The sequence below is a fragment of the Parambassis ranga genome, chromosome 4 (genome assembly GCF_900634625.1).
Source record: "Parambassis ranga chromosome 4, fParRan2.1, whole genome shotgun sequence".
Taxonomy (NCBI): Eukaryota; Metazoa; Chordata; class Actinopteri; family Ambassidae; genus Parambassis; species Parambassis ranga.
Genome location: NC_041025.1, coordinates 20,998,231 through 21,070,319, shown reverse-complemented (window position 1 = coordinate 21,070,319; position 72,089 = coordinate 20,998,231). Strand labels below are relative to the sequence as shown.

The window sequence follows — 72,089 nt, the reverse complement described above, 5'->3', positions numbered from 1 at the left end:
TGTGTGTGTGTGTGTGTGTGTGTCAACTCTCCCATCGCTCCCATCAAATTCACGTAAAGCGAGCAAAAATAGTTTGGTTAAAGTAATCTTTTATTTTCAGGACAGGAGACCTTGACATCGAATCAGCCTGGTTAGAGTGTGTTTTCACTGGAGACAGGCTTCCATGTACACTAAGAGCTCTGAAGTGTGGAGCTACAGCAGAAATGTGTCCTCCTGTTTTGAAAAAGAAATAATGACTGACTGGAATTGAAAAATGCTATCACTTTTTAATCCTGATTACACCTTGGTGTTTTAAAAAGAGTGTTAAAAAAGTTTTTTAGTCTCTGCCATATTTGCCCATGTGTCAAAATCATTTCTAACATTTATAGCATATGTTATAACAGCTGTGAGTTGTATATGGGGCGTGTGTCCACTGTCCACACATCACTGTGAAAGCTTTGTGAAGAGATCTTCAGAGAGTGTTTCATTTCGTTGCCACAGTGTCAGAAATGAACACGTTAACATTATGTCGGTGAGGATTCTCAGTCATCCAGGTTCTTCTTCTATTCAAACGCTTGAAGCAGGTCAACTAGGCTTGTTGGAGTGGACAACAAAAGACACATGTTAGATCGAGAACACATCAAGGAAGCCGTTTATCTCGAGATTTAAAAAAAATCTTCTTTCAACTGAGGTGGTGGCCTCAGACATTAACTCTTTGCCACATACAATACAGTGTTAACATCACTCTCCGGAAGGTTTCACCCCACCAATCCCAGGGAAACAACAGGTGATTTAGCTACATCACATCGTCATGTGATCCTCCCACTTTGTTGCTCCTTCAGGGTGCTTTCACACCTACAGGCTACAGTCTGTTTGCAACAAACTCAATTCATTTCATCTGGTGTGAACACAATCACACTCAGGTACAGACTAAAATAACTGGACAATGACCCACCAAAAGAGGTGGTCTCAGTCAGATTCATCAGTCAGGCCTGTGGAGTGGTCGTCCTGGTGAGAAAGCACGGTGCACCAAAACTGAAACTGACTCTTCCAGGTCACAGGCCATAGTCCACAACAAAGGATCTACTGCCTGTTTATACATTTTGTGGCAGAAAAATCTGACCAATAAACAGAGAGGACGTTCTTACCTGGTGACGCATTTCGGTACATTTAGACTTCCCTCTGTGTGAAAAGAACTCAAACCAACAAGTTTACTTACAAACTAACTAAGGTGACAGTCTGTGTAAAAGGTTTCGTGGAATGATCAAGTGATAAATGTCACACTGAATTAGCAGCTTACTTCAGCTCCTTGACACAGATCCAGGCAGCTGACGATAACTCCTAAGCTCACACCCGACGCCTCCCGAAATGTCACATCTAAGCACCACTATGTTACAATTTTCATGTGAGTATGTAGAAACCAATTAACAATTATCGCCAAGAAAATGAAAATAAACACAGAAGCAATTAGAAGCATATGAGTTGATGGGACTGAAAATAAGACACTGCCTCTCCCACAGGAGATTTATGCAATAAACTGGAAAGGCAGAGGGGGCAGCAGCGATTTATAAGGGGGTACCACAGAAGAAGAAAGGCAGGGTGGGGTCTTGAACCTATAGTTGAAAGCGAGACATACTGAAAACATCATGATCATGTATGAACATAGGAACAGATTTTTTATATGATCTGGTTGTGGCACGGCAGAGGTGGTCTTCTCAGTGGCATTATGGGGCCATAAATCCCACTCGCAACATTTAAACATAATATTTTAAAGAATAATGGCAAATTAATTATTGATGATGTTTTTGCATGTTGCAAAAAACAAAAAACAAAAGGAATCATCTTATACTGAAGACCTCAGACAGACAGAGACAGAGTCTCTATCTAAACTGCGCAGAGACTTACAGCCATTCTGATGTTCTGTACTGTATGTCGACAGCTCACTTAACAGAGACACTGAGATAGCAGAGCACAAACAGCCAGATTGTTGTGTCGTTTCAACTGCCTCTCTGTGTCTCCCTTCATTTTTTCCTCTCTCTCTCTCTCTCTCCCTCCATCTCTGATCGAGACACGGAGAGAAAAACCACTGAGCAGTGAGAGCAACAGTATCTGCTGTAATCACACTTGTCTGTCTGCAGGCTATTGACTCTCCGGTTAACTGAGACCTACTGTGTGTGTGTGTGTGTGTGTGTGTGTGTGTGTGTGTGTGTGTGTGTGCCAAGGTTCTGACTTTTAGCGACAGTTCTTCTGGTATTCGTCACATATTAATGTTTTCATTCAGCATACTTTTATATACTATTATCATGGATAACCTCTTTCCATTGATCATTTTCATAATTTAATTATTACATTCGACTTTTTTGTTTATTTTACATTTATTTCCACCTACACATTTTCGGAGCTCCCAGTTTTATCTCATTGTTTTCAACACATCTTAAGTAATTGAGATGTAACTTATGATTCACCTCATCTATATGGCCGAACTCTGCATCCTGCCCTTTGTGTCCTGCTTCAGTCCGTCCTCCACCCTCTCGCTCACTTATCTCCATCCTCACTGCTTCCTTCTCTCCCTCTCTCTCTGCCTCTCTTCCTACCTGCCAGCTGCTGCTCAGGGCCTCCTGGCTCTTACAGTTCTCCCTCAGACAAAGGAATGGATGGAGCTACAAAAAAAAAAAAAAAACAGAAGAGAGAACACGAATGACAGCTATGAACTCCTTTGTTCCCCGCACTCTGCCTCCCACCATTACCTTGTCCCCAGTCTGCTCCTCTCTCACTTGTCTCTCTCTCTCTCTCTTTTTTTTTTATCCCTAAGGGAGTCTTCGTGGTCTCTGGTGTCTAACGGTCGCTCAGACTGCACTCTGCACAACTTAAACTACAATGGCCTGCTTTATAACACAAGGCCGAATGCAGGGTCAGATCCAACTGCATCTTCAGCAACAAGTCTTACAGAGATTTTGTGTCTATAACCCTGATTTCCATTAGAAGGCCAGATCCACTTCAACTTTCTGAAATGACTCTCATGCGATCAGTCCTTCTGGGTAATATCTGCAGGATGAAGGACCTCCAAGGTTTTTTGTTTTTCATATTTCAGGAGGAGTGATGAATATGAGCTTGCTCGTTGGCTGCGCAGAGGTGGTCAAAGTAGGTGATGTGCAGGATCAAGGATTCACAGTTTTTAAAACTTTTCTACTAGTCATTTAAAAAGTAAATTTAGAATTTTGAGCTGTGATAACTAGAGCCGCATCAATACAACTTTTTAAAACTACGTTTCATTCATGTATGGTTTGTTTTTTTAGAGTTGTAAGTTGTTTTCTATGAACGTCCTTTTCTTTGTCTAAATATGACATACATAAGACATACATACAGCACATGCACTGTTTGGATTCTCTAAATGATGCTCTGTATGTGTGCACAGTGCATACAGCATAAATGGGTAACTGTAAGGAGAAGCCCAAACAATATATGTTTAACTAATTTAGAGCTTCAAAGAGCTTCTAGACGTCTGTGTGATCGCCTCCAAAACACAGCCAGCCCTCACCAGGAACACGACATTTCAGTCCCTAGGAAAAGGAACACTGAGCGTATTTCTCAGGCCACATCATCACCTTTTCATGATGTTATGAATTTGTGTGTTTTAGGATGATCTTCACTTAACCCCGTACCCTGTTCTCAATGCCTAACTTTAACCAGTGGTGTTTTATGTCCGACTCCAGCTGTGATTAAAAACTCATCTGTGAACTTCTCGCCGTCTTGAACCTTGGACTCTTGAGTGAAGGTCCAGAACATTGCATGTACCCCGCCTCCTAACATGGCCTTTTGTGGCTCTGTCAGGCCCATGAATGGATGACTAATAACGACGTCTATATGTTCAATTAAAACCAATGTAACCATGTGTTGTATCTGGTGGACATATCATCCACCAAATGTGGAGTTTGGAGCCCATATACAGCCATAAACCTGAAACATGTAGAAGTTTGCTCTTGATGAACGCAGCAAATGTCACATATATTTTGATTTTCGCTCCTGGTTCGGGTCAGTCAGGTTCTTAAACACATACCATTAAACTCATTCTATGAGGCAATACTTTCCCATCTGCTGCTGCCATTTTTTGGCTACCATGGTAACGTATCCCACCCAAAACAACACACAAAGGTACAGTGATGGTTGTTAAGAAGGCCTACAAATACGGACCTCATATTGTATTTTCCTGGAGATGCGTTCCAGTCTATTTGCCTTTAATAAAAAAATGTTTCTTGGTGTTCCTGACTGTATAAAGACTTTCTCCAGTACAAGGCTGCTGTCACTGTCTCTGTGAAAATCAATACAATCCTTTAAGGCACATCTGTGTACACACATACAATGAGATCTGATTGTTTGAAGGACATCGGAAAAGATTTCAGCGTCTTGAAAATTGCCTTGAGTTCTTTTCACAGCAGACAAACTGACATTGACAGTGACATGGATTTCATGTAGTGTATTATTTCAAAGAAATACACGCAATAATATAAAGCTGTCTCCACATTTGACTCGCTCGCACAGAAGGTCTTATGATTCTAGTCTATTGTCACGCTGCAAGACATTTTATGTGCTCAGACAGAAAGTAAAGAAAGTATCTGCAAATGTTTTACAGTGAGAATACTGTCATATAAAAATAAAGAAAGAAACGGGACCTGATCAATACACACAAAAAAGTACAGTCTAATGAAAATCAACATCAAATAAAATCCTTAAAACAGTAAATATGCAACAATAACCACACACAGCTGTGTTCATGCACAAGCTTTCTGATAAATCCAGAAACATGATGTTCTGTTAATCTGACAGATTACCACTTTACTATAATTAGGCCACATCATACAAATACTTGAACTAGAGAACTTCTTGTTTTTTAGTAAAATTAATCATTAAATAAATACTAATTAAATTTAAAACCAAATCAGTTGTGGTTTTGACTAAAACATGGATCTGTGTTCAATAGATCGCTGCATTTCTGAGAGATATGCAGTCATTCGGATAGGGTGCAAAGTTACTTCAGTATCTTCAGTGTAAAAACTGTTCATATAGACAAGGTGCAACACTGAGACACACCAAGTATCCACAGCCACAGGTATCTGTCTTTAGTCTATGGTTAAATCAGACCTGCTACAGTCAGAGACTTTTAGCATCATCATAGTGTCCAAGTAATGTATTAGTGTAATACACTCCTGTCAGTCCTGTCAATGTATCAACACCCACTGGTCTTTGCTTTCACTGGGAAAGGGGGCAGACTGGCATTCGTCGCCCAGGCCCTTCAGTTTGGGATGGTCAGAAATATTCTCCTCATTCTGAAACACTTTCCTGTTGCCAGAATGTTTTTTTTTTTTTTAAATATTACTTCACTTTGCCCCCAGCGTTAATCTATACTTCTGTTTCCCTCCACAGCGATATCACACACTGACTCATTCACACACCCTTATCAGCAATTATCTTTTATTTTCGAAGGCACTGGAGAACCTGAGGACTTAATTATGTTAATAATTTATCACAGCCTTCATCTCTGTGTAATCAGATTAATGTAATCCCATTACATGTAATCCATTCCATCACTGTCTGACATGTATGAACTACAGTGAGTGTGTCTGTGTGTATCTATCTATCTATCTATCTATCTATCTATCTATCTATCTATGGTTACAGAGTTCCTCTAATTAACCTCTTGCCCTTGGGGACATATATAATGCAGGAGGAACTAATTTTGAATTTGACACCAAGGATTACTGCCTTTTAGCTTTACAAAATGCCTCCTCCATCCATTATTGATCAAGCAAATCTAATATGGGAGGGCAGGTTGCACTAATGGACCGACGGAGAGACAGAATGAAAGACGACTGATGTGGAAATGATTCGAAAAGCAGACAGACTGACTGACTGATAGGTAGGCAAAGGCAGCACAGACAGGCAATGGGAAAGGAGTGCATGGTGCTGTGCAGGATTTAATGCTCCTCCTCCTGCTGTTTCTCCTCTTTTCTGCCTTACATTGTATCCAAAACACAGGAGGCAAAAGCATTTTGGACTTCTGCTCTCTAAATACTTCTTCCACCATTGCCTGACATGGCTGGAAGGAGGAGACATATTTCCCCCCGCCCTTAACACCTCCTCCTTTTGAACAAAAAAATAAAACAACACTTTGTTGTGAAACACTTTGAAGCAGGACAGAGGACAAGCTAGAAGTGATCTACATGGAACTAGTGCGTGAGTATGATGTGGTGTGAGGATTACTAGTGCTAATACCAGGTGTTAGACAGCAATCGCCCTCTCCACACACACACACACAAACATATACACGTCACAGCCCGTCTCCAAGCACCTCAGCTCTCCATCAGCACACAGAGATAAGACAAACAACACCCACGCACAACCGTGTGACTCACCACACACACACACACACTCAGGTATGCACGAACATGCACACCTGTGGACTCGCAGAAACACATTCAGATAGAAAAGCATGTATATATATCATCAGCAGCATGCATACACACACAGACGTATCACAGGGCATTTGCAAAGCTGGCTGGCTGCCTAAGCTGCTAATTGCAGCTGTGTGTGTGAACTCTCACTCTCACTGACTGAACAACCCAATATTAAGCACGGGAAAAAGAGAGAAAGAGAGAGAGAGAGAGAGGGAGAGAGAACCTCAGGGTAGTTCCTCCATAATCCACATTTAATGGCTTATTATGGTACAGCTTGTGGTTGTGTTCTGCTTGTTTTTTTCGTTATGATGCTTAAAGGAATATTTACAGAAACCTTCTGTTCTCCTACATGAAGATTCTCCTCTCAAACTGTGCAGTCTTTAACCTTTGTGCACTCTTCTGTGGATAATGTAAGGTCTAAAAGCTCTGGAGCCATAAAGAACAGCAGGGAAACCTCAGAATTACATTAAATTTACCTTTAATTCCATCCATGTTTAGGTAAGGCAGCAGTTACACAGATTGATTTAGACTGATGTGCAGTCTTTTGAATAAGAGTATGGAAATATCCTGAAACTCCTTAAAAATCATAATTTGCAGATAGATTGCGCAAATTGAAGGGTTTTTATTTCATTAAATTCATTAAATGTGGAGCAGGAGAAAGGACAGAATAACTGCTCGTGCTCACGCTGGCACTACACTGGATGCTTTATCACTACACGGTTTGGGTTCAAATGTGTTTCACGCTCTCTATTCACTCCTTCAATTAGTTTGTGAGTTCAGCTCCCAATTTTTTCCACAGTATAATTTGGGGGTTAGGCTGCATGCCGGGATGAGGTGAGGTGCTTGTCTGGGTGGTGCACAGAAAATAACCTGGTGCTCATCATAGACTCCAGGAGGACATTCAGGCTCTGTTTATAAACAGGGACATGGGGGGGCAGAGGGTTACAGACTTCAGGTTTCTGGGTGTCCAAATAAAGGAGGACCTGACCTGGACAGCAAACACCCCAGAACTGATTAAGAAGGCACAGCTACGAAGTTTCTGAAGGTCCTCAAGAAGGACACACACGACACATAAGGACAGCTTGTGTCCTTCCACCGCTGCTATAGAGCGCATACTGACCTTTATTGTACAATGACAACACAGATTCTATTCTATTCTGTCCAGTTATTAAGGACTCAAATATCAACCTCGTGCTATGTTTTCCTGGTTTGGACGGCCTGTGAAAACAGCGACCCTGCAACCCTTGATCAGCAAGGACATGCAACCTTCTCTACATTTGCGTAATGGCATACAGTCTGCATCAATAGAGCACTTTTCTCCCACTTCACATTCACAAGCCATTATGAGAAACAACTTGAGGACGCACAGCTACCTACCTTACAGCTAACTCTACCACCGGCAACGCTGTAGAGATCCAGAGGTATCGGCCACATAATTGCTGTGCGTGCTTGCTACAAACATCCCGTACAGCACCAAGATGTTCCACTTTGTCCTGACTGCTGGAGTGAATGATTCTAGCCTATATAGTATCTTTGATCAGTAAAGTAAGCCGTCATCTGAGCCAGAGGATGTGAGGATTTAAGATGCACATCTATACAAGGTGTTACGGTATGGGTGCTCAGGGCAGCAGGTGAAATGAACATATTTTATGTTCATTTTTTAAATCTAACAGCCTTAGATGTCAGGTCATAGTGTACTATTCATTGTATTAAACTGCGTCAATTATCCTTTAGAGGAGAAGAGAAACTTGCTGACTGTAACTATGACAATTTGCTTGACTTACTACTGTACAGATTTTTGCAAAGCTATGGCGATGGCATTGATCACCAGCTACACTAGAGTTGGTGCTATAAATCTAATGGAATAGCATCTTAAATTTAATTACTGTAAATAAATTATTGAATAAACATGGTTTTGGGTCAAAGTCGCCTGATTAATGGGCTTCTCCATGCACCTATGGAGAGTATGGACTCCCTTATAGCTGCTATTATACTGTATAAGTTGCACAAATCGTCACGTTCACTGTTGCTCTGAGCTCACACACACACTTTGTCTACCTTAAGTGGAAACTCACTCTAGTGTTTCCTAATGACTTAGTCAACACTCAAGTTATCTGCATACATACCTTAGTGTGTGTGTGTGTGTGTTTGATTGTGTGCATGTCTCGCTGAGCCAACTAAGCCTCCACTTTGCCTCACACCTGTGGAATTTTCCCTCTCCTCCTCCTCCTCCTCCTCGCCGCTCTCTCGCCTTCAATATATTTATGTAGAAAATGTATTTGACATTTGACGACCTCATACTGTGCAGGCAGTAAATCCTGGCTACCTGATGATGTTCTATGCGGTGCTGAAAGAAATAATAAAAGAAAATAATTATCTGCTAGAGGTCACGGACTATTTCTAATTTCATCACGTTTACTGAAATGTAGCCTTGAAGAAAGTTGGACCTGGAGGAGGCGTCTTTGTGTAGAAAACGTAGGTGGTGGAAGCTGCTGATAGAAATCCTACCGTTAACAGATGTCAAGGTTTTTCTAACCCTTTAACACGTTTAGACACCAACAATGCAATAAAAGTCAAGAGTTGAAATTGCACTAATCAGGATTAATTTTAGAAACCCTAAATAAGTGAATGAGGCGTCGCTGTTGTTTCCCTTCATCGGTTTGAAGTTGGATTATATGGATATGTTTAGGCAGAAGGAATAACTCTGTGAATGCACAGCGTGAAGGCGGATGTGTATCTCCTCCTTCTGATTTGCAAGCATGCGCGTCCCCTCCCGATTATTCTCATTCTGTCTGTTTGTGTGTGTGTGTGTGTGTCTGTATGTGGGCATGTGTATGAGCCCACAATGCTGCTAGGTTTGAGGTGTTGACAGAGAAGGAAGGTAACAGTTGTGGAGTTTTCCAGTTGGCTGCACACACTGATGGCTTAGACTGATATAATACTATAACGACCAGACTGAACGGGTCAAAGGACATGTGGCGTTACTGTAAGGAGGAGGTTACAGAACTCCCTCATCCAGCTGCTTGTTAAATAAACCAGACAAAAATCTAACACTGCGGAAGCTTCCTTTGAACATCATGACCCTTGAGGAAGTCCATTACTCAGTCTGTGACTACTGAAGTTCAGTGTGGTGGCTCAAGCTGTCGCCATCTTGGCAGCCCCCGGTTAAACAAAAAATGGACTTGGAGCATTAAGAGAACTACTTCAAACAATGGCCTTAACAATATATTCATTAACAGTCAAAATATGTTAAACTTAATATCAATTATGGAGCCACCCTCAGGTGGCCATTTGAGGAACTGCAGGTTTTGGGTTCCAGCGGTTGCTGTTGTAAATTTACTTATGATACTAGTCAACCTTTTATTTGTATGTATAACAAGCTTAACGTGTAATATGTGTTGTTTCATTTATTTATTTTTGAATGTTTTATTGCTAAATGTTTAAATATGGAGCAGCATTGCAGTTTGCATGTTCTCTTCATGCCTGCTAGTCTCCTCCGGGTACTCAAGGTTTCTTGTATGTGCATGTTTATACACTCTATATTAGCTGTAAGGGTTAGTGTGTTTGTCTTACCATGTTAACTCTGGTAGACTGCAGACCTGTCCAGGGTGAACCCTGCCTCTCATCCTCTCAGCCTCCCCTGTGACTCTGTAGTACAGAACAAAGTATGTTAAGAAAATGGATGGATGTGTAAATATAACCACATATATATATATATATATATAAAACCACCAACACATTATTATTTACATGTTATATCATATTATAGTCAGCAGAAAGCATGCGCTTGCCATGTGCAGCCGCTGGTTTTCACTCGGTTCTACAGCAAAAAGTGCAAAAACATGTCTGTGTCGCAGGAATTTTCCAACTTGGGAAAAGTGTAACCTGCCAATTAAGGATTGAAGCTTTTGTGTCAAGCCCGGGCCAGCTGCTGTGTGTGTGTGTTTGTGTGAGTGAGTGTAGATGAGGAAGTGGTGGGGATGAGGCTCTGTCAGCAGGCAGGATTAGACCCAGAGCAGCAACAACAAGAAGAACCTTTTCAGTATTTCTCATCAAAGAACCTCAACAGAGGCCTGCACGCACACACACACAGACAAAAACACACACATCCTGCACAGTTTGACTCTCTGTAGCAGCAAATCAGTGTTCATACTGGGCACAACACACCTGTTGGCATGTGTGCGCGTTGTGTGTTTGCGTCTGTGCAAACCCTCCTCCAAGCAGCAGGGTTTTAGCGAGTACATTTAGAGATCAGAGGTTTCTCAGGGCGATAATACAGCAAACTCCACTCCCTCCCTCCCAACCAAACCAAATACACCTGAAAACACTCACACAGGTGTGTGTGCATAAGTGTGTGTGTGTGTGTGTGTGACAGGGTGGCGTGGAAAGAGGAGGAGGAGGAGGAGAAGGGGTGTGGAGGGAAGGGAAGAGCGAACACACAAGCACTTGCTCTCATATACGAAAACAAACACGCACAATCCTGCCGCTCATATTCTCTCTGACACACACACACACACATCCAAGGCTGGCGAGCGGAGGATTACACCTCTGTGGAGCGGCTTAGCTTCGATGTGAAAAGTGAGGAGGCCTGAACCTTCGGACTAATTCAATAATTACAGCTGTTATGAACGAGACAACCTGCCAACCTGTCTGTCTGATGAACCTGTCTAACAACAATCGGCTTCCCTACCTGTATCACACTTTTTACCTGCCAATCAATAAACATGTCCGTCTCGTCTCGCCTGCCTGTCACTTCCTGAGCTTCCTGTCAGTCTGTAATTGTCAGATCTAACACACTGTCACACTCATACCTGTCTCTCTTATCTGTGTGTGTGTGTGTGTGTGCGTTAGTTTATGTGTGTGTATTAGTTATTATCAGGTCACACAGGGTTTAGCGGCCAGGTGCTAGAAAACCTGGCTGTACTGCAGTTGCCGTGGCAACATAATATGTAGAACAGACCTCACCTGGTTTCATACTTGGACAAAGTTTGCAGGTGGATTTCTGGACGACCAGGTTCAAATGACATTTACTGATGACTTTCATGCTGTAGTAACGCTGTGTTTATGTATGACACACAATGTGCATGCCAAAAAGGCTTTAGACAATCAAAGGAAGCCTTTTGGAAAATGATCGATGGCCGATACAGTAAAGGTCGCACACGGTGCCATCATGGTAGATGTGGGCGAGTCTGAAAAGCTTTACACAATTTAATGTTATACATTTTAATGTTATTTTATATAATATATAATTTACTTTTTCTTTATCTATAGATGATTTTTTTATGCAAAATGTTTATTTGTAGTGGCATATTTTTGTATTGCTTTATTGGTACAATAATGAAGGCTTGTGATTGGCAGTTTAATTGAAAGGCCAGGATGAACTTAAAATAAAAATAAAAATGGCATTTAGCACTAATATGTAAATGGAATAATAATTAAAGAAATAAACTATAAAATTATACAATAATAATAATAATAAACAAACAAATGGCTCTTAATAACATAAAGAATAAATAAACTCCATGTATCCAGTTTGAAGCAGACAGATTTGTGCCCTGTCCTAAAATCTGTGGCAGGTATTCACCCTTTAATGGTCAAATGATTCAAATGGATGTTAACATTTCATTTAAAATGTCTGTCTTGTGTTTAAACATACCTGCAAATGAGCGTTATTAAATTTGAATAATGTTAGATGATGAATTAAAATGAAATTAATTAGAAAATGTAATTATAGCAGCTTCTGTTTGCCCTGATTCTGAATTTATATTTTTACATTTTAGAGCATTAAGCGTTAATCCTGATTGATGCTGGTAATCAGCATTAAAGCAGCAGCAGCAGCAGCAGCAGCAGCAGTTTGAGGGCTTCAATAAGATGTGATGTGATGTTTCTGGTCATAGTACAATGAAAAATAAGGAACATAAGAGGTCATCATCGGTGGACTATTTAACATCAGTGCCTGTGACTACATAGTAAAATACTAATGTATTTACAGGATTCTGTCAATCTGAAGTCTAATGTCAGAAAACAACAGGAAGTGCTACACTTGTGCATTCAGCTTCTGCACACTTCAGAGTGCTGAATTCAATCCTCCACTCTTGAAGAAAACAATAGTTAGAACCTGATCTGAGGTCATGGAAAACTCACAAACTGCACATAAATAACAACAAAGGTTTGACTGAGCTCATGTTGTTTGTGTTATTACAGCAGCTTTGTGGTCTGTGCATGTGCAGTATGTGTGTTTATGTAAGTGACTTCATGCAAGTGTGAGTGTGTATACATGCAGTACCTGTGACTGTATGCAGCAGCAGCAGCAGCAGCTCGGTGTGCACGCGCACAAGCGTGCACGTGGACCTTGCGTAGTGGATGTGTGCGGGTGTGCGTGCACGGAATCAGATGAGCTCATTGTAGCACCATGAATGGTAATCATACAGCCTCCTCTCAGCAGCCGTGTGTAACCTACTGAAACCCAAACAAGAGATGAAGTGTGATAATACACATACACACACGTGCACGCACACACAGTATGATGGGAGATGCAGAGCTATTGTGGAACTTGAACCCTCATGTCTCACTGCCAGGTGATCTCATGTTTTGGCCCAAATAAGAGAGAGAGAGAGAGAGAGAGAGAGAGAGAGACAAGGACAGTAATAAATACAGGCGCTCTGATACTGTAATCTTATTACTTTACAATACTCGATTACAGCATGCCTTACAACAGAAGCAGTTAATACCCTACATGTTTCAGGGTTAATTTATTCCCTGACCTATGGATACAATCTGCTGTCAGACCTCAGCCGACCCTGAGGTTCTGGGAGGTTTGCAGATTCTGTAGAGTCTCAGTGGAGATGATTACTTCCACAACCCAGCAGCAACACAGAAAACACAGGTCAGGGACACATTCGTCTGATAAATAGCTACCCATTAGCTACATATGGTTATGCCAGAATGACATATTTGAGCATATATTTCAGAAAAAAAGTCCATGTCAGGAGGTTAGGAGGGGTGGGCGGCTGTCCCTCTGACCCAGGAGTCCAGGGTTTGTGTGCTTTTTATGTTCAGGGTGTACCATGAAGTAAGGTAGTGAGGTCTGTTTAGAGTCAAGTCAGAGTTAGCAGGATTACAAAGGTGGTTGTCTTTTCACCTGACTATATCGCCATGGTAACACATGCTACAAGCTGAATCTGTCAGTGCATCACCATTCACAGCCGATCCACTGGACCTGAAGGTACCTGAGCTGGACCAGGTTGAGACTGGAGATCACAGTAATCCTCTTTTCATCATGCAGGATTCTTTGTGACATTCTGACACCACTAAAACCAGCCGTCAGTATGAGAATGATACATACGTCTCCATAATAACTACCTCGACCCACAAACGCTGCAGCAGAAAAGCATCAAACGCTGCATGACTACTGTGAACACACACACACACAGAGTGCGAGTCAGGAAGCTTTGTCACTTCAAGAAAGTTAAACTTATTTTTCAAGGTTCCCCTGGTTGCCCATTAAAAACACGGCAACAACATCAAACACATTTTATGAGGCAAACCTCCTGTGCTGATGGGCCCTATTCTAATTAATGTGGGCAGCAGGTTCACACACACACACACACACACACACTGGTTATTTCCTTGCTTTTGCTCTATATAGATGCAACACTGATGGTAAGCGATATTAGCAAGCAACAGTCCTGGGCCACAGCACCACCAGTTCATAGTGAGACCACACAACAAATGAACCTGCATGTTAATACTCAAAATCAGTGCCGTGGTCGAAGCACACAGGTGCTCTCAATTGTTTTTGGCCTGATTACGCCTCCTTTCTGGACTGTGTGCCTCGATCTCCTGTTTCACCTGTGAAGGAGGGAAATCTTACACCTCTGTCCTTCTTCGAGGTGCATTCAGTCAGGTAAAACACTGCATATCTCTGCCAACTTAAGTCTGAGGAAAGGACCAGTCAAGCAGAATAACCGAAGACACCTGCAAGGTTTTACAAAGGAAAAGGTTTTATACAGTATGTATTTAAAAAAACACGCTGTCCTATAGTGGAGGTTGGTCTTATGGGTAGAAATACACTAGAGATACTCACACTTTGTATATAAAGTATTTGTATACTTTATACATAAGTGAGTCGAGGTCAGAGGTCAGGTTATGGATCACAGGCTTGTCCCAAGGACGCTAAATTAACCCTCGCGACTGGGTCGTGCTACAGTAAATGGAACAAAGGGCCAAATCCCGTTTTTCTTATGCATGCTAACCGTCTTGCAACCACATGTATGCACACATTAAGACCTCCTGAAGCCCCATGACCCGCCATGCTCCCAGTTTAACCCCTGCCCTCCAACCTCCTGCTGTAAGCAGGTGGTTAGAGGTGATATTCTTCATTCTAATTAGTTTAGTCACTTTGAAAAAAACCCTCTTCCGTCCCTCTCTACTCAGTGCTAAAACAAGACAAATGTTTAACAAGTGCTTTAGTAAATGAAGCTGTGTAGACACACACAAAGCTCTGACCTGCCTAACACAGCAGGTTTTCACTCAGTAGAGTGTATCTATGTCAGCGAGCGAGAGGAAAAGTGACAATTATCTCATTATCCCGAAGGGGACTGCTGGAGAAGGGACGTAGGGATGGAGACATTAGACGACTGTCACACACCGTCTGCACAATTTCTGGGTTTCATTTTTTACTGAGAATGTAGTTTGATGTAACTCACCCTGTGTGTTACAGCTAAATATGAACATATTTGGCTGCAGAGGAATAAAAACTGCATTTTGTGCCTTGTCACTAACCATCTCTGTGTTAATGTCACCACATCTTTTACCCTCTAAAGGAGGAGTTAGACCAGCAGCACCAGGGTCCAACATTAGGAGACGGGTCTTGCTCAAGGTTTCCTGCTGATAAAGGTGTGTTCTTAAAGGTAGGGTAGGAGATTTCCTTCTGATGCACTTTTTGTTAAATTAGTGTAACTTCTCTTTACAATCCGATAGCAACGAATTAGTTCGGCAGTTTGGCATTAAAATGAAGAATATGAATCATCTGTGGAAGCTATAAAACACTAAAAACATCAGAGTGACAACCAGCCAATACTCCATGCAGGGTCCACCCGGAGGATTGGCTGGTTGCCAATCCCAATTTATCCCATTTCTTATTATTTTGTTTTATTTCTGTTTTGATACTACTTGTCTGTTTCTATTAAATTGTTGCTTCTGGATATTTGGCCGAATAATTGAATAATATGTTCCCTTAAGACCAGAGCAAGGAGGAGAGTGAGGCTAACGGGTTGAATGAGCGAACGACTGAGGGAAGACTGGAGGAGGAAAAAAAAAAAGAGGGAGGGATGGAGGGCAGTCACCTGTGGTGTGGGAATGGAGCAGTACTCTCCACAGGGGTTGGTGGTCTCCTGCCCACCACCACCTCCCTCACACACTCACACACACACACACCCAACTCCACTTACCTCATCCCCCTTTTTACCTCCGCCTGCCTTTGGGATGCAGCTGCAGGACAGGAGGAGGGATGTTAGTGGGAGGGTGGATGGGTGCAACGTGACAGAGAAGAGAGAAGAAGAAGAGATGGATGAGGCTGGATGAAAGGTGCAGCAGGTGAATGCAACCTGAATCTACTGCTCGGCTTGTCTTAGTGGTAACGCCTTGCAGAGCAGACGTGCTTCCACTCAGCACACTGAAGATGTTTCACATCATCTTTATGGATAAATATGTTCCCTGTCATTGACAATTTGCTGCAGAAATCTTGGTGACAACACACCAAACTATACATGATGACGTCCTCGTGAGTGCATGTTGCCCTCTGTCCCCGAGGCAGCTGCTTCCAGATGACCCCTAGCAGCGAGCTGTCACTGGGCATCTGCATCACACACACCGACACACACACGTTTGTGTCCCTGCACATGTACTTACAAGTGTGGTGGCCTCTTTTTCTGCTTGGTTGGGATTCTGTCACAAGTATTTGAAGTGTCTCACAGCCACACACACACACACACTGACAACCAGCGGCACTAACCACAGGAGATGGACAGACAGATGGAAGCATGTGTTGTTGATGTTAATGATGAGAGAAAGAGTTGTGTTACTACAGTGCCGCCTGAATCACAGCTCGTGACCTCTTGTTAGGAGACACGTATGCAAAAGAACAGAATGTTTTATTTATATCAATCAACTGTTGTAGCTATTTCTAATATTTTTGAAATTTATTTATTATATTATTTATATTATATTTGTCGTCTCATATAAAAAAAATAGATGAACCATCATTTTTAACAAGAATTAAGGATTATATTACAGATTAAATTATATCATTAAACCATCACCTCTTTGACGCAATTATTTTTGGAATTATTTAGGAAGGTGATGTCAATGCACTTTAGCGCATAATAATAAAAATAATATGTGTAAAGGTGCTAGTTAGCTGCTAGCTAAGGTGGTGTTGGACTCCAAGCATCATCTTTGTCTTGGTTATTTGTTGTGGTGTAAAAAAAAATTAAATTTTTATGTCACTGTGTAAGTTAGGAACACAAGCAAATTTTTCTTTTCAATTATTACATAAATATTGTGATAATAATGCGATTATATTGTAAAATTCTTGTTTAAATTGGGTAAAATCTGATATTTAGAGATTTGGTTTAGTTCAAAGTTGATTCATTATACACAGCTTCAGCCTGCTGTACAGAATTAGGAGACAATACAATGCTGTGACTGACCAATCAGAGCTGAGTATTGTAGGATGATAAATGACAAACAAATTGAAGCAAAATCTTTTTGTAAATTATGTAACTAATTCTGTAAAAAAACAAAAAAAAACAATGTATGCACAGACAGATAAAACATCACAAACTTCAAGAAGGAAAATCTGGGAAAAGTTTGTAAAAACAGCTGACATGAAAGCAGTACAAAACATACCAGGATCACAGCAACATGTTGTGAAGCAGCAGGGAAATTTAAAGCATTTGAGTGGGAAATGAAACAAAGATTTGCAGCACAGTTACGATACAGATGTCACTTTGTCCTCCTACCTGTTATTCACTGATTTATTAACCTCCGCTTCTTTACAGTCTAACAAACCTAATCTGTTATTTTCGTACAACTCATTAAGGTGACAGCACATGCAACATGATTCAGTCCACTGTGTGAAGACAACAGACAGACAGGAAGTCTCTTCCCTGTCGGCTCCGGCCGGGTCCGCTCGGCACACAAGCTGCACGTCTGACAGAGTTTTCCAGCAATCTCCTCTAATCTGTTGAAACAATGTGCTGAGGTGTGTGTGTGTGTGTGTGTGTCTCTCTGTGAGTGTAGTGCAAGGTAGGGGTAGGGTCCCACGCCACCATGATTGGGGTCAAAGGTCACTGGGGAACCAGGGAGCTGTCATGCTCCATTAGGCTGTGCTCTGGGACAGAACTAAAACCAGATTGAGGCACCCTGAAAACTTCTTTTTTAGCCCACTTAACAGCCCCATTTTACACTCATCTGGACACTTACAGGTTATGGATGACCACACAGGCGCACACATACAAACGCTCATACTGTATCACACAGAATTTCTCTCATTTCTCATCTCCTCTGGACAAAATGGTGGGCATTCAACATCCACAAAGATGCACATGTTCAACCTCTGATCATTTATTGACAACCTTCATGGACATTTACACATTTTCCAAGACTTCTTTAACCCTTTGAGCAAAAATGACCTGGATGACTGAGAATCTTCATCAACACAAAGCTAGCAGCCATTAGCAGTTAGCGTCTGTAAGTGATTGTCGATTAATAAAAAAACAAATATGGCAGATGATCATTCGTGTTCCTGAATGTCCTATCACATTACAAAGCGGTGAAAAGAATCATCTTCCAGCTTCTACAGTGGTTACAGGTTTTCCTAATAGTATTATCTATCACTCAAGCAATCGATCATATCTCAGCTCAGCCAGACAGGATGAAAGATAAAAGACTACCACTCTGTGTCTCTTTGCAAACACACACACACCTGCTGCCCGGGCCAGCCGTGTTTTTCCGTCATCACGTGCGTCTCTCTCTGCAGACATTAAGTCAACCAGCCTGTTGGGAGTGATGAATAGGCTGCGGACAGCTGAGAGCACTTTCTGTCAGAGGAGCAGTCTGTGCGTAGAAGGTGGAAAGGTTGCCTCAGAATAAAGAGAGGATGAACCTGCTGCAACCTTTTCAGATTAACATTCTTCACTGGTCACTTTCAACGCACAAAAGGACGAGGCTGAGAGCTGCGTCACAAGAAGACGTCTGAAATTCTTACTTGGTTAGATGACGTGTTCATCCCAACGCAACAGCTGCTGTGCTCCCTTTAGCGATACATGATGAAGGTTATACGTGATGAACGTGATGATGAAAATGAACGAGAGGATATCTGCCTGTCTTCATTGATGCCTTTTTAAAATTTACAATAAAAACAAAACAAAAGGGTTATTATCACATCTAGATTAGAACAATATTGGAGGGAAAGGTGGAATCATGGAGGGATGATGAATGATGTTAACTCCGTCTGGCCCTGTTCAGACTGGCTCGAGTGGGATTGAATCCATGAGATGGAATGAGACTGAATCCAATCCTTGCTTTCAAACCGGATACGTTCAGACTCATTTTCAAATCTGGCTATTGCACACACCTGTCCATGCTCAATCCGGATTCTTTTCTCTCCTCCAAACTGCTAGGTGTCACATCGGCCCAAATCTGGCTCAAGCCAGATTGACTACTCCACTCTAAACGGTGTCTCCATGCCTGATGAAGTCAGTCTAACCACAGGATCATACGGTTCATAGTTACTACACTACAGTCACTACAGCGTATCCTGCACCAGACCAAATCACTGTAATGCTGTAAACTACTCTATTGTGTGGTTATGCTACATGTAAGCTGCTGTAACCACTAACTCTGCCCTTAGGGATCAATAAATACTTGCCTTTTCTTATTAATTACTGTAAAAGATTCTACAGTCAAAGCAGGTACAATTGTAAAAACGAGCAACAAGGGTTAAACCCATCCCAAATCTCCATCTGAGTGATCTAAAGACACACACATGCATCCTGAAGAACTCCCTGAATGAAGGACTCTGTCCTCAGTAGGAACCAAAGCTAGAAGTCATTTCACTGCACTCGTCTGTCCTCAGCAGGTAAAAAAAGAAGGTGTATCGATTTTATTTTATTTTTTACATTCAAAAAGTGTAAAATTGGCTTATCTTGTTGTGAAAATCTCTATAAAAAGTTTGAGAACCACAGTCTAATTATACGATGATGGACACAAAAGACTTTTAAAAAAGCTCTCATGAACTCCTGACGGCGTTTAAATGTGCATTTCCATGAACGTAAGCACGTCTGTCCGCAGCTGAAAAATACTCTCGATCACTTTCCACCACTTTACTTGCAACATCCACATACCTTCCTGCTGTCGAAACAACGTCACCCTGTTGAGCAACTTTTGCTTGCCCATAAGGAGCACACAAAGGCAACCTGTGAGAAACTGCAGTGAAATGTCAGTATTCCCAGCAGGTCTGTGTGAACTGGGTGGTGGTGATGGTGCAAGCTGCTCCTGAGCAAGCAGCTCATGTTTAGTCCCAGTCTGGTGGAAAAAAAACCTGCATAACCTGTCCCTTAGTCCCTTTGCTATGCCAGTATACGTGTGTGTGTGTGTGTGGGCTACTTACCTCACTAGGTGCTGTAGGAAAAACATCCGAACATTCATCAAAACAGCAAAACACAGATGAAGATAAGGCCGCTGTGTTTTTGTATGACAAGCCTGTTTTTGAGAGCGTGTTTCCCTCAAAGGAGAGAGCGACAGGGTTTCTCTGTGACCCTGTGTGTGTGTGTATGACACAGAGACAAAGAGCAGGCTACAACTAGTTTGTCATATACTGCCACCAGGTCAAATATCTGTTTTTGATTGGAGCTCTCCTGCAGGTCAGATAAGAAAAGCCTCAGCTGTGTGTGTGTGCATGTGTGTGTGTGTTGTTTTCAAGCTGCAGCTTTCAAGGCATCTCATTTTCCCCTTAAGTCCGATAACGCATATTAAAGGCTGGTACAGTAGGAGCTCCTTCATGAACACGGTAGGTGGGCAAAGCACCATGGCAACAAATCATTTTTCAGTGTTTGTGTGCATTTCTGTTCTCAGAGTACTTAGGTAAAGCTCACACATGAAGGCGAGAGGAGGACACAGAAAAACAACTCAAGTGGCCACTTGAGGAACTGCAGTGTTCGGTGCATAGTATAAAAGAAATGCAGCTATTTAGGGCTAAATATACCAGCAAACATCGAAAACAATAAATAAAATCAAAACAATAACAGACACTGGAGGTTGAATAAAGTGTCACAACATCATCGGGAGGATATCGGCCTTAAAATAAAAAGAGTTATTGGATAGATACGCTGACATGCATCAAAAATGACAACATTATATGTGTCGGCATATAAAGGGGACAGTCAGTGATATGGAGGTTTCTGGATTAGCTTAGCATTGCTACTGTTTCACTGCTGGAAAGACTTAATGCATTCTCTGCAGTTAGGTGAAAAAGGGATGCATACATATTAACGCAATATCATCCATCGTCTGTTAACTCGCTTGTCCTGCAGTGCAGGGTCACGGGGGGCTCGAGCCGATCCCAGCTAGCTTTGGGTGAGAGGCGGGGCACACCCTGATCACCAGTCCATCGCAGGGCAACACACAGACAGACAACCATTCACACTCACACCTACGGGCAGTTTAGAGTGACCAATTAACCAAGCACGTCTTTAGAGTGTGAGAGGAAGCCGGAGTACCCAGAGAGAACCCACACAGGCACAGGGAGAACGTGCAACCTCCACACAGAAAGGCCCCAGCCAGAATCGACCCAGGAACTTTCTAACCACTGCACCACCAACCAACAAAAAACTATATGCTGCATCCATCCACCCGTTTTTCTGCTTATCTGGGTTCAAGTTCACAGAGGCGGCAGCCTAAGCAAGGAAGCCCAGACCTCCTTTTCCCCGGCCGCGTCCTCCAGCTCATCTGTCCAGCATGTCCTGGGTATGCCCAGGGGCCTCCTCCCTCCTTGCTCAGAACACCTCACTGCAGAGGTGTCCAGGCGGCATGAAAACCATGCCAGAACCAGCTCAGCTGCCTCTTCTTCACATAGTCGAGCTCATCCAGGAGCTTCTTAGGAGAGTCTGGCCACCCTGTGGAGGAGTCCTTTTGGCTGCCTGGCTACCCACAGGTCCCATAGGTGAGGGTAGGAACGTAGATCGACCAGTAAATCTAGAGTCTTCTTGCTCAGCTCTCTCTTTTCCCCACAACAGACCGGAGCAGAACCTGGATATCTGAGCATCCCTACACACAAGATCAACCTGCATCCCAGCCATACTGAGCAGCCAGAACAGCCTTAACCGGGCTTTTATCTTCCAATAACATGACGCTTATTGGCCCTGCCAGGGTTTGTAGAAAGCAAATGTTCAGATTTCCTCTTCACAAGCTGATGCAGGATTTTCCAACTCAGAATCGTTGGGAGGACACAAACCACGCTGCCATCTGTCTCCGACCCTTAACACCAACAGAAGTGTAGCTCATCACCCACTAAATCTACAACACTTTCATAACGTCGGCAGAGCGTTTTTCAGCTAAGGAGTAACTCTCAGTGAAGCGTGAGCAGGATTTCATATATCCCCCATGAAGCCTTCTGTTCTTTTCCTTTAAGAAAGTGTTAAAATGTTTGATGAGGGACGGGCCCGAGACTTGAAAGTGTTTAAGTCTTTCATCTCTCCTTCCCAGAGACATTTTAATATGTTACACATTAACAGTGCAGATGTTGTCGGAGGCGACAGACCAACGTGTACGCGGCGGCAGAGGCGTGTAATTGTGCCGGCGCTTGACTCGGCGGTTTGTTTTCCAAGCTGGGAGATGATTGGAGCCGATAAGACGAACCTCTAAATATAAAGTTGAGGAATCATTAAAACCATGTAAATATTCCCCTCCAATCCCTTTACACTAATCCTCACCATGGCCAATGAAACCATTCATTAGAAAATCATCAGCTTTGCAACATTCCAGGATTTTTTACTTTAGGCATGTGTGTGTGTGTGTGTGTGTGTGTGTGTGTGTGTGTGCACTGCCTCGGTTCACACTGCTTATTTATGCAAATCACTGTGCCGTTTCTATGTAGGTATAACTGACAACATTAGGTCTAATCCTGAGTAAAAAATATCAGACATTGTTTTCTGTCTTTTCAGCAGATCTATAATCTAAGAAGAAGAATCGCTACCTGGAAGAGTTTCTGTTTTTAGTTTGATTTTCCTGGCTGAGCTTCAAGGTAAAAAAAAAAAAAAAAGTTAAAATTCCAACAAGCACTCAAAATGGGAAATAAAGTCTTTGGGCACATCAGGGTCAAGGTTTCTAATTAACTTCTTGCCTCTTTTTTTTTTTGGCCTTGGACAACTGTGAGTGTACACATGTATACAGCACGGAGGGTTACTGAAGGCAACAAGCTTCTTTTTCTAAAAGAGACTTTCATTTTACTGTAATGAAAATATCATACAAATGTGATTATATTATATTCATGTATGCCTTCTTTGCTAAAAAGTGATCAAAAAGATCAACATATAAATAATATACCATAATGTAGGCTATGTTATGTTATATTTTGAAAAAAATTCCATTCAGCCAATGAGTTCTTAATTGGTTAAATATCTGCACTAAACACCAACCGTTTTCTTCAGGTAATTAACTAATCATTGCAAATGAGTCCATCTCATATAAATCTATAGTTTGTAAAAAGGTATTTTGTGTCCATAACCAGGTTATGCAAAATATAAACATGTTATTAGACACAGCAGCCTCAGAAATCCTACAAACAAAAGCCTACGAGCAGGACGAACTGCAGCCTTATACCTGGACACTTCCGACCATTTCTGTTTCACAAACAAACCATTTCACAAAGTGACTCGCCTACAGACACTCGGCGATGCAGCTTTAAGGCTCCATGTGCGCTCCCATGATGGAAATCCATTTTTTGTCAGAGGATCACTTTTTGGCAGGTACACTGTTAGCGTCACACTAACACTGATGTGAATGCAGTCAGCTGTAACAATCTGCACATTTCTTATTAAAAGTTTCATACCGTCCTTTGTACTAAGCTGAATATGTTACTCAGATTGAGTAATGTAACAGAATACATGACAGATTACATTTTAGTACATGTAATCTGTGTTCTGTAACTGAATACTTCTTAAAAGTATCCTTCCCAACACTGAACATACAACCCTGCATGTCAGATGACTGAAGTCTGGACACATCTCCTGTTTCAGTATTTGGTTCCATTTGTTTTGAAGAAGCCTCCAAACATTAAACTCACAACATTCCTGCATAAGGGGCCATACAAGACACAATTCATTCTGACTCCCTCACATACATATATTCTCACTCACATACATATGTTCTTACTCTCACACACATTCTCACTCTCACATAGATATATTCTCACTCACATATTCTTACTCTCACACACATATGCAATTTCCTCATTGTAGGACTAATAAGTCAGTCTCACATACATATATTCTCACTCACATACATATATTCTCACTCAAAAACATAGATTCTCACTCTCGCATACATATATACAAATATATTCTAAAGTGAAGTTTTACAGTAATATATAAATGTAAGACAAGAATATATATATGTGAGAGGAGAATATATGTGTGTGAGAATGAGAATACATGTATGTGAGAGTGAGAATATATGTGTGTGAGAGTCAGAATGAATTATGTCTTGTACAGCCCCTCATACTTATCCGTACTCCTTTTTCTATCTTTGATGTTTAAAGTTACAAAGCGGATGCTACACAAGTCGAGGTTTAATGTAATATTTTCTGCCTTGGTCCAGTTTGGACAAGTGCATGAACACACCCTAAATATAGTTTGAACCTGCCATAACTCTAAAGTCTGTACACAGGAAACAACACAGCAAGTGGAGCTGTGACATCAACACACCGAGGTAGACAGAGAAAATATCAGATTCTAAATATGGATTTTTAGACTTTGTGTAGTTAAATTAAAGCAGCATGTGTTTGTGCTCCTTGTGTGAAAATTCAGAGTCACACTGACAGTGGTTTAGTGTGTTGCAACAGCAAAAGGATACACACACAAACTACCTGCCAGCAAGATGGAGGAGAGGGCCTCCATTTCAGTGGGTATCGGTGAACCTTCCCCCAGGTGTGTGTGTGAGAGTAACAGAGAGAGAGCACGCTGAGGCACCCTCCTTGGCAGCCAGTTTGAGGAAAGATTATCTTGACAAATTGGATAAACATCTTGTGTGTGACAGGATGCTGATGGAGGGTCCGCCTGCCCACACACACCAGCACACACACACCTGGGATAGCTGGTTTGTTTAGCCACAGACTGTGTGTGTTTGTGTGTGTGTGTGTGTGTGTGTGTGTGTATACGAGCCCAGCCTAAAGGCAGGTAACAACATGTCTCCCTCCTCTAACAGAGCATGCAGGTTCTCAGGTGTGTCTGCCTGCTCTGCTTCAAATACTCTGCCGCTGCACTCTCTGCATGTCTGTGTGTGTGTGTGTTTTCATCTTACATAAGTTTGCAGTGATTTTCTCATGCAATAGTGAGTGTGTAAATAACAGCTTAATGCCATGTGGATTTTTAAGCATTAGGTGTACTGATGATGTGACGCCTGGGACACTATGCCATTTTTTTCCTTGGAGCTTTTAAACTTCAACGGTACATCTGACTGATCATATTTTTGGCTTCATTTCAAAACGTAGAGAACAATAAGCCATCACAAGTGTCACAAACTGTAGTTCCTTGAATGGCCACTTAAGGTCTGCTACAAAAACGAGTAAATCTCCACAGAACTCCATGTTAGTCAACAGAACATGTTTACAGCCTGGTTTATATTTGCTCTTGATCATTTTCTAAGAGCTGTGCAGGTTTTTTTTCACTCCTATAAAAGGCTGATTACTTGATTCAAATAATTGGTTGTGACGAGCCTTAAATCAGGTCCAAAATCGGGCAGAAAATCCTCTAGTGTTGCCAGCATTTGATGGGGTCAGGTGGCTCCAACAGGCTCGACTAAAGCTCCGATTTTTATACTGTTAGAATACAACATCTGACAGCGGTGTGAATGCTAAGAAGCTATTTTCATAGAATCTGAGGTACAAAGCTGCATTGAAGAAGCCGTCTTCAGTCCACCCTTGCTCACCTCAGCGCTAGCAAAAGGACTAACCTGTCCTCACCAGGAAAATGTAACATTAAGTGGATATTTTAGGCCATGAAAACAGACCATGTGTGCACATCCCTGTGTGTTATATTGGTAGGAATCCATTACATACATTACAGGTATTACACTGCTGCATGAATGGAGTTAAAGACAGCAGTCCTGGGTAAGAGTGGCGCATCATTACAGTACAGGAAGTGACACCAAGTCCAACACCAAGCAACTTTTTTTCCTGGAGAGTAATGATGTTCATGAGCAGAGAGATCTGCTGCACGCAAAATGAAGGGTTAATATTAATAGCAAGATGTCATTTGTTGATCTGGCATCAGTACAAACATGGCAGCACAAAGGCGAAACGGGCAAACAGCCAAAAACTGATGTCTGGTTATTGTGTTTTAATACTTTACATCTAAAAGTGGGAAACATTCAGCAGAAGAGTTATAGTTAGATTATATTTTGTCCAATCCGCCTACATTTTGTGATATCCAAACACAAACCTCCGAATACAGCCCTTCTTTATCGATCTTTCTGTGATAATTTTGCACAGACAGCTAATATCTTTAAATCCAACCTAGCTACAGACACTAGAGTCACACAGAGGTTAATGTATCCACTCTCACACTCTTTTTATCTCATTTTGATGGGTCCATCTCTCTTTAAATCCAGGATTTGGTGATTTATCATCACTCTCCCTCTCTCTTCTTCTTCTTCTTCTATCTTTCCGTCATCCCATTTCCTCTCTGCTCCACAGGGGGTTCAGAGCTCTCACATATGGCGGATTTTCAGGGCCACTTTTGTCTTAATTAAACACCCAACCAGGCTCCGACCTCCCCCAGAAGAACACAGAGACGACTGTAGTAAAAAACACGCCATGAATGTGTGTGTTTGTGTGTGTGTGTGTGTGTTTGTGTGTGTGTGTGGGTGGCACAGAGAGGTCACTGGCTTTACTGTTAGTGTTGCACTGCCATGCTTGATTCTCTTATATTCACACTTTCCATTTTAGGCCTTTAGCCAAGGCTCTTATCCAGAGTGACATGAAATAAGTAAAAGCCAACGTTACATCTCCTCTGCGCTGATAGCAGAAACACTCCAGCATGCACAGCAGGGTGGTGACTTTGCACCCAGTAATAATCTGCAACTTTCTCATATAAAGAAATGTTGCTCCTTGATCATTACAGCTGTTACATTTTAACAATTCTCAAGTTTCCAATTTAAATAAGGTTTGTCGGGCTCTAATGAATAACTCCTCTCTAATACAAAAAGTGAAGCAACAACCACAGATGCTACCAACGCACAGAACAAATCAGGTGACAACAGAAACCATAATATGTGTCATAATGTACAATTTTGTGTGCCGCCCACAGGACAAACACAAACAGGTGATAGCAAGCTAATAAGAAAGCCGTGATCAAGACTTACCCATCCATGGAAGATACATCTCTTTTCAGACTGAACCTCTGTCTTTCACCTAAAAAAGGTAAAAAAAAAAAAAACTTTAGCAGAAACATATCACTAATGATGGTCAAATCATCCTCTTATGCAGACAACCCTCATCAATTTGTTTCAATTTGGCAGTTAAAATGTGGGATCACAGCAGATGAATGTGAGTGAATTCTATTAACATACTGTAGAATCAGCAGCAACATGTGCAGTGAAGTCCATGTCATTCTTTATTTTTGACTTATTATATTTTGAGTAATTCTGTTCCATTGTGTTCTTTGCTGCTGGAATAAAACAATTTCCCTCTGCAGAATCAACAAAGTATGTCTATCTAGCTATCTACCGATCATGAGAGACAGAAGAAAATGTGTCATCATTGGTGGAATAATGCAAAGAAGACTATGGAATGCTGTCACCTGATTAAACCTACACTCTAGCTTTAACCTGCAATATAACACCAGGCTGCAAGCTGAAAAATGAAACCTAATGTGTTTCAAACTGCAGTGAGTCACTCCCCATAGACCTCCATGTTAAAATGTCTGCCTTTACAGCGGAAATAAACATGTTTACAGTCTGGTACAAAGATGTGTTTTGGTTCCTATAGGTGAGTCCTGTTTTTGTGACTACTGTACAGTGGTGGACCGTCTTTAGAACTCACTTGTTTCAACTATAGTAAGACTATGGGCTCCTTGAGTGACAGGTGAGTGATGACTCTCAGCCTGAGCTGCCATGGTGGCTACAGTTATGGCCTCCCACAGGGACTCAAAAAGGCTCCTCAGAAATGTATGGCTGATGCCACGGGAGCTTCGACCATAGTTAACTTCTAAACTGCCTACTACAGCATATTAAGAGCATAAAGAGGACAGAGTGAGTCAATGAGAAGACCACCAGGTTCAGTCAGGCTCTAAGGACACACATCCAGTAGGAACAAAATCAGAGTAAAAGTACCAGGATATTCAGTACACACAGCAGCATGGTTTCCTGGCAGGTTTGACCTACAATCTTCTGCACAGCGTCACATGACTGAGCCGCGAGAGAGCACAGACAAGGCGACACAGCAAAGTAACAACAACTGAGCTCCCCGGGTCGACCTCTTGACAGTGCACATGTCCCAGAGACAACCATTTCATTGTGTCTCCAAGAAAGGAAACCACCGCTACAGCTGACGACAAAAGCGTGAAAAGATCAAGGCGCAAAAAAAAAAACAAAAAACGTGGCGATTCTCCCCAGTCTGCAAGCAGAAGTCAGGGAGCTGCAGTAAGAAAGGAAACAGAGATGAACTGTGCAGCATACAGACGACACAACGCTGCAAAGTCATCTCAGAGTATTCCTCGGATATTGTGTGTTTGTGCACACTGGATTGTGTGTAGATGTTGGTGGAGGTCACAGAGTGGTGGTGATAGTCACAGAAACAACTTCACTGAAATATACTGCTCACTATTCTGACCGACACTAAATGAAGATCACACACACACACACACACATCCAATAATACCACTACTGTCAAAACCTATTAAGTACAATGTAGGCAGTCTAAAAATACTCAACTTGTGCTTTGTGTGTGTCTGTGTGTGTGTGTGAGGCCACTAATCAACCAACAAAGAGCTTGGAGAAGAAAGAGCAGAGTGATGAGAGGAGATAAAACGTGACACAGAAAGGGCAAAAAGAGACAGAAGATAAATGAAGAGATACGAGTGCAGAGCTGAGCAGAGTCATGACGAGGCAGAACAAACAGCACTGCAACACACACAGTGTGTGTCTGCACTGTGTGTGTAGCAGGTACAAACCACAGATTCTGAGCTATTAATAAATATATAAATGATGTACTACATGGAAAGTCGGGGCAGCACAGGTGATGGATCTGGCTGCAAAGCAAGGCACAGAGAGGTAGATTCAGGTCATTACAAACAAGATAGTGGAGAGGTTGAGAAAACCCAGACAGGCACAAGCAGAACATCCACACAGTGAGCACAGATTGAAACCCTGAACCTCGCTGCCGGTGCTTTCCTTGTGTCCACCTTCATTTTGGATCTACCGTGCCATCAAATATAAACAATCCGCAGCAACAAAGACTTCGTTAGTGCCGGGTTTATGAAGGATCATCAACTGTTCTGTTGAGTGTCAGTGTCAGCAGGATCACAAAGGTGGCTCTGTTTTAACCTGCTACATCACCATGGTAACATATGCTGCAAACTTAACCTGACTTCTCCCTTCAAAATACGAGTGACAAACGAAAAGTTATCGGATGAAACTTTCAGTTGTGAGTCGGGCATCACCACCCAGCTGTTCTTGGTGACGAGTTGTGCGAGTTGACTTGAGCAGGACTGCGGTGCTGCGGTATGTTTTTCCCCTGTGGTACTGTCGGGCTAATTTACAGCTTACACACAGGAAATGACCTTAATCCCCTGAGCTTCCCTTAATCTGCAAACTCTTTCTGTTCTTCATGCTTCAAATGATTGGGCAACACGCAGATCCTCATGCACACACACACACACACACATAACACACACACACAGTCGGTCCTGAGCAGCTCACTGGTCAATGGTGGAGGAGATCCTGTTCAAGGTGATTAAGCCAACAAAGAAATAATCCAAAACAGTGATGGTAATATCTCAGAGGAGGTTTGACCTCCATGCTTTTATTGACGAGGATGTCCTGTAAGAGAAGGGTCAAAAATATTCACCTTGTTATGTATCACCACACCCCACCCCCACCCCTGAAGACTCCAGAACCGCCAATCACACTTTTCTGCAGGCTCATAGTGGACTTCATACCGGCTAATTAGGAAGTATGCATGTATTTAAGAACAGGCTGATAGAGCTTTGTGCATTCTACTCTTAAAAGAATCCTGCTGTAGCAACTGATCCATCTAATGCTTCACTACAGTCCAGAGTCAGCAGTGCAAAGCTGCCACATCCCTGGCATTAAAGATACACAACAAAATTCACCTCAGGCACGTTATAACATTTTCACACTTCTGCTGATATTTTTAACGGATAAATGTGCTTTTAAATTACAATAAATTGATCCTGGCTGGAACAAACTCAAGTCACATTTGTGAAAATCCACTTGTTTGTCTCTGTGTGTAATACCACTCAGACTCCTGGCTGCTCTCCCAGTATGGGCTGTCCTGGGTCCTGCATGGTTTAGACACACACACACACACACACACAGGGCTGTAGGATTGGAGAGCAGGACACCGGAGGGGTGGCACTCTGCCATCTCATCATTTTATCTTCCTGCCTCTTGTTTTCCTTCTTTCTCTCTTGTTATGATTTTACCAGAGATAAGAACAAACTGTTTTTTTCTTTCCTGGCATTTTGGATCCATGTGGGCATGGCCACAGCAAGAATTTCAGAACTATTAAGGTCTAAAAAGTGAAGTTGCTATGATGAAATATGAAATATGCACCCATACTGTAATACTTTGCATAGATGTGTCGGCCATCTTGACTGAGCTTGTAGCATTCACTCCTCTGACTGTCTACCCCCCTCTGACACCGCGCAGTAATGATGCCAACAATCAGGAGTGGGACATTACGTTAAACAATCTTTGCAATAACAAGTAATGAATACTCAACGTTTACTGTATGCACCTAGGTAAAAGTCATTGTTCGAACCTTGGGGACCTCAGTGGTAGCTGCTTTCTTGCATGTGCGATGCTCTGACCATTGTCATGTTGGCAGCCATGAGTCTGCCTAAACTTCCAGTTGATCCAAATACAGGCAAAGAGTTGAAGTTATACAAAGACGTCGCCACTTGGTAAATTTAAGTCTTTTAGTCGTATCTTCCAGGCTGTAAACATGTTTTATTTCTGCTGTAAAGTTGGACATTTTAACACGGAGGTCTTTGGGATGGACACTTTTGGAACTAGCCTGCAGAAGGTCTGGGGTGGAACGGTTTGTGACACTCCTTAATTTAATCCTGTTAGCAAACACAGCTCAGAGGTTTTCTTGGTTTAACAGCAGCCCACAGTACAATAAATACACTACAACATCACTGCATAATAAGGCCGATGGGAGACAGACAGACACGGCTGTGACTTCTGTCTTGTTTTGCCGAACAGAAAAGAGTCTTGTCCGCCGTTGTCTCGCACACTGAGACAGTGTTGTGTTTTTCGTGTTTGTGACAATCAACTCCAGTCACTGCCTGCACTTCATTAGGAGTCTGTTCTCTGGCTCATTCATGGGAGGAGGATGCATCGCGCCCTCACATATGCAGATATGTGAGGGCACGATGTGGGTCAGTTGAAACTTGAAAAGTAGATAGAACACATGCATGTAAGAATACTGTATGGATTACCTAGCCTAATATAAAGATGGAGGGTACATCTAAAAAATAGCATCGGGTCTAAGAACCAGGGACTGGTGGTCCTCTTTCAACGCCAGGTGGTGAGTGCTACAACCAGAACCCTCCTGTTACCGTTACTGCTGGCAGTTGTAGGGAGCACTGTGTAAAAATGCATGATGGCTTTTGAGTCACACTGTTGACTCACTGCCGGACCGTCAGAGCCAACGGCCTGTACCAACAAGTCCAACATGGTTCCCCCTGTGTTTGACATTCCCTCTTGCAGGGCTGGGTGTACAGGCCATCTGACTCAATAAACTATTAGCATTTAGCATTGGTGCATGGGTAAGTAAACAGATCGACAGCTAAACACTTGTTTATTATCAGTCTTTATTAGCCACCACAGGAGGGTTTTAGCTTTAGCACCACAGTGAACTGCTCACCACTGAAGAAAGCTTGAAAGTGGACAATCTCTCCCTGGTTGGTACATCCAGTGGCAGTACAAACATGACTTGGTAATCATTGTCAAAGCTGTCACTGCTGGTTAGCTAAAGCTAGCTAGTGTCATGTCCTCTTTAGAACTTATAGAAACTAGCATGGTGCCTGATGTTTGGACAGCAAATATGGTGATATGAAGGTTACACTTTGCACCATGGTTACACTTTACACCATGTAAAAGACAAAAATGTTTGTGTCACCATTGTAGACGCAGTCATGTAATTTGAAGAGCTGGAGGCAGAGTGTGCGACTCTGACTGTTGGCATTATTCAGCACATGCACAAACACACATGCACACACACACACACACACCTTTGCAGACATTTGCTTATGATCACATTTGCTGCCAAATGTCAGCTCTGCACTGCACACATTGCGCATTCACAACCCAAACAGAACTTATAATTTTGTGTCCTTAGATAGAATAATATAAGTTACATGTCAGTTTTAACTCTCATTATCTGATCTCTTTGATTGTGCACAGAGCTTGGCAACTCACCATCTTCTACCTACACCACAGTAAAGACTACTGAATCCAAAAGAGGCAGAGAGAGCCTGGAAGACCTCTGACCTCAGAGGAGACCACTGACAAGCTCCATGATCCAATAACAACAGCAACACTGGCACAGAGCTGGATCTCCCACGAACGTGCCCATGACAGCACAACCCTAACTCCAAATGAATCCTGAGCAGCAGCTACCCTGAAGCTCCCGGGGTCAGAGGAAACACAGATTCAGGACAACATGTTAAAGGATCATCTTTGGGTCCACCGCCTCAAAGAAAAGCCAAATAGTGGTCACAAAAAAATGGCCTCAACAATGGAAAGCAAGATCAGCCACCATATTCACCTAAACCCTCATCATATGGTCTGAAGATGCAGCAGTTCATTAATCATCTTTCGTACTTTAAACAGGCCCACAGTGTGCTGAAACTGCATGAGGTGTCCACTCACTTTAGGTCACAGTGTGTATTAAATGATATATATTTGCTCTGCAGTTCATGTTTGAAATTATTAATAGAGAGAAGCTGTCTGTCGCCTTCTTACAGATAATCAGCAGACGTCTGCCGGAAGGGTGAAATGGATTTTTTTAAAAGCAGACAGTGGAGGGAAAGACAGATGCCTTCTCACTGACCTTAAAACTGAACTGTAATAATGTTAAACCATTTCTCTGTGTTCTCCTTCTACTGTGTGTGTGTGTTTGAGAGAGAGAGAGACAGAGAGAGGGAGAGAGAGAGAGAGGTGGGGGAATGAAACGACGAGTGTATTCCAGAGGGCTTAAGGGCATCTCACAGTGTTAAAGGTGTAGGTTTTCAATTACTGCGTGTGTGTGTGTGTGTGTGTGTGTTCACATGACAAACCTCTGAGCCACCTACACTTCTCTGCCACACACTTTTTTTTATGACACCACAGCTGACAGGATTATAAACCGCACTGTTTGTTTTTTCTTTAAAGTGCTACATGAGACGTGATAGTGATTACAGTAAATACAGCAGATCACCAAGAAGCCGCCTGCTGCTGCCGATTCCTGCGCCAGGAGGTCCAATGTGACAGAAACAGGATGCTCATGGAGGACTGGCTGTTTGTATTCATGTTTAAAATATGAATGTTCTTCAAAAACAGAAGCAGAACCTCTGAAACTGCATCCAGTGTCTGCCAACAGTCAACATCACAAACCCCACTCACAAACTGAGGATTAAAGGAGTTTATCCAGCTGGAGAATCACAGTATACAGCCTACAACAATATTTCAGTCAGGACTCATAGTTAAAGAACACTTCCTGGCACCACCAGCAGAGACCAAGCAGCAACAACTGCAGTTCCCACTGCAACCTCCGGGGGCTGCCTTTAAAAGAGAGTCAATCCTCATAGACCTCCATGTTAAAATGTCCAACTTTACAGCAAAAATAAACATGTTTACAGCCTTGTAAAAAACATCAGTGTCCCCTTTTTATGACAGCTGTACGTGGAGTATTTTTTTTACATACTTGCTTTGAGTGAGACAGGTGCCAGCTCAGTTTGTGATGGCCCTGCTTCAGTCTCAGCTCCACTCATGCTTAGGAGGACTCAGATGCTGCCAACATGGCAACAGAACCTCAAAACGACGGCTACTTTTTCTTAATCAAAGGCCTGCTGTGTTGTTCCTGTCTCCTGTGGTGCACACTAAAGGCACAACTATGCTGCAACCAACAGGCTGTGTGAACGGGCCTTAGGAGTGTTCAGATACATGTTAGTGACTTTAATATGAGTTCAGCCATACTATACTCCATGAAACTCTGTCACAAAGTGAGTCCCTTCTATTCACACAGCAGCTTCACTTAGTACAAACACGATCACCTCAGCTGCACATCAGCTGAGCTGTGATCAACAATCTGTGGAACATTAGGACGAGGCCCAGTGAAATTCAACTTTTAACAGCTGAACTCAATCTTTTGCTTCTTTTTTGCTTCACCAATGACCAGCAGAGAGAAAATACCATCATGCCCCACACGGTGAAGACCTCAGTGTAACACTTTATAGCTGTACCTTGCTGCAGGATGATGAAGGTAAACAGATCCTCCTCTTCTGCAGGTAGTGCTGATCAGGATCGCCCTACAGGCTGGAATCTTTACTTCCACCACGCTGTCTTCTTTTATTGAGTGCAAAACTTCCCACATGGATGAGCTAAGTTCATAGATGGTGCAGGAGGAGTGTGTCACACCTCTTCCAGCATGTTAGCAGAAGCAGAAGCTAGCCAGCTAACTGCATGGTCTTCTTCCTCTTCCTGTTTCATGGCAGGTGGCAGCCAGCATTACCGCCCCCTACAGTGACAAACTGAGAAGTGCGCACAGGTTTGCACATTTACACACATGGCACAGCAACCAACCAAAAAGACAATACACCTGAAGGTATAATCATACATCATCTGCATATAAGGTCATTTTGTAGTTTATAGTAGAACTTTGTGACATGATTCCATCAATATTTCCTTTTAAATATGATTAGTATTGATAATACTGCGTGTCATAATATTGATTTCACACTTTTCTACCATTTTCCCATCTTTACCTGCGTGTGTGTTGTTGATCTGGGTGGTGCTGCATGCAGAGTTCAGTTACATACAGTTACTGAATTGAATTCATGGCTCAGGAATTTGCTTGTAATTGCCTTAACAGCAGCAGCAGCCTTCAGCATCTTTGTTAGCAGGTCCACACAGCTCAGTCGGTCACATTCCTCAGGACAGAGTCTACCAGACGCCTTCACAATAAAAATGTGAGAAATCTGTTTTGCTGTGGGTGGGTGCAGAAAAAACTCTTCTCCTCAAGTGTTGACGAAAGACCAAGAAATGTTAAATGTGTTCCACATGCTGTGCACGGCTCAAAGGAAAGGAGCGCGGACAAAAGGACTGACACAGCAACTTCAACAAACATCCGATAGATTTTTTTATAAAAAATCTGAACCCAAGTGAAGACACCTGTTCAGGATTTGTTAAACATCTTCTCACACAATCAATCCCAAACACCCAGAGGATGAGGAGAGTCTCATCATCGTCCTCCCCTTTGTCCCTCAGATCTGTCCTGCTGCTGTTTGGTTGAAGCTCTCGTACGTCCTTTACCTTTATGACAGAAACACGCCTGTTCCATGTGAAGAATTCATCTAAATTCAATACAATAATAACCTTTTTTTTATATTGTTTGACAATATTAAGGATCAATAAACCATTTGTGTTTGGGGTGTCAATGTTTTGTTTATTGGCTTCCACATAATTCAATAAAAAACGTCTTCTTTCCATCTTTGTAATAATTCTGTGCGCGCTATCCAAACATAAACATTAAAATGTCATCATGTAGATATAAAAGGACTCAGAGGCTGTTTTACATTTCTGTTTAATTGCAGGTTTATCAGTCAGCCATCAAACCCAGCAGGAGGCGTCCAGAGTGAGCCGCAACAGTTTGTGTGTGTGTGTGTGCGTTTGTGTTTTTCCATCAGGAACAATGATTTTGCTTGTGTTTGTGACAGCTCGACCTCTCCCACACACACACTAACACACCCACACACACACACTAACACACACACAGGGGATGGTTCCTGAATGGGGTTGGAGGTTAGCAGCCGGTTACACGTGACGTGTCATGGTTGATTCCAGCAACACAAAGGATGCTCTGGGTGCCAGCAAACACACTCTCCAGCTCTCTCTCTCTCTCTCTCTCTCACCCTCACACACACACAGACACACATGCCAGATCATCCCATCATTCCACTGGTTAACTGACTGAAGTGGAAATAATCAAATACAGGGAAATGATTTCCCTCCATTACTGCCCTCACTGAACAAGCTCCAACAAAAACAGTTTGGATTCAGTTAACGTGTGTCTATGTTACCTGTTTATTGTAAAACCTGCTGTTATTCTACAGTCTGGTGAATTCTTTACAGCTACACACACACACACAGAGGTGATAAAATCATCTTTCCTAGAGAAACCAGACATTTTAACTGGGTTTCTGTCTGTAGAAGTCTTAATCCCTAATTTCAAATTAAAAGATTTTTTTGCCATTTTTAGTACAGAGGGGGAAAGGTGTGGTATTTTTGCACTGGGGCCTCATTAACAGATAATCTGAGTAATTCACATGGGCTCTTTTGAAAGTCAGATTATTATTTTAAATACTTTATATATTTATTGTAATATAATTAAGAAACAAAACTGTGAAAGAGGCGCTTTAGTTCACCCACAGTGAGACTAAAACCATTATCATTCTGTGTGTGTGTGTGTGTGAGAGAGAGATGCTCTTCAGTTCTCCATGTTTACTGATTAATCTGTCATCCATCACTATCAGCTCATCTCCGCCCCACAAACAAAGACATCAGTGATGGATTATCCTGATCTGTATCAATAGACAACAGCTAATCAATAAGGTTAAACACACTGATGTGGCTCCAGAGTGTGGACAAATAAATGTGTGTGTGTGTGTGTGTGGACAGCAAGATAGAAAAAAAAATGGGCGGGGATTGTTTGGTCTGATGTAACAAGAGTCAGTTTCATCACCTGAGGCATCGAGGATGAAGAGGAGGAAGGAGAGAAGACACTGAAGGAAAAGGAAGAGGACATGAAGAGTCTAAAATGACTCTCGAACACACACACACACACGGGGTGTCAGCTTCCATCAGCAGCCTGTATGACTGTGAGTTATGACTGCAGCTATGCGATCATTTACACTCAGAGCTGCAGATAGCTGGAGGCTGTGTGGAGGTTTCTGTGTTTGAATTCACCTGCTTGAGTTTTTGTTTTTACACAAAACTTTATGTAGATAATAAACAGCCAATATACAGCAGAACTCACTGCCACTAAATAACGAGCAAGACCTGCACCAAACGTTCCTATTAAACTTTTATTAAAGACCTCAGGAGTAAAAAAATAACCTGTGGATGCTCATTCTGCCTGTTGTATTATTATAATAAATGAAGCTTTAGTTGCTGTTTCTTTCTTGTGATTTTTGTGTGTATGTGTATATAATGGACTCAAGGATGAAACAGCCAATACATCAAACATCTCTAAAATGTCAGTTTCACACTTTTTTAAGATTTTTAAGATGTGAGAGAGTTCACTCTATATAAACTGACAACCATCCTCAGACACGTGCAGTCTGTACAACTTTAATCAGCACATTTTGGCAAATTCGTGGTTTCACTTTGAGGGATACTGACCAATCACAGCTGAGGAAGCTTTGGTTGTGTACAGGTAAACAGTGTGTTAAAAGAGTCTAATATAAAATTATGAATAATCTCCCAGGTTTTAGACGTATTGTTCCAGAAGCTAAGGCTAAGCTAATAGAAATGTTATATTCCGTGTTAATAAACAGTGTGTGAGATCCATACACATGCCAACTGTCTGTGAGGCCGCCAACTGCACATGCAGAGGAAAACATCAAAGCATTTGTGGAATTGTGTCATGTTACATTAATAGACATGTGATGAAATGTGCACAATAATAAGCTGACATTGTACAGTGTCAATATTCACTGTTGACATCTCAGGTTTTAATTTGTTACATCACAACAACAACAACAACAACAACAACAACAAGCTTTTATCTGGACCATTTCTGTCTGATTCAGTCTTAACTCAGTCCACCTGGAAATGGCCTCGACTCCTGACAGTAGGCTTCTGTGTGTGTGTGTGTGCTGTCAGCATCTTCTCCATCACTTGTGCTCAACTGACGTTTGCAGAGTCTGCATGGAGACAGGAAAGAACAGGGTCAGTGTGTGTGAGACACAGAACAGAAACTCCATGAAATCTGCTTTTGAGGAATAATATCTTAAAATTATTGTCTAGGTTTAAATATTCTGTCAAAAACACACATTGTGTGACAAAAAAAAGATTTTTTGAGGCACATAATGATTCATAATTCACCCAATAACAAAAGAAAATACCATTACACACTGGTGGAGGTGCAGCCTAGGAATGAAGTGTCACACACACACACACACACAAAATTCAATCATGTCTCTGCTGCTGCCTGGGGGAACACACTGTGGAAACCTCACTATAGTGGAAAATCACCTTTTCCATGTTATTTTACACAGAAGCACCTACAGTATACACACACACACACACACACTCACACACGGAGTCTGGCTGCATTGACCTGAGAAACCAGGGGATCAGATTTTTTTAACTCTTTGTGGTGCAGATCTCACGCCGTCATGCCTGTCTCCGCCAGAGGAGTCAGCGAGGACCGTGACAAAAACATCTGTGCCTCAAAGAGTTAATGTGATCTTGTGACAATGGAGGGTTTGGTGTTGTGAGCATGGTCAGTGACGGTCATATCACCATGATACCTGACAGTGCCTGTTAGAAAACCAGTGCAGCATACAGATATACTACAGTATGTAAACATGGAAAAAACAAAGTGAGTTTATGATGGTCCTACTCAAAAACCATATGTCTGGAAACAAACAGATATTTGAATCAGAATCATAATTCCTTTATTTATCCCCGAGGGGAAAATCTTTAAAAGCAGAGATCAAGGCACTGCTGGGATTCGAACCCAGGATCTCCTGTTTACAAGACAGGCGCTTTGACCAACTAAGCCACAGCGCCTGATACAAACCTAAAAATACAGCACATGCCTCTGTTTTCTTTACTAACTTTGGGTCACAGCTATTGCAGCTGTCAATGAGCACCAGGCGGAGTTTACCCCAGTCACACTCACACCAACAGCCAATTAGAGTCCCCGATTAACACGCACCTAACAACAGGTTACAGATGTGTTGTTGTGAAGCTGCACTCCTGTTCCGTTAGGGCTTTTACACTGTCTGTAGCTTTAAAGGTAGGGTAGGAGATTTAAATTAGTGTAACTTCTCTTTACAATCCGATAGCAACCAATTAGTTCAGCAGTTTCACATTACAACGAAGAATATGAATCATCTGTGGAAGCTATAAAACACTAAAAACATCAGCCAATCCTCCGGGTGGACCCTGCGCGGAGTATTGGCTGGTTGTCACTCTCTTCCTGCTCTGCGCGCACTAGAGAGGTACGTGCATGATGGCCGAAGTCACAGACGTATTCAGGTAATGCGCGTCCATGTGATTGGGAGGCGTGGCTTCGGGGTGAGCTCCGAGAGAAAGGGGCGTGTGTTTACTTTCCAAATCTGGCTGACTCTCACTGAGTTTTCAAAATCTCCTTCCCTACCTTTAAAGGTAAATGAGCTGCTGTTTCTTACCCCGCCCCCTTTTCAGCTGCTGTGGACACATTGGTAAAACAACAGAGCAGTAAAACCGATTTTGCTGGCCAAAAAAAAAAAAAACAGGGTCCATGGGACACATCTAAAATAACCAGGAGCAGGGTTTATCCCCTTATGACATCACAAGGGGGCGCACACCTGGATGGGACACCTCTTTTTACTAAAACTGTCATTTATGTCTTTACTGTAGGATGAATCACAACACTAAACTCCAACTCCGTGTTAATCCGCAGATGAAAATAGTCCCCATCAAATAATGTTTGCTATTAATTACAAAGCTCAGATGTTTCAGACACAATTCAATGAAAGAAGAATCCGATGAATGAAGAATTGTTTTCTCCTTCTGCTATAACAACTGTTACATGTGGGCAGATGCTGACCAACCTTTATTTGACATGGTTCAAAGTGTTTTGTACAAACATCCTTTTAGACAGGAACACACTGGACTGAGGAGATGTCAACCATCTCCTCAGTCCAGTGTGTGTGTGTGTGTGTGTGTGTGTGTGTGTGTCTGGGCCTGTGATGTTCTGCTAATGTTACACTCATCTCCGATCCCTGTGGTGTCACAGAGGAGGAGAAATAATGTGCAGAGCATCTCCTCGACTCACTCAGGCTTAAACGGCATCTCTCCAGAGTGTGTTTAGCAAATTAAAGGCCAAGGATTTTTTTTCGTAATTTTTTTCGTTTATCATTTTATTACAGCTAGCTTTTCTCTGATGGGGTCCCTTTATGATTTATCAAATACAATTACTGCGTGACTTATTTCAGGAGCCTCTACATTGCTGAGGACCATTAATATGTATGTGTGTGTGTGTGTGTGTTAGCGCTGATGTATTTAAATAGCATTAAGTAATTGGAAAAACAGGAAGAGAAGCTGGAAAAGCTAAATTGTCTTTGTGGATTTACACCCTCCCCCCCTTTTTCCCTCATTGCGTCTAAGTAAAAATTCCAAAAGGTTTGATTTTAAAAAAGAAAGATACAGAGAAAATATTGTGAAATAGTATCTGTGGGATAAAGGAATGTGGGGGTAGAGAGAGAGAGAGAGAAAGAGGTTAATTCCATACCTTCCCCTTCCTGCTAATGAAGTGTAGGTGGCGTTGCGGTCAGCGCAGCTAATTGAACAGTGGAGATTACAGCAGGCGCTGCTCCGCTGTGAAAAGAGGGCCATGTTCATTAGTCGTTGCCATATAATATTTCTTCTCTGTAGAAATGTGTAGATTGTAATCTATGCAAAGAGCTGCTGCTTCAATCCTCTCAACATCCTCCGTGGTAGCAATAACTCAAACAATCATCACATTTGAAACGTTCAGGCCGTCTTTTACTCTCCTGCTTCAAACTCAGTCCAGTCACGCTGTGCATTATTATTTATTATTATGACAAATGTAATGTTGCAGGATTCACATGCAAAAGGAGCATCATACGCAGCAAATTACTGTAAGGATAATTTTAACATGTTACGTTTTAAAATTCGACGTGTCATGGCAGACATGTACATGACATGTAAGTGGCCACTACTAAGGCTGAGAACCAACAGCAAAGCAGGGTGCAGTTCCTTAAACGACCACTTGAGGCTGGCTGCAGCTGTGAGTCAATCCCCTACAGACCTCTATGTTAAAATGACACATGTTTATAGCCTAGTACAAATATGGTTCGGGTCTTTACAGAACAGTACAGTTCAGTGACAGCTAAACTGTTTATATCCGATTCAAACATTAAATTATATTAAAGGTAGGGTAGGAGATTTCATTCTGATGCACTTTTTGGTAAATTATTTTAACTTCTCTTTACAATGTGATAGCAACCAATTAGTTCAGCAGTTTCGCTTTAAAACGAAGAATATGAATCATCTGTGGAAGCTATAAAACACTAAAAACCTTAGCCAATCCTCCGGGTGGACCCTGCGCGGAGTATTGGCTGGTTGTCACTCTCTTCCTGCTCTGCGCGCACCAGAGAGGTACGTGCATGATGGCCGAAGTCACAGACCGCAGCTCGTCTTCAGGTAATGCGCATCCATGTGATTGGGAGGCGTGGCTTCGGGGTGAGCTCCGAGAGAAAGGGGCGTGTGTTTACTTTCAAAATCTCCTACCCTACCTTTAAGGGTTAAGGTTGCCACTTTGATGGACATCTAGGTGCCATAGACTGTATATAAAGATGGAAGACATGACCATGTGGATACAACTAAACAATAAAAGTAATTACTAACTTAACGTGAATATTTTTTCTTCCCCAGAGATGGTTTATGGCTCAGCTAGTACCCATTTTTTCAAAAACATTCATATATAAATCAGTATTGTTGACTAAAAAAAAAGGGGGAGAGTAATGCCATGGTAACCAAGCTACGCAACAAGTGTGGGAACAGCGATGATGTGGCTTCACCTCTCTTTGCTGCCGTCTCTTTCCAACATGGCAGCGTCCATAAGTGAGTTATATTGGTACAGAGGGCAGAGGCCGAGCCATGTTTTCCATCTTTATATACAGTGCATGGTGTCACCATCACTCATAGAGGCTTCTTCATGCGCAGTCTGTGTCTAAAAAACATCAAAACGTCAGTTCATTTCCCCTGAGGAATGACAGACCAAAACCAAACAGAACCATCGATCTGTGTCATGAGTTTAATAAGTCACTAATATTAATCACTAATAAATGTTTAGTCTGTCATTTTATGCATTTAGTCTGAAGTTAAATGTGAAATAAATTGTCCTACAGTCAGAGGGAGAGTTTTTAAAACTGCTCGTCATGCCCTGCTTCAGAATTTCACACCCATCCCACCACACACACAGATTAAAAGCATGCAGAGCATGATTTCTAATATTTTGCAAACTGATACTCATAAAATATGACGCATGCTTTTATCCAAGTTGAAGGAAATATGTGTGCAAAGATTACGTAATGACAAGAAGCAGCTCTGTGTTCCACTGTGGCGTCTGATGATGAAGGCCTTCGGCACTTCATGTTATTTTCATGAATTTTCACAGCGTGTAACAGTGTTGTCGGGGAGGGACACGCTTTAAGCCTGACGCAGACATCATGTTGAACATCATTCCTCCACATAAACTGCACCTCTAATCTGTGCGGCTGTACAGGGAGCAGTGATGCAGCCACTGCAAATAGAACCAAGTAGAACCCCAGCATGTCTTTATCAGGACAAAAAACAAAACTCCTCTCTGCTCCTGTCACTTTTATAACCCCACTGAACCCCCATCTTTCTTTTTTTTTCTTTTTTTTGCTGGTCCAGCTCAGTGGGACCCTCTCTCTCTCTCCCTCGCTCCTCATCCCTTGCTGTCTCTCTCGCCCCCTCCCTCGGGGCAGAAGTAAACCACGCCTTGAGGCCCTGCTCCCATTGTGTGTCCTCTGCTACTTCTGTTTGGGGCCTTTGTGTGCCGCTAATCAGCCGTGGGGCCATGCTCGGCCCTGAGTGTGTGTGTGTGTGTGTCTGTGAGTGAGTGTGCATGCATGTGTGTGTCTGTGTCCCTTGCCCTCATTACGTAGCCACACTGGGAGGCCAGCATGGGAAGTTTCTGCTGCACCTCCCTCCATCCCTCCACCCTCTCGCTCTCTCTTTCCCTCCCTCTTAGCTGTCCATCACTCACTTCCTCCCCCTCTCATCTCACCATCCTGAGACCTAAAGCTGCACACTGGCAACAGTTTGTGAGGGAACCCACACCTGTTTCTAAATCAGGAGGTGATGGAGAAGGAAATCTTTGTTATGAAGTTTTCATTTTCCCTGAAATGACTGGGACTCATTATTTCAGTGTTAGAATGGTGTAATTTCTGTCATGGGAACTGATTCCAAAAGTCTTCTGAGCAGAATGTAGTGAGAACAAAGCAGGACTGTAACACGCAGTAAGAAGGCAGTGACCTTATAGGATTTCTCAGAAAGTTTCTCCTCACTGATTTTTAAGGGTGCAATTTTTCCTCTGGCATTTCATTTTTTTTTTAACTTTCATATTTATTTGTGGTGACGTAGTTGTCATGGAATAATAGAGAACATGAAATGACCTTTAAATGCACATTTTTTTACGTTTTAAAGATCAAATGTTGACTTAAATTAGCAACATAATGAATGACGTCTGTGTATCTTGCATCTTGTATCCTATCAGCTGCCGTCAAACATATCATTGTGTAATACAACTTTGGGGGCGATAGAGAGTCTAAGCTGTCAGTGCTTTTCTACCTATATAAAACTTTAAATTTACCCTTTAACACACACACACACATTCACAACTTAGGGTTAAATTCCTTGCCCAACACATCAGCATGCAGCCGCTAACCACAAGGTTGGTGGTTCGATCCCACCATGGTGACATGCTGATGTGTCTCTGGGCAAGAAAGTGCTACAACATTATGAGGAGTTTAGTATCAAATGTTAATCACTGCCAAACTAAGCAGTGCACTCTGAGGATAACATGTTAGCGCTGATTTTAATGTAGTGACTATAACCATTAGTGATTTAAAGGATTTATGGAATTCATTTTAAACGTGTCCTCTGTGAGTTTTACTGCTTCACCCCGGGACCGAGAGTCAGTCTGAGGACACATTCAGAGGAGTCCGTTAACGATGATGGATGCTCCGTATATAAATCGGATGGATGATACTTTTATGCTGATGTACACCATTTGTCAGTTTCTCTTTGGGGTTATCAACATCATTTACATACATCTCAGTTTGTGAATTTAAAGCAAAGATGTTTTTCTTTTGGCACAAGCTGAACTCAGACCAGCACAAAGCCTGAGGAAACATTATCACCTCGTACACAGTTTTGATTGGCAGATGATCTTTACAGCTGCAGGATTATCTCTTTAATAATCTAACCCATTTCACTGTCACTTAAATGAATACGCTGGACTAAGTGAACTGTCCGTTGCTCTTTATTGCTCCCCTCTGTCACCCCGCTGGGTGCCCCTTTACCCTTCTGTTCCCCTCCGCCTCACCTCCTTTTCATCTGTCCATCCCTTCTTTTCACTCTCTCTCCCCCATAGTCTCCCGTCCTCCTCCTCCTCCTCCTCCTCCTCCCTCTTCTCCTCCATGATGTATCACCTGTCCCTGTGTATATGTGTGTGTGTGTCTTCTTGTCTGTCTTGATGCCCGATGGAGTCTAGGCCACTGGAGCTCTTTGACTTGAGGACAAGCGCAGTCTGTTCATCGCTCATCTGAACACACACACACACACACACACACACACACACACTCTGTTCTCGCTTCAGTCTCTGCTACACTGCTATCTCAGATTTCACTGTGGGACCATGAACATCTCTCCCTCTCCTCCTAAATCGGACTGTTTACTCTTCCTCTTCCCTCCTTAGCCTCAGCTCACCAGCTTTGTTGACTTACTGACCCATATTCATCTTACAGCCAATAATGAGGCCATACACTTTGGAACGTACAATAGTTTAGCTCCAACCTAACAGACCATGTGGTGATTTTGTCTCTGCCTGATAACACCTCTGAGCAGAGGCATGTCTTCTTTTGAGCTTTTGTCATGGTTACAGTAATAAACATGCATAAAAATTAAACACTAAAAAGAAATAATATTGTTTGTGAAATGGTAAGTTTGCCTGTTGTGTTTTGTTAACTCTTCCATCCACCTCCACCTCCTCATCCTCCGCCCAAAAATCATGGAGTCTTTAAGTGTTAAATAAAGTTAAATCTCTCACTGCCTGTCCATATTAAGCTAAATTTTTCCTGTAGTTGAGCACAAACCTCTATCTACCATAAGTCTTACAAGCCTTGGGAGAACCCAGTACCCACCTGGACCATATTTGACTTGTTGCCAGAGCATCTGTCCTGTCACCCCATCCGAGGACACCACATTTATCCCAGCAGGAGGGTTATGAGGGGAGTGAAATCCTTCCTGAGGACTTGAGGACGTGTACCTGTGTGTTAAAGAGAAACAGGAATGGAATTTATTAGCTGAAAAACCAGTGTGATTACAAGGAAACGCAGGAAAAAAAGCAAAAATAAAAGTCGTATTACAAAATAATCACAGCAAAACACTACATCTATAGTAGACTAAAAATATCAATTAAATCTTCGGAGGTTGCTGCAGGGTGGGTAATACAGGAACTGTGTGAGTGTGTGAGCGTAGGAGAGAAGTAGATGATAATTAGTGGTGACTCAAGGCTTCCCTGACTGTAATCCTCTGAACAATCTACACTCATACAGGTGTTCACTAAATCCAATTACCAACAGAGGAGGAGGAGGAGGGAGGGAGGGGGAGGACTAATTTATTATTATTATTATTAGTTGTATTAAAACCACTAAACCTCGTCTTTGTCTCTGGGGGCTGGTAAATAATACAGTTGACTGTTGCAGCTGTCATCTGCTAGGACACGCTGTGCAGATAAAACACGATGAGTTAGCAGCATTACTACCACATAAATGGCTAATTCTTCAACAACAGCTGATAATACGATGGACTCATGTTTCTCTGTGTTTACAGAGCACAACACACACACACGACATTAGAGCTGCCGGTAGGGATGTCCCGATCAGGTTTTTTTGCCCTTGAGTCCGAGTCTGAGTCATTTGATTTTGAGTATCTGCCGATACCGAGTCCCGATCCGATACTTTCTATAAAGGCACTCATTGCGGCAAAACCTGTGTGTGTGTGTGTGTGTGTGTAGGCCTGTCACGATTTCTAAAGAACATTTAACATTGGAAAGGCCCCCAATCATCAACACTATTATTATTATTGTTATTATTAATGATATTAATATTATTATTATGAGTAGTGGTAGGCCTATTACCATGGCTTATCTGAGCATAGTCAATGGAGTTAAGTCAAACCAACTAGCACGTCATGAGCAACAGAGCCAGCTCTCTGTGTTGCTGTAACCAGCGTCCAATCCCTGCAGCGCTGTGACGCACCGTGGCGACGCAGACAGCGAGCTGACTGTGGTCTGCTCAGAACATCCCGTAAACGTCACACAATGAGTTAAAAAAATAAGAACTACCTGTTGATTTGACACATTTTAAGACAGAAGCCGCGGGACATTTTAAATCTGACGGCCGGACTTTGCACACTTTATACGCTACGACGCACCGAGTGACGCCTTTTGTCATCCAGCCTCTTTGGTAGCGAGAGGGAGAGAGAGAGAGAGAGAGAGGAAAACAAACAAGCGTGCAAATGTAATTTATCGCGGCCGAAAAACTTAGAGCCCATTTAAAGTTATCGTGCAATTAATTGATTTATTGTTTAGCGACAGGCCTGTGTGTGTGTGTGCCGCCACACTGGGAGATTTCACACACGCAGCACATCGAGGTCTCGAACCAGGACCTGTCGCACCAAAAGCAGCTGTCATACCCCTGCACAGAAGGCGTTAACTTTGACAGCCCTAAAAAAATATCCGAGTCCTGATCGGGAGGTAATGTCCGATTCCGATCGAGTCTGAAATCACGTAATCGGGCCCGATTTCCGATCATGTGATCGGATCGGGACATCCCTAGCTGCCGGTCTGTGCCAGGAGAGCTCGTGCTCTTAGAAATGGTCATTGAGCTTCGGTTCAGTGAAGGCATAATTACCTCTGTAAGACTCTCTGCTATGTCTTTTGTATTTCGGCTTCAATATATATAAGTCCAGATATTGTGTACAGTAGATCCAGGATGTGTCACTGTGGCATTGTGCAGACCTCATCCTCTGATCCCCTGTATGGTTAGCAGACCACAGAGCTCTGAAGGTTTGCAGTTTATTTAAATCAGCGCCTGACTCCATGTGAGTGACTCTTAGTTTAACTTGGTGTTACCTTTGAGTGAAGATCCGCTCTGAAACAAGAGTCGTTTCACATCCAGCTACTCCGTGTAAAACCTAAGTCAAACATTACTTAAAGGAGGGTGACTGGTTTCATCCAAGTCTTCTGGTCCAGATGACTCAGCAAACCAACACAGGGTCAGTGTGGGTCAAAGAGGATGACCGGACCGTTCCTCACACCGGAGGACACTGGTCATTTAACTCCAGGCTTATTTTCAGGCCATCGTGAACACTAGACACAATAAATAACAGGCACATAATCTACCTGTCCTGTTTCTGATCAATGAACCGTTGCTATGGACGCAGTTCTGAAGAAAGATGGATCTTAAACGTTTAATTGTAAGTCAATAGTTTGTGTCAAATTATTGATTAAATCATTAAAATATATTATTGACTGATTTATTGGTGACTGTCCTCTTGTTGCTAAGTGACCTTTTTTAAATATCTTTTACCGAAGCTAAGAATAAACAACACTCAAACAGTGGCATCAGAAGCAACAAAAATCATCATGTGTCATGGTTATTTTGTCACGACCCACAACTATTGATTTAAGTCAGCTGTACATTTTCTGATTTCTGACAAAAACAGTTATTTGTGTGCAAACTTTCTCTTAACAGCTTTCTGCTGGGTGACGGAGAGAGCTGGCCCGGTGGAACGCACCACTTGACGACAGGCACACCTTTGATTACACAACACCAGCAAGCCCTTTAACACCAAACACTGAGGCGTCATTACACCGGCTTTGATTGATGCTAGTGAACAAACAATGGTTGTGAAACTTGGCTCACTATATCATCATATAGTGCTTTACACTGAAATATACCCACTATGCTGTGGATGGAGTAATACTCATGTTCCAAAAAAGTGAAAGAGAGGTTTGAAGAAAGAGAACTCCAGATTCTCGCTGCATTCCCACCAAACTTGTAATGGAGGTTTGATTAGCAAGCATGTAATGTACTTTACCCAAACGGCTGGAGACAGAGGGGGGGAGGAGGTGGGGGAGGAGGAGGGAGGAAAATGGCAAGGGATGGAGGGAGAGGTATAGCAGGAAGGAGGAGGAGTGTATATAGGCTGCCCCTCTCAGCAGGTCTTCTCATCTCCCCTCCACCTCCTACACTTTATTCCTCCGACTCCCTCAGAACAGGACACAAGTTTCCCCCTCATCACTTCTTCTGTATGCAGCGCACGCACACACACACACTGAGGCACTAACGCCATCTCCCCTCCTCCTCCTCCTCCTCTTCCTCACCTCCTATAGCTACACCATGCTGTGTAAGTGGTGGGTGTGGGTGGGGTAGGATGGGGTTGGAGGTCAGAAGCAGGAAGAGTTTTTTTTGGGTTGCCCACCCACCCCCACCCCCATTAACAAGCTGCACGTCTGCATGCAGGAAGTTGTTTGTGCACACACACAATGCCAGTTTATTTGAATCCAGCAGGGAAAAGTCGGCTGTGGTGTCACTCAGCTGGTTTTGGGGTTAAAGGCTAAAGAAAATGTTGAGGTAGCATCAACCAGAGGCACAAACTGAAAGTCATCAGATGGAAAGAGAGAAAGGCCTCACATCTCAGCATATCATTACGTCACACCACAAGCTTTGGTTGTTTTCATTATTACCCATTTTTTTACCTTTAATAAGGTTTTTTCTCAAGAAAAAAGTCTGTTCTATTCACGAATCAACCTTTACTATTACTACTTACGGACTGACGATATATATAGATATCCATTATAATATAATCGCCGTTTCATCTTGCTGTCATGTTTGTATCATGTTTGCTCCTCTCTCTCTCTCTCTCTCTCTCTCTCTCCTTCATCCTCTCTGTCCTGTCTCCCTCTTCTTCTCCTCCTCTACCCGGCCGACTAGCAGCAGGTTCCCCCTTAAGTTGACGGGTCCTGCTCAAGGTTTCTTCCTCTTAAAGGGAGTTTTTTTCTTGCCACAGTGCTCTTAGGGGGGGTTCGGGTTCTGGGTCTCACGCTCTTCGGCATTGTAAAATGCGCTATATAAATAAAACTGAATTGAATTGAATTGAATTAAGTTGTGAAAGTCTAAGTCAGGAGGAAGGATGCATGTGGTTGTGATGGCTCCACACAGGAGTCCCAGGTGTGCTTCCCCTGTGTCTGTGAAATACTTCATGACCCTCACAAATGTTATTTCCACGCAGGCTGTCATGAAACAACACTTTAAATTAAATCAAATTGAATTTTGTTATTGGATGAGACTGTGTTGTGGTTTTCTCCTGTTAATTTTGCTAAAAAGTAATTTTTTTTTTAAGAACAATGCAATTAAACATGCAGTTTTCCTCCATCCTCCTGTGCCTCCCACCATGCCAGATCAGCGTCCCCCCCCCCCCCCCTCCCCCCTCCCCCCTCTGCCTCGCTGTGCTGTCGGCTCAGGGTGTGAGCAGAGCAACGTTAATGTGTGGAGACACCTGACAAGCCCGCTGGCCTTTAGGGCTCAGCCTAATCACTCTAGACCCAAACCCATCAGGAATTAAACCTGCAAAACCAAACAGTCACTGTGGGAGCTGGCTGGCATCTGCTGGATCGGCCGCTGGTGGGGGGGGGGGGGACGTCTCAGTGAAAAAAAAAATACAGAGAGGGAGAACAAGATCCTGAACTTTGGTGGACTGATATCCGAACCTGCAGTGAGGTTTTATATTTTATATTTCATGTCACATATGCATGAAGGCTACAATAACAGGAAAACATCTTTAATGAGGTATTCTGGAGGTAATTCTACATTTTATAACCGTGTCAGGGCTCAAATCCTGCACAAACATTCCCACATTTATTCAAAGAAAAGTCTACAAAATTCAGAAGAGACGACAACTGCAACACAAAGGAGGAGGTTTGGCAGCGAAAGGCCAAGAGTCAGTCTGAAAATGTCACAGTAATGTGTTTGAACTAACATTAAAGCTGCGCTCTGCCATTCAGAGTACAGTACTGTGTTAACTTTAAAATTAATGGGGATTTTCCAGCTTTTAAAGTACAGTAGCTTGTTAACTCCGGTATCTGTTAAGCCACACAGAGCACCCCTCCCCACCCACCCTCGCCCTCCCCTCCACGCTGTCTCTCTCTCTCTCTCCAGATGCCCTCATTAATTTTAGATTGGCTCTAAATGAGTCTCCTTCATCGCGGCCGAGGTTTTCTAAATTAGATTCATTTATATTTAAATTGTGAAACAGGCGTGGTTAATGAGAGAATCGTTATTTTTGGGGTTATTTCAGATGGGCTGATAGTTTGGGCAGCTCAGCGCTGTGCGAGGTACGACCACCAGAGGAGGCACATGACGTGAAGCCCACAGTATTTGGGCTACTCATTAAAAACATCCACACATTTTTTAAAAAATGTCTATATTTCAGAGCTTTTTAATGGAAAAGAGAGGGATTAACTGTACTTACACTGTAAAATCTTGTCACTTTTTTAATTTTTTTCAACCTTTCTGCATTGAAAAAAACTGGAAACAAGCAAGGTGTGGTTCAAAATAAACCCAGCCACATCTACCTGCTAAAAACATAAACACCGCCGACCCTTGTTTGTTTCCTTTGTTAACACCTAATTTAACACTCTTAAAGCTAATGTGTCACTTTCAGCACATCTGTGTAGATTTCAGCACCACATCATGTGTGGAAAACACATTACAAGACACACTTAACTTAACAGGTGCCTCTGTGCACACACAACGTCCTGGCAAAGCAGCGGGACGCCTCTCGATCTAAACTGCTAAAATTGAAGTGTTGAAAATGTCACATCTAAAAGAAAGTGATGTGAGACAACAGAGCACACCCCGCCCTGTCCATCCCCGCAAACTCATCCATCCCACTCATAAAACAAACAAAAAAACCCAAATCACACAGTGCTTTACAGCTGTACGTCTCCTTACAAGGCTTCTCACAGCACTCTGCGTCCTATAGCAACCCCCAGCTTCTCCTCGTCAGGAATTTGACTGTTAGGAATCTAAGTGCCAGGCGTTTAAAACCTGAGGAATGCTATTGTTCTGGTCACAGCTGCACTAGCACTGGGCAGGCTACTGCTGCCACTGTGTGTGTGGGGAGGGAAGACATGGGAGGATGAGGAGGGGGGAGGAGGAAGGAGGAGGAGGAGGAAGGAGGGCGGGAGGACTCCAAGGTGTGAAAAAGGCAACTTTACGTGTTTCCAGTTCTCTGCGGTCTCATGACAAAGCAGCGCATAGTTGACAGTAAGTTGACACATTCCTCAGGCCTGGACGTTAGCAAAGCTCTCCACCTCCCCTCTCCCTCTCACTGTCTCCCAGTTCATCTGTCTTCCTCCAGCACTGAAGCGTCCCACTTGTATGTATATATCTCTCTTCCTAAAGATCAGATAAATGTACACAATGCACACTCTCAGACCTGCTAAACGCACCAAGGTATGTACACAGAGATGAAGTACATGATTAAACCCACCATAAGATGTAGGAATGCTGACAGTAAGCGGACTGTAGCGAAGGTGAGGGCTATAGGAAGACTTCTTGAAAACTGTTTTTCTTTTGTTTCAAAGCAGTGTAATGTAGGTTAGACTCACCAGCCTGTCCTCACCAGGAAAATGTAATACAGGTCGAAAAACCCAGCGTTACTATGTGTTTATTGGGGAAGGGACTCATTATGATGGTAACTGAAAATGCGACAGCAAACACCGTTCTTGTAAAATGTGTTTCATTTTAGAGAAACCACGATCTTCACTCTGCCCTTTACCCTGTTTTAAACAGCTAACCAAAGTGAAAACCAAACAGCTTATGGTGTCAGGGAGACACGGACACTAGACTCCCAAGTAAGGCTACACCCTGGACAGGTCGCCAGTCCAACCCACTACACACACCTTTGGCCCATTAGAAGCCGCAGTACCTGGAGAAAAGCCAGACAGGCACAGGGGGGCGTGGAAACTGTTGTACTGTTGGTGATTTCTTCCTGTTACAATCAAGGGTTTCTGGCATGGTGGCAGTGCTGCCCAGCGACACTGACTTCTTTGGTTCCAAAACACACACTACAGTGGTCTTATCTCTGTATTTTTAACATCACTAAAACCTATTGATATGGCATTGTATAGCATTCAACCAGCAGTGACGCTAATCAACGTACAACACAGTGGCGGCATGCCCTCTGACATCATATCAGGCTTCATTTGTTGTATGTGACCAAGTGAGGGTCTTCATAGAGGCATCAAAGGATGAATTCAGTGAGGAAGATGAGGCCTCATCCTCATGTGAGGGCAACTATGAGAACTCAAGCCTGTGAGTGGATTTGATATGTTCTTATGTATACTTTATATATGCAATAAAAGTCAGTGCGTAGAATGGAGACGTTTAATCACTGGAGCTGTAGTTTGAGGATTTCCCCCATCTCTCTGCTTTACTGTATAAATCTTATATGAGAGGAAGCAACAGTGAGGTCGCTCTCTCCCTCTCCCTCTCTCTCTCTCTGTAGTAATTACCATCCAGCTGCTTGGAGGAACAATGCTTGGCTCTCTTCCAGACGGCTGACTTCATACACTCTGTGCCACGCTCAATTTGGAGCACAGCGGAAGCTGGGCATGACTGGCACCCTCCAAGGCATTGCTGTCTCTCTCTATGGGACACAGTGTGTGTATGTGTGTGTGTGTTGAACGTGTGTGTGTGTGTAATGGGGTGTGTTCCCTAAACGTACCAGTTCCCATCCGGTTCATGCATTGTCCGGGTCTCTTGATCGTGTCTTCACCCTCTCGGTACGTCACTGGAAAAAGGAAAGAAAATAAATAAATGAATAAAATCTGTCTTGTTTTCATTATTAATGAAAAGACACCTATAGACCTCGGACACATTTGATAGGTGATCAGCGCAGTACAGAGACATCGTAAAGACCTTTCAGCGTATTTGTCAGAACAGATGTGGAGGCAGGTTTGTAAAACACTCGGCCTTGGTGAAAAGCTGCTGAGCCTCAAAGGTCGTAGTTCACTGTGAATCCTTGTACACCCACAATAGTTCCCAGTGTTCTCTGATACAAGGTTGTGTTACCAAGCAACAAGTACTGTTCGGGGCTAGTAACTTGCTGACTTTTTCACTTCACGCTCTAACGTTTGCTTGCAGGAAGTTAAAGGTTACATTAAAACTAATGTAACAGCGGAACCACTAGCAGCTCTGTGGAGATGATGAAAAATTATACAGACAGTGTGTGGAGGAGGGATGATGATGCACAAAAGTCACACACACACACACATATATGCAGCTAAATCTCTGTACAGTCACTACATAGAAGTGTCCTTCTCCCCACACACACACACACTCATGTAAGTAGACAAAAGTACAAACATGGCCCCACTTTTCAGCTCCAAACTTGTCTGAATGGGGAGCAGTACGATCGGGCTCTTCCTCCTCCTGCACAATGAGGACCTGTTTGGGTTCCCCAGTTTCCACTGCTTAAAAAAACAGCCACACAGACGCACACTACCAGCCGCAGTCTGGCTCTTACTGTTTTGGACAGAGAGGCATTTAAAGAGCAGAGACACACAGCGACAGTTGCTAATTGTTTTGTGACTCTTGGACAAGGAAACAAATGCAGAAAGCTTCACAGTTCTTTAACTCTGTCACATCGTCCAGCCGACGTGACACAATTCTTCAGACGTCATTTTTTTTTTTTTTGATCTTGCAAAACTTTCTTTTATTATTTTTCTTGTCAAAGGTTGACACAGACATGAGAAACTAAATGTGAGGAAACATTATTTTTGTATATCAAAGGGACACTTTTACACACAAAACTCACAGGAGATGAGAGCAGACAGCTGTTGCTGCATTTCGGACACTGCTAGAAACTGCTACATAATTATGTCCCGGGTATTGGTAATTATCTCTGTCACATTAACAAACACCGGAACATCTGCACCACATCTGAGGCCATGGACACCACAATGTTGCTATTTTTGGATGTTGTACATGACAAATCTCTCCACAACAGTTTTATGATAAAAGTCTGTGTGCTGATAACTTTATGCTGTAGTGATGTGGACAGCAGCTATCACATACATTCAAATATGTTTTTAAAGCAGCATTATTATTATTATTATTAGAACACTGCATCTTATTTCATGTAAGATCTGCCACATTCAGAGAACAGGCAGACAGGATGCATGATGGTAATATCTAGTGTCTGTATGCTGGTATGGTGCTCCACGTACAGTAGTGAATAAATAATATAAAGCATATGAGCACAGTAAACCTTCTGCTAAGCTGGAGGCGTCAGACTGTAATATTCCTCAAATTAAATCAAAAGAAGCCACATTCTGTTCCGCCTCACATGGTGGTGCGGTGGTTAGCGCTGCTGCCTCACAGCGTCCTGGTTCAAATCTGACAGGCACTCAGGTATTCTCCCACATACCAAGACCTGCATCTTAGGTTAACTGGATTGGATGTAGGTGTAAAACCTGATTGATCCTTCTGTGTTGAATTGACAGCGTGTTCCTGTGAAGCCTTCCGTGGCGCCGCATACTTCTTACGCGCTGGGACGTCAGACTTAAGCGTGACTTGTTGTTTGTATCTCTCTGTGTTAGCGCTGCATTAGCACCCTGTCAGGGGATAGGCTCCCTGTGACCTTGTACTCCAACATAAAGCAGGTTAAAAAAATAGAAGAATGGATGGATTTCTGCCTCATTTTCCACAATTTGACTTTTCCAAACTGGATCCTGACCCCTGTAATGATCTGGTTATGAATTTTTTAGGTTTTCTGACTTATTTTTCTACTTATTTGGATGAAAATCAGTGTTTGTGACTCTTACAAATACTTGGATTACAGGTAGAAATCATATCATCGTGAGGTTAGTCTCCTCCTCTCCATTAGAGGATCCATTAACCTAATTACATTTGGAAAAGGGGGAAACTCCACAGAAGTCAGTCTCACCTGTTCTAACACACCCGATACTTGTATTTCATCAACCTGCCTTCATTCAGATAAACATGTGTATTGAAGTGCCTTATCTAAACATATTAAACTAATGTCAGCCTCAGAGAATATTCATATGAAGCTCACCACAGAAACAGTAATGTCATCCTGCATTTGCAAGGCGCACGGCTGAGGCTGGTGCAGCGTGGCAGAGGGCCAGGCCAAAGCAAACAGAGGTGTGTTTCTGATGTGACTGCTCACACACAGAGCGCACACAGGTGAATCAATGGTTGGCTTCTGTTAAAAGTGGGACTAAACGTGATTATTAGATTAATACAAATCTGATTGACAGATCAATGACTTCACGGTTTGGTTGCTTTACTTTTAGTTGTTGATATTTTGCAGCCATGTTTGTTCCTTAGGAACAAATTATTTAAATATTACCTAATGTAACTTGTAATATTGCTTTTAAATTTAATCCAGATAATCCCAGGTTATTCCAGTGTAAATGAACAGGGAGGAAGATTGATTATGATCAATGTTTTACTGCTTGATATTTTCATGTTACACACACTACATGCACTGTATGTGTGTTTTATGTGTGCGACTACCGACCTATGAAGTGCACGAGTGTTAATTTCTGTGTGTGAAAGCCTGTGTTAATATGGGTGTGTGTGTGTGTGTGTGTGTGTGAGTTAACGGCAGCTGGCCCCCAGGACTGGGCCCCCTACAGTTTCCAGCGGGATTGTGGGTAGTTGGGAGAGGGTTTGGATTCTGGCTTTGTTTGTCTCTGTGTGCTGACATCACTGTGCTGATGGCACCAAATCCCTGTTCTACTCCACACAGCACTTTCTATACAAAAAAACACCAACACACACACACATGCACACACACACACACACACAGGGTACAAGTAATGCCAACTTAGCCAAAAAAAAAAAGCTTTCTCTTTTAAACACACATGCAGACATCCATGAAAGCATGTATGCACATAGCTAGCAGCTTTGTGCTATATTTGACCTCCTGAAATACTTTTCACGCCAGCTTCCACTTGCTGATAAAGTTTTATGACATGATGACGCCTTGTCTTATCAATGTCAACAACTGGAATCTTAAATAATCACTAAATGTGTTTCTGTTGACTCCATAAATCGCACACCTGCTGCATCAGAGTCGAGGAGTTTGTTATTTTTACATGTTTTTGTACAACTAGCAGCCATTTTTCAGAGGTGGAGTGTTTCCATACATGTCCGCCATTAGCCTGTTGTGCCACACACATATGACTGTATTTGCTCATAAGCTCAGCTATCTGAGTGTGTCTTTACATAGCCTGGTTAAATATTAACTGAGGGCCTTTCTCTTCCCTCTGGAGCTGTCTTTGGTATGTATGTGGCTCAGAAAAGGGGCGGGAGGAGGAGGAGGAGGAGGAGGAGGAGGTCGGGTCTGACGACACTTCCTCTCAGCCGTGAGGAAACGGATGCTCTTTTTTTTTTGGTTTCAGGTCTGTGTCATTCTTTTGAACTCAATAAGTTTCAGCCGGCCAAAGTAAAAAGTTTTTAAAGTAGCAAAGGAAGACCTTTCGCTTTCTGCTCACAGACTGCAGCAGCTGAAGGGATGTGTGTTTATATTGGTGTATTTCAGTGTATTTGTGCAGTGATACCTCACTTGCTCCCAATTTTTCTACAATATATATATATTTATTATACGATTTTGCTCAAGGACACTTCAGTGTGAAGCAGCTGCCTAGTGACGCCGCTTCAACCTACATCCTCCGGTCTCTAAAACCACTCATCCTCCTTCATGCCCTTGTATGGTTTCGTACTTCGTAGGGCATACAGGGGCTTAATATGGCCACACAGACACGTATCTGCACACAGAAATCTGGCGAGACACACATAAAGAAAGATAGAGATACACAAAAGGCATAGGCAACACACACACACACACGCACACATACACAACCCACTGCACTACCCTGAGGACCCCGGAAAGCGTTTGGGATGGACCCAGCACTCAGAGCCACTCAAAGCCAATCAAAGCTGATGATAGCTCAGACATTTACACTACCCATCCATCCGTTGCCTCGCTTTCCGTTCGTCTCACACACACACACACACACAAACAGTTTTTGTAAATGTCTTCAGGCGGTCGCCATCATCGTTACCATCACTCACACAAGAAGGAAAAGTATTAAAAAAAAACAGAGCAGCAGCATAGAAGGCAGGTGAACACACGCTAAAGTACTGAAACAATCAGCTGACTGGTAGAATGTGTGCCGAGATGCTGCCGGTGCAGCGGGCAAAATAAAATGCACTGACATTAGTTTGTGAACTCAAAGCGTAGAAATATGGATGGCCAGGCAGAACAGATGACTTTTATTTTAGCGGTCTTCTAATAAAGAGTTCGAAAAACCTTCTTGGACACTTTAAATCTCTGACTACAAATAAGTTCTAGACTCTTAATAGAGACCAAAAATATATATATTTTTTTATAGTACCAATATTTACAATGTCTAATTGTACTAAATTGTACCCCTCAAAGCCTACATGGCATATACAGTAGTTATACATTTCAGATTAAAAGACTGGAAATGAAAAAACCGCCATTTGTGGTGTGTTTTGAGTTTGAACATAGACTTTTTATGTCACAGAGTAAGTTCAGACTCATATTATACTGAATTCTAAGAGGGTGAATACACTCTATTTCCCAGAATGCTTCACAGCCACCTACAGAATATTAATGTCCTACATGTGTGAACTGACTAAAAAAGAGAGGCGGTATCATCATTGTTTTGTCACAGCAAAAACAGAAAAATGGAACAAGCAGGACGAAGAAATCTTTCAAGGATCAGACCACAGATAATCACACACAACCTCACGTTTTTCAAAAGCAGGAGAAAAGTTTTTTAATAAACTTTTAGTGACCACTTAGAGTACACACCCCATCCTCTGCTGCTCTCTCTCACACACACACACTCACACACAGAGGGTCCTGTCAGAGCTAACTAAGCGCAGTGGCAGGCAGGGCAGCGTTTGGATTGGCTGGACAGGGGTTGCCGGGGGTTACGGTGGATTTGGTGGACCACCTGCTGAGCCTCAGCCGCCAACTGACTGAAAACATTTACATCAGAAACCACCCAGGATAGAGACAGAAAACTAGAGCAAGTAAAAAAAACACACACACAGAACAACAGAGGAAGTTTGCAGGAAATCATTTTAACACTATAATCAACAGCACAGATCATCTGAGATTCATCTGACGCAGCCTTGCAGACACAAACAGTCCATTTATCTTAAAACAAAACAAAGACCTGAGCTCAGTTTTACAACTTGTGTTTTACAATATGTCAGAATGAGGGGGCTGCACCTGCAGCTGCAGTGTGGTGGCAGTGGAGGACTTTGGTAGTCGTCTGGGATCTGATGGGTTGAGACATCTGCCCAGTGTTTTAAGGTGCGAATTGTTTATGTGCAGGGCAAGAGTTTGGCAAAAAGTAAAGTAAAGTAAAGTATGTGGCGACAGCAAGGTTTAAAGACAGCTGGACCTCAGCTGGCTCAGAATTAATGTCTTTGTTTTTGGGGGTGTCTGGACAGTCCTGGTGCTCTATCTGTATTAGTGCTATGTTGATTTTTATTTATACTGTTTAATAAGATAAGAAAGTATAAATAATGGACACATATACATGTGTATTCAATATTTTGTCACTATATTTCAAGCTATTTTAATGCAAACACCCTAAAGGGGTTCATTGCACAACATGGACTCCATTTAATACTAAAAAAAACATGCACAAGAATAAAAGTGCACACATTTTAATTATGTTAATGTCTCAAAAAAGAAAGAAACTCAGATTTACCTAAAACCAACCGACTTCAGCTTGTAGCTGAGGACGCTCCAATTGTCAAAGACAAATCTTATATTGAGCGGGTTTACTGAGGTGTGAGTCTGCTGATCATCATACCAAAAGAAACACAGCTACTGAACTGCAGGGAAAATAATCCAAATACAACAATGTCTGATATCGCTCATAATCAGCTTAATTTCAATCCCACAAATCTAAAAAGTTCTGGCACCACAACTGTTTTAGAAGCAGAGCTTTGCAGTGGCCCTTGCCCCTCCAAAAACATCAATTCCCCCCTCCTGATCCCCTCATGTATAAGGGCCCAGGGCCCATATGGGGGTCCCCTGAACACCCCTACTCCTGTCCTGGGCCCGGTGTGTGTGTGTGTGTGTGTGTGTGTGTGTGTGGTTGGAGGAGAGAAGGGGGTTTACTCTGACCCGCAAACTGACCTCCTCAAACTTCAAACTGAATACTTCTGGCAGTTACCACGACGACAGAGCTCTCCAAGCCTTATCCTACTTACTGAGACGAGACGAGGAGCGAGGAAGAGGAGGAGGAGGAGGAGGTGGGAGGAAGGAGAGCAGGAGCGAGAAAGTAAAGAAAGAGGAGACAGAGAGAGAACGGTGTGGACAGAGAGAGAGAGAGAGACCGGTAGAGAGAGAGGGGGAGGCAGCCAGGCAGAAAGCGAGAGTTGCTGCTGTTGCATCTCTGTGTTTTTCATGAGTAGACAGTTTACTGGGAGATTATTCACAGTCTGGTATTTAGCCTTATTAGGCCACTGCTCCCAACGCACACTTCCCCTCCCATCATCACCGGCAGCCACACGGGAGCTTTTTGTGTTTATTTGCTTGTTTGTAAATCACATTTTCCCAAATTCTATACTGTACATGTTTAAGCTTTTATTAAATTTACCTTGTGTTCATTTATAGGAAGGGGGACGCAAAAGTAAAAGCCAAATATAAACATATTTGACTGAAGAGTGTGTAAACCTTAAAAACTTTTTTTTAGGAAAGAAAGAGAAGAAAGTAACGTTTCAGATTGTGGGTCTTTATAATAAAACTGATTTAAAGCTGAGACGATTAAAACACAACAAAGGTGAATTAGAGATTGTGGAGGTGGTTAGACCCCCTTTATGGTCTGTGTGGCTCTTTTAAAGTGCACAACCTGATGTTGATGACTCATCCTGCACTCGGGGGCTTATTTCTCCATGTAATCAAACACTTTGTTGTCCACTCCATCTACACCTCATCATGTGTCATCATCAACTCAGAGATAAAACCTGCATGTATGAATCATGATGGAGGCTTTTCTCCATGTTCAGCTGGTAGGTAGCTTCCTGAACTACAAAAAAAAAAAAAAACAATGTCAGAACTGATGAATCTGCCTTTAAAACCAGATGCTAGATGCTAACGCTATGCTTTGGATTTCCTATACAGCTTCATGATTCATGCCTCTGAATGACTTTGTCTCCATGGCAACCACATCCAAGGCTAATTCTCTAGTATTAAGTGTTATCAAACTTGACAGTAGGAGAGTCAAATAAGTCAGTCTGACGGTTATAATATACTAATTCCTTGTTTGACTTTTTTTTCAGGCAACACTTCGTCATGAGCTGTAAACATCAGAGCAAATAACATTTTATGATAATGGCTTCCCTTTAACTGTCACCTCCCTCTGTGCTGCTAAATATCCTATAGGCATGTTAGAAGAAGCGGCCAGAGGGCCATTCCTGCTCAGAGACACTTACACATCAACTAGACTGCGTCTGAAATAGGAAGACAAGAGTTAAAGGGCCTGTGGTGATGGGGTGTGTGTGTGTGTGTGTATATGAAATTGCAAATGTTCGACTGCACGTGCACGCCTTCAGAGCGGCGATTCAGAGAGATTTGATGGAAGGCGACTCAAAATCAATACTTCTGTGTTTGTGTCCCGAGGGTCGCTGTCACTCACAGGCCCACAGACTGCAGCGATTGATCCATCTCTGCTTTAATCTGTGCTCTACAGCTTCACCTGGCTCGTTCCCAAGGCCACACACAAGAGCCAAAAACTCTCGGTGCTGGGACGGTTGGCTGCAGTTCATGTTGCCAAATGTCTTGCCTGTCCTCATCCTCCTGCCGCCACACACACACACACATACACACACACATGGGGACATAATACTGAGACATACAAAGGGGGACAGCAGCATGTCCTGTACTTTTCTGCTCAGTGTCCCACTACTATGTGCAATGCCGGGTCACACAGTCCTTAGTGATGTCCTTTTATTCATGTCCTCCCTTGATCTACTAATATGCCGTCCTGTCCTGTCCTGTCTTGTCCTTTCCTATCCATGTAGGTCCAGTTTGATCTGGGCAGCAGGACCATAAGCTTTCTGTTGAAAGCTTATACCACAAATCAATCGCACCCTTATTGATTTATCGAACAGGAAACAACCTGTCCTCACAGCTTAAAGGATGTAAATAAAGGATGATAATGGTTTCCGTCCATTAATGAGACATTCAAATAATATCATCCACAATCCAGGCTTTACAATTTGGAGAGCATGTTAAGGTTATGAAGTTTCTGATATATGAACATAATTTTGATTGGGGTGAATGATCGTTTCATGCTACAAACTATTTTTGATGATGTTTTAAGTCATTTCCCCCTTTTGTTGCCTCTGTGTGTGTGTGTGTTTCTATTCATATATGTTTTAAACATTGAAAACACTGTTTAACAACTTTTATTTTGAAACTTTGACAATCATCTCCTCCTGCTCTACTCCCAGCTTGTTTAAATTTGACCTTATTTCCACCACCATGCTATGATAATAATAAGTGAATGAGTCCCTTAATTCAATAAAAAGTGCTTTAAAAGCACACCCACCAAAATATGATTTAATATTCATATTTTAACAAACATTAAAACATGTTTTGTTATTTATTCAAATATGGTTTTAAACTTTTTTTTTAGTATTAGTACTACACTACATGTCATCATGTTTTAATCTGTGTAGAAGGTACTGGTCATTGTAACATCAAAGTGTAATCTCTGCGTCCTGCGGGATCACAGCGGGGGAAAGAGGATGATGTTCACATTAAAGCTGCGGCTGTGAACATAAACTGTCCGGGCTGAAACCTCCCTCAGGGCAGTTTGAGCTCCGTCAGTCGGTAAATCGGTAAATGATCCTGGCTGTCATTTAATCAATATGAACAGGCAGCAGCTGTCACATATCATCGTCTCCCCTGGGGGTCGTTGTTGAGATGCAGCATGAAAAAAAAAACATACGTGAGTGTGTGAATGTGTGTGTGAATGTGTGTGTGTGTTTTCTCTGATCCATTTTTCATTGGTCTTTTATTGTGACAGGCAGGCTAATTGAAGAGCTTCCTGAATGTTGAGAATAGGTTGAAATTAAATGATTAAATATCAGTTTAAAATAAATTTTTATATTTTTTAGGTTGGTAATTTGACAAACTTAAGAATGTAAATATATATCCCAGGTTTTTAATCGACTAACCAATGGGCAGGAACTCAGTTAACAGATTCTTCAAGAGAGAAAGTATAAATCAGACGCCAAACAGAAGCCTTCATACGTCTTTATCTTAGCATTGAAGTGAATAAAAGCTGTGATTTTTCTGCACTCTGAGGACAAAACTACTTTCCTGAATGATCTGACATCTCCATATTACTCATTGTTTCCCTGCAGTGACTCACAGACAGACAGCAAAGTCAATGACAGGAGACGTTTCAGGATGTTATACTGTGAGGGTTCTTCCTCTCCTCTTTCCTTCCCTCCTTCTCTTCCTTTCCTCCTCTAACGTGAGACAGTGAAATCTCATCCAGTCACTCTGCCTGCCCTTATAGCCAGCAGGGAGGGACATGTTATTTCATTGTGTGTGTGTGTGTGTGTGTGTCCCTTACTGCGCAACACACAATGACGAGAGAAAAGGGAGGAGGCAGGTTTTAGGGGGGGTGACAGGGCTCTGATCTCTCAGATAGGGAGATAGCCACCTGATTCAAATGGCTCGCTTGTTCCAGGCAGTCACTTGATCGGCGTGTGAACTGACTCCTCTCTTATTTACAATCAAATGCTGCTGCACTGACCTGCCCAACCCAACCCAATCCAGACCTCTCGCTCTCTCTCTCTGCCCTATATTTGCAATGTCTCTCACTCGCTCACCCCCCCACCCCCCTCCCTCATGCACACACATACAGGTGTACTGTGATGGAAACTTCCAGCACTGAGCAAGATATTATGAATCTATGCAATCGATGTAAATATATGTATAGACTATGTTCACCTTTCTTTATCAACATTTATATCACATAACTTTGATTGAATGTGCTACAACTACAACGACGGACCTGGATGGGACTCATGCACTCTGCTCCTCGTCAGTGGATGGAAATGAGGGATAAAATGTACGATTATTTAACCTGATCACATGAGTCCTTTACTTTGGCCCAGGTCCATCACTTTTTAGGTTCCCCTGGAAACATTTCTGTTGTTCTGTTTATTTGTCAGGTGTTCTCCAAAACCATACATGACACATCCCTACATTTAAGATTGGAGAGTTTCAATGATTCATGGTTTCATATGTTAATCTCATCGGTGCTAAGATTCAAGGAGCAGTAAAACTCCTATCTAATCTAATCTAATCTAGTCTAATCTAACATAATCTAATCTAATCTAATCTATAGTTAACCTAAGAAATAAAAGCGGCAAAATGTCACAAAACGATACAAAATCTAAAGTTAGAAAATGTCCAAGAGAACACCCGCCACAAATTCTTCAAAATACGCCTCAGAGTCTGGGAGAGACAACTTCAGTCTACTGCATCTGCCTGCCCGTCTGTAACTGTCCTGTCTGATTATCTCTCCCAGTTGGCCCCGAGGGGACACCCACACTGAAAGAGGCCACTCTTCCATTCAACAACAGCTTCTGTCAGAGCGACAGAGAGAGAGAGAGAGAGAGAGAGAGAGAGAGAGAGACAGAGAGGGAGACCTCAGAGTCACCAGCTCCAGAATAGCCCCGATAGTGACTGATGCAATCAATCGAAATCTACACTACAGTCAACACCATGGACTGGGAATGAGATTTTACGCATAATAAAAGAAAATTGCTCTTCGTAGGAGATGAACAAATGCAATGAGATGTAAAGAGGGAGAGGTCCTCGCCGTGTCTTTCAAAGATCGTATGTTTTCATTCGGTTCAAAAACACAGATACTGTATTGTGTTTCTTGAACCATCAGATTCAACACAATGTAGGCTACAACTCCACAGACAATAAGAACCACGGCATGCAGGTTATAAAGTGTTAATTGTGATTTTACCAGGAGATTATCATCTTTCTAAATTGGTCCAAAACACAATCTGACTAAACCAGCTGAGGGGGTCATGGGTCAGATGCACAATTCAAGTACTGAACGAGATATGGCGTTTTCACATGCAGTAATCTGTGGTGTCAGTCTGGTGGTGTGTGTCTCTGCACTGCGCTGAAGGCTCTAAGTACATCATATGCATGAGGCTGTTGTTGTTGTTGTGTGTGTGTAAGTGAGAGAGCTGTTGATGTCCTTGCAGCCTTTGACACTATCTCAGTGACATGATGTAAGGTAAGACTATCCTTAAAGACACTAACACCCTGTTGGACTGCTTCAAACACACACACACACACACACACACACGTATTGACTGCTGAAGAAAATTCACGCCAACAAATCTCTGCAACTTTTTTGGTTTGGTCAAAAAATCTGGATGCAAAGTTTCTTTAAAAGTGAAATAATCGTATATATTACAATACTACACAAATAAAACATAGTAAAACAGCACACTATAACAGAACACGCACAATTTGATGTTTGTCTATGGATTTATCTAATATTCACTAATCAATCACCACACGTAAACAAAAAAATAATAATTTTTGCTTTATCACATCCACAAAAGCTCTGCTTCAAGTGCAAAAGTTTCAGTTTAAGAATTATTACACACAGATTTTTATATAGTCAGCAGCCTGTTTCTGTTTCAGTTTCTTAAATTTACACTACACAGCATTCAATTGTTTAATTCTAATTTGAAGTAGACAGATGAATAGATTGCAGTTATTGTAAGGACACACTCAGTTTCTCCAGCATCCATTCAGAGGGCTCCCTGAGGGCTGGACAGGAACGCAGCCTGTGGACCTCCTCCCTTCTTTTCACTGCTTTACACTTTCTCTGAAGCTTTTATTTTGAAAAGCAACACACTCACCACAGGTGAGAAAAACTGTCTGCGCAGGTGTAAGCTTGTTTTATAAACTGTATTTATATTAAAAATTTGGTTCCGTAATTTTAATCCCTTTCAGAACTTTTGTGGTTCTACTCATATGAAACGCTGAGAGCCACACCTTTTCCACCATCTAGACCCCACTTTTTTTTCTCAGCATTCATTTCCTGATGTGTCACATTCTAAAATAGGACAACCCCCGCCGTCCCCTTCTCCCCCTCGTTTAATGTGCGAGTGGAGTTGTTGGTCAACAGTTGGGTCGGGGGGCCAGGCGGAGGGAGGGGGAGGCCCGCGAACAATGGACTGTGCTGTTGTATGCTAGTCGGTGAAGGGAAAGAGAGAGAGAGCGAGAGGGAGAGAGTCAGGCTGATGACAGAGTGAAAGAGGTTAGTGTCTATGCTGGGAAATGAGACCAGAGGAGGAGGAGGTGGGGGGGGGGTTCCTGTGTCTGTTGGCTTGTTAATGATGATTCAGTCCCATCAGCTCAACAGCCTTCTCTATCAAAGAATGTCCGAATGCCTACAAACCAACGGTGCCATCACAGAACACAGATCTGTGACAGAAGTCTTTTATAATCCACATATTTCAAAGTTCAAATTTAAGGAGCAAAAATCTATTTCCTGGACACATCCATGGATGATAAGGCTTACAGCTTGTTGGTTGTCAATTAAACAAATGCATTATTTGTGAAAGTCCCCAAAAATGAAAACCTCCAGTTTTTGAAATCTCCATGATTCAACAGGTGATGGTGCCAAAACTCAAAGCTACATGCTGAAGGACAGCACAGCTAACGCGATCAAAATCTACAACCGGGCCTGTTGTGGTGTAGAGTGATCGCCTCTTTCTGTGTCTCTATACCAGACATCCCTCCCTCCCTCACCCCCTCCCTCCCCTGTGGGTCTCCTTGAGTCGGCCCTGGGTGGCAGTCAGCCTGGAAACCCGCTGATATTGTTCCAGACGAGCGAGGTGCTATGGCAGCAGGGAAATTGTTGTTCTACTTCAAAGACAGAGAAAAAAAAATGTCTTCTCTTTTTTTGCCTTCAATAAAGATTATTGTTGTGTTGAATTTGCTTCGCTGTTTTCTGCTATTTGCTCTGATTTTCCTGACTAACAATAAGGAAGAAGGACTCAGTCTGACACTAGATGTGCAGACTCTACCCCCGCCTTTGCCCTTCAGTAAACACAGTCTCCAAATTTCCGGACAACAAAAGATCAGCAGACCGTGCACCACTTTCACTTGTAGCTGGAAGACTGGCCGGCGATGCACAGTCACCTGTTGCTGCAAGCAAGGAGCTAAAGAGACGAAAACGGCCCAGAGGAAAATATGACTCCTGCTTTGCAGAAAATTACTCATATTTTGATTTCATTTGGAAGCGGCTTGTTTGAACCTAAAAAAGGCCTCCAGTGTCTCTTTACACTGTTCAAATGTCTGGCTGCTGCTTAAAAGCCTCTCCGGCTCACAGTGGAGTTTTCTTTTTTTTTTCCTCCACTCTTCCTTCCTCAGCAACCATATAGCTCATGAGTGAAACTCCTGAATCGGAGCAGCATTGTCCTCATCCTAACAGCAGCCAGCGGGCTCAGCAGCCAGCACAGGCAGCCAAGCGTTTGACGTTATTAAATAATAAAGAGATGCTGATCTGGTCGCATTGTTGTGAGGGAAAAAAGGCCAATTAGGGTGCCGTTATACTGTCATTATGGCTATATTAACTCGAATTAGTTATAAGACAATGTGCATATTGACACTTAAAAAAATTTTTGACTAAAAGGGGAAATTAATTTGTACATCAAAATAAGAGAATGATGAAATTTAGAGACTTCGTTTTTCAACTTTTATATAGAGGCCTACACCTAAATGGTAAATAAATGGAAGACTTACATGATTTGTGATAAATACACATTTTCTAATTTAACAGAAGGATTGCTAAAGGTGTTGTTTCTTGAAAAAAAAAAGAGCTGAACTGATTTATCAGGGCCACTTTTTTATGGCAGAGCTCAGATCAGTTTTAGTGCTGAGCAGAAGGATTTCCCTGGCAGGCTACAGTACAAAAGGGCCTGTATTGTACTCTCTCTTGGCTCTTCTTGGGGAACACACCCCTCCGTCCCTCCGCTGCCTTTCGCCCTATATGCTAATCTCTTAGAAAAAGGCATGTGTGAGTGAAAACACAAACTTCACTGAGATGAAGAAAAGTCCAACTTTAGGACCCCAGGTAGACTTTATGACATAAAAAACACACAAGATTTAAATAAGAGGCAACTTTTTTTATATCCTAATGTATGTGGAATAAAAGTTTTTACAATCATGGCCACGAGTGTCAGACATGACATATTCAGTAAGGGCTGAAGAAGAGGAAAGGAAGTTTGTATCAAACTATGGCCTGATCAGCGTGTTTTATAAGGACAATCTGTGTCAATCTGTGTGAGACAGGAAGCTACACGTACTGTAAACGCAGGTGGACAAATCTGTTGGTTATTTTTTATTTCCTTTCGAAAGTATTGACCTGCTGCATTCCTTTAATGATGGTACTCTATAAAGCTGTCAGCATCAATGAGCAGAAATGATAAACGGTGCTCAAGCCGCTGGTGACGTGATTTGGGGGGAGGAAGAGGAGGAGGAGGAGGAGGAGGATGGTGGTGAAGGGGGGAGTTGGTGTCACAGAGGCCTCGAGCCTCTGAGAATGCAGGCCGAGAGCAGCGCGAGGCTGATGGCATGCTGGTCTGTGTCAGTGTGTGGTCCTATTCAATGGAAGAGAGTGAGTGTGTGAGTGTGTGTGTGTGCATGTGGAGAGGGGGAAGAGAGGGAGAGGAGAGAGAGAGAACCCCCTACACACACACACACAGACACACACACACACCGCCCGCTTCCCTTCCCTGCACCTGCGCTAGATCAGCAGGCTACTGGCTGCCATTCAGCCCCTCTACGTTCCAAACACGCACACACACTCACTCACACACACACACACACACACACTCACACGACAGCTCTCTGCTCTGACAGTTTTGCTATTCAACCATTCTTGCTGTCTGTCCCTGTGATGAAGGCAGGGATGTCGAGCAGCCTAAAAAAGAACACTTCAGGGCTGCAGAATAATGACACGACAGGAAGAGAAGGACGTAAACAAAACAAACAAAACAACAAAATTAGACTGATTATTTTTAAAACTTTTCACTCCCATTTAGTCTGAAGCAGCGCTGGAGTCACCTTACACTCCTTATACATTCATTCATCATATCATAAACTGTGGGACAGCATGGTGGCTACTTTAAAGGCCCAGTCTGCATTTTTTTTGTGTCCACAAAAAGTAGTTACAAAAAGCTAAATTCAACAGTTACAGATAAAATCTTGTGTTTTTTTTTTTTTTAAAAAACTGTCTAAAAATTATTGTATCAAAAACATTTTTGTCTTGTGCACTAAAAATGATGTTGTTTTTAAAAAATGACTGGTCATCTGAATATAATGTAAGCACTGATAAACCTATATTAAATATTCTATAAGAAAACACACAGCTGAGGACACACTGTGGGTGACGTCATGCCCCCTCTCCTCCTCCTCCTCCTCCTCTTCCTCCTCCTTATTATCCACAACGTGGTGAAAAAGGAAAGTGGCTCTAGTGGGATTACAGGCCACTAAGCTCGTTTTGTTTGCGTGTGTGTGTGTGTGTGTGCATGAGCTCGTGCGCAGGCGCGTCTCTGTATAGGTGGGTCATTTGACCTAATTTAAAAAAAAAATCATATAATCTCGGCGACAAACACAGGATTTGGAAAGCGGCCAGTGCACAGCAGAAGCTGACACATGTGACTGTGGCCCTCTCATAACTGCATTTAAATTCTATTCATTTGTTTTTATAAACTTTTTGATTAGTTGTCATAGATTAAAACTATACTTCATAATTTGCTGTAGCCAAACCACATCAAAGCTGCTTTAAATTCTTAGATGAAACAGAATGATGACTTCCTTTGTAATGAAACACGTCTGTGTTGTTATAAACACACGCTCACGCGTCAGGTTATCACAGATAACATCTGGGAGTGTTTTTTTTTTTTTTTTTTTAAACCAGGGGGCAAAAAAAATGAGGCGCGCGCTTACCACCTGTTGCAGGCTAAATATCCTCGAGCTGCGACAGCCAGACTCTGCACGCGAGGAACAGAAGGGGAGATGGATGGATGGATGGATGGACGGATGGATGGGGAACACCTTGACCGGGCCCTGCCAGCCTCTGCTTAACAAAAAACACACCTGGTTCATGCGCCACGCGTGACACTCTTCTTCATTTTAATTTTTTAAATAAAAAAAATATATATTTTATTTTCATTCTAAGGGCAGTGTCAGTGTGGTGTAACATTCTGCACTCTTGGGCCCCTGCATCACCTGTATCACCACCACCACCACCACAGGCTGTGCGTATTTAATGTTTGAACAGGAGCGCCACTGAGCCTAAAGCGCCTCTGAGATTAAATCTGATTTTGGAAAAGCACAGGGGCTAAATGCGGGCTAATATTTTTCTACTGAGATAGCGCGATATCAGTGTTTTCAGAGCGAACATTGACCGTGCCCTGCTCTGAGGCTGCTCTGGCCTCCACATGGAAATGGATTCAATGGGCGGATTTGTGTTTTATTTGAAAGAATTTAAGGTTTGGTTCAGTCTGCCAGAAATCTTCATCTCAGATTATAATATTTTTTTTTATATACAAGCTGCGAAATCATCAGATTTCCTCAGTTTGAGCATCCTGATCATTAACATGCGTAACCAATAAGCGTCATGACACGACACAGAAAATATAACCTGATCATCAAATACAGGAGGTAAAATAATAATAATACAAAAAGAAAATCATTTTTCATCACATCAAAGCTGCAGCGCTCAGCCGGGGGAAAAAAAGTAATAATGTCGCAGGGCCTCCGGGCCTGCAGGGGCCCCGGCGTTCAGCGGAATAAAAGGGGCAGCATTTAATACTAGTCCGACCTTTTCAAAACAATTTGTTTATCACTGGCGTTCTAAGCTATTACAACCAATTCAGCTGCTCTGATCAATAATTAATGGGGCGACCAACGATCCCCTGACCTCTTGAAGGTCCGACAGAGAGAGAGAGAGAGAGAGAGAGAGAGGGAGAGAGAGGGAGAGAAGTGGACGGATAAATACCGAGGGGCCTCTTCAAATATTCATCTGCCGCTCCCCCGGGACTCATGCCTGCAAGACACAACGGCCCTAATCTACCTCACTGTGCGCATAAACACACACACACACACAACCACGCGCGCGCACACACTCCCCCCAGATTTAAAACCGTTAGTTAAATTCAGGCCGAGCTGTTAGCTCATCATAAGGATTATTATTATAAGAGGGGGAATCAGCCTGGTTGGCAGCAAGATGCATGGGAAGATTTTTTTTTTTGGAAACGGCTCTGTGTTTTTTAAATGCAGGGGTGTGTGTGTGTGTGTGTGTGTGCAGCGACAGTCACCGGAGAGAGCTTGAACCATGAGAAGCGGGGTTAACGGGAAACAGCAGGGCCCATTTGATTAAACATTAAATTAAAATGGGCACACTCCACAGTCTGCTGTGAGGAGCTGTGACAACGCGCAGAAGGGATGAAAAATAAATATATATAATAGAAATATATATATATATATATATATATAATATATAATAAAGTGTTGGTCCCGCTCTCCTGGCTCCTTTCAAGAGGGCTCACCTTCAATTTACACCTAATTGGACATTTTAGCCTGATAAGGCAGCGCCGTGGAAAAAAAAAGAGAGGAGAGAGGAGAAAGCTTCCAGAACCAACAGACAGCATGATGACTGAATAAAAGCAAACAGCAAGAGAAAAGTGTAAATACTGAAAAATGTGTCATAAGAAGAAGAAGAAGAAACGCACCAGTGGCAGATTAAGTGTACAGATACTGGCTGATTGTTCCTCCATCAGCCCTGTGCTGCGTTAAAATAAGTTTACATATATATGAAATAATGCATTTTTGAATGACTTAAATAGGCCTCAGCAGTAGCAGTGAGTCATTATATATATATTTATATAGGAGAAATGACAGTCTATACCTGGGGATGTATTTTGGTGGAATAATCTTCCCCCCACTTTTTAGGAAACTGGCAACAAACTTTGTCTTGCCGGGGCCATCCGGAGGCACTAGAAAATAAAAACGTGGTTAATCCACGACGCACAAAGCTGAAAGATGGAATAATTGATCAAACAAGTCGTTGCAGAAAAGTGTATTTATAAAGATTTTAAATGTATTTTAAAGAAGAGAAAGACAGAAAACAAACATCTTCACAGGACAAGATGACAACTCAACATGTGATGAGAAATAAAAAGGAAAACAAAAAATCAAAACTCAAACAATTTTCAAGTATCCAAATTTCCAAAATTTATTCATTTCAAACTGCATATTGAAAAAAAATATACTCAGCTGAAATTGTAACTGTTATAAGGATGGTATTAGTTCCGGTATATATATATACATGGAGGAGTGGTTGGCTTCTGCGTATACAGGGCCACAAATTTTTAAAATACAACTACGGGAATGAATTTTGAAATAAAAACTTAAAATATCACAGTAAATATACAGAAATTGTACAAATCAATTAGAAAATAAAGAGCACAAGCGTCATATCTCTAACAGATGAAAAGTGGGAGACGGAAATATAAATTAACAACCTATATTTTAAGCTGCATGAGAGAAGAAAAGTCTTATTTTTTTGTCCAAGAAATTAAAAATGTTTAGTAATATTGACCTTAAATGAAAACCAAAAAACAAAAAAATAATAATAACAGTGTTACCTGCTTCGTTTTATGT

The 72,089-nt window shown here is 42.3% G+C and overlaps 1 protein-coding gene and 1 non-coding gene across 2 annotated transcripts in view; both read right to left on the bottom strand.

Moving 5' to 3' along the window:
* Window positions 1-38,880: 38,880 nt before the first annotated feature.
* Window positions 38,881-38,954, bottom strand: trnat-ugu (transfer RNA threonine (anticodon UGU)). Its single transcript has one exon. It is a non-coding gene; the product is annotated as a tRNA-Thr (tRNA).
* A 32,768-nt stretch (window positions 38,955-71,722) lies between these two features.
* sox2 (SRY-box transcription factor 2) overlaps window positions 71,723-72,089 on the bottom strand; it is a 1,975-nt gene continuing 1,608 nt past the window's right edge. The window contains exon 1 of the mRNA XM_028404335.1: window positions 71,723-72,089. This exon is cut by the window's right edge and continues 1,608 nt beyond it. The gene's annotated coding sequence lies outside the window, so the exon portion shown is untranslated.